This window comes from Cucumis melo, chromosome 7 (genome assembly GCF_025177605.1).
Source record: "Cucumis melo cultivar AY chromosome 7, USDA_Cmelo_AY_1.0, whole genome shotgun sequence".
NCBI classification, from domain to species: Eukaryota; Viridiplantae; Streptophyta; class Magnoliopsida; order Cucurbitales; family Cucurbitaceae; genus Cucumis; species Cucumis melo.
Window position 1 is genome coordinate 22913399 of NC_066863.1, and position 53992 is coordinate 22967390.

A 53992-nucleotide genomic window follows, 5' to 3' on the forward strand; every position below is an offset into this window, starting at 1 on the left:
ATCTAGATCTAGAACAACCTTCATTGTAAACATAAAAACTTAATTGAATAATAACTTGATAACATCCAAATTTTGTAAACATAAGAAAGATTTAATTTGTGACCCTCAAAATATTACCCAACACACATCAAACAAATACACTCTTTTTGGAACAAAAGAAAGCTACATATGAATAAGACATGACATTGGAAAAGGCTTAATTAATTATAGCCAGAAAAGCTCATCAGTCCCTCCACATGCCAACCCACCATTTTAAAGGCCATTTGTCCCTTCAACTCATTGCAATACCCCTAACCCAAGCCCTTCACTCCCTATAAATTCATAACAACTTTCTCATATATGCCATCCCAATCTTTTTTTCTCTTCCTACTCCTTTCACCATTTCTTTTTTCTTATATATTCCATATATATTTTTCTCTATGTGCAAACAAACGAAATTTCCGGCAAGGATAACCATGGAAGTAGTACCACGGCTCGTCATTGCTATGATGAAACGTCGATCAATATTGGTGCTTGATACCATTTTCGAGAATGAAGTTCATTTTGAAGGTGTTAAAGATCATCGAGTCGTTTAATTCTCAAATCTACCCAAATTCTTTTAACGAGGGAAGAAAGCAAAGCTACTATTATGAATTGCAATAATTGTTTCCACCATTTGAAATTTTTCATACTTTTGAGAAAGAATAAAGGAATTTTGAAGTTGAGAAAATAAGAAAGATTAGGGGAAAAGCACATTGTATAGTGCATATGATGAGGTTATTTCCTTATGTCTTCCAATTTTTTTTAAATTTAATTTCTTTAGGAAGGAATTGCAGCCCCAACCATATTTGGGTGTTGGGATTAGTTGTTTTTCCTTTGAGTTTGTATTTGATTTGTTGTTATTGCAGTCTATATTATCTTCAACATTCTATATTGTCTTCAACTTTCTTTTTGTTCCAAAAAGAGTGTATTTGGTAATATATATGTATATTATTTGTCGTGTGTGAGAGATGGAATGTATGCCCTAACTTTGAAGGCATGCAAAGAGAGATGAAGTAGGCCTAAACTCAATTATTAGTTTATTCAAGAATGTTATATATACAAAAACAAATATATAAAGAAAAAAAAAAAAAAAAAAAGGCCAGTGTGTCTTAGACTTCTTATTAATACACTTGGTTTTTAAAAATGAATTAGTGCATAACGAAATAATTAAGTCAATTTTTATTTTCTTTAAAAATTTACCTTAAAATCACGAGGGAATTATTTCCTAAGATTTGTTGGAGAGAACAAAATTTAAAGCGTTATTGTGCTTTTCCATCTCCAACAACGGAGTAAGAATTTCAAATTCCAATTTTCAAACTTTTTAAGAAGGAAGACTATTCTTTCCGCAAACTAATGATCTTAGTTATTTTAGCATGTTAATTTCACCTGTTTTCTAAAATACTTTTTGAGATTATGAGGGTCAACCAACACATAGTTGTTATGAGCTAAAGTACCATTTTTATGATTAAGTTATTGAAATAGAAGGTGTTGTATCTTAATTTTTTATACTGGAATTAACTATCAATTTATAAACATACTTATAGGTTGAAGCAATTTTATGTGTTGAAAGCTAACTATTACCTACATAAACATACTGAACTTTTTCCTTTTCCGGTAGCTTAATCATACAAATTTGACCATAAAAGCAAAAATACAAACAAATGAAACCATCCCATCTCAAAAATTCAAAAGAATCATATAAACACTCTCTGGTTGGACTACAAACTTAGCATGGGCCAAAAATGTATATATAAGCTAAAGAGAAAACATATTGAAACATCTTATATGTTAGCTTGTGAGGATAATTTTCACTTTTAGGTTGTAGTCTTTGAAAACGTTATAGTAACATATACTTTTAATTGTTCTCTCTTTTTTATGAATACGGTTTGTTAGTGAGCAGAGATTTTAACCTTTTATATCAAATACGTTATAAAACGACCTCAAAAACATGTTTTTCAATGAAATATGACTTACTTCTACTAGTAAAGTTCAATACATTCAATCTTTATTACTTTTTTTCAAGTTTATTAAGATGAAAATATTTATATATAAATGTAAATATCGGTGACTCAAATTTACGAATGTATAATATTTATATAAAGAAAAAGTATTTAGGAATGTTTTGGTGAAATTTTAGGTACAGACTATTATTAAGTAATAAAATTTGAATTGAAGGGTAAAAAACACATCATTCAAATTATTTATTCTTCCTTTTTCAACAAGAAATAGAAAAACCCTTTTTAGAATAAAAAAGAAAAAACTACAACGATTCTCCATCACGGAGATTCTCAACTAAAAGAAGAAACATTTATTCTCCATCACAAAAAGATTCTCAACTTTCTCTTCAAACAAATCCACAATCTCAATCATACAATAAACATCATAACCAGAATGTACAAAAATGTAGAGAAAAGGAGGTGGTGGCGGTATTCGAAAATCTTAATCTCAATCTCAACATCATAACAACAATCTCAACATCATAACCACAATCTCAATCAGAATAATAATAAAAAGATAAAAGAAGAAGTGGTGAAAACGCAAAAGTATTTGAAAATTAAGACTTACGAAAGGTTTGAAGGAGCGGTGACGTTCAAAGGGTTTGAGGGAGCGCCAGTGTTTGGTTGTAGCAGCGACGTTCAAAGGGTAGCAGCGGCTTTTAGGAAGAGGAGACGCGGATGGGGATGTTAAGGGAGCGGTGGCATTCCAACATTCACGGTAGCAGCGACCAACGACATTTGAAGACGGGGAAGTTAAGGGTAGTAGGGTCAACGACGTTCAGGGAGAGGAGACAGGGATGGGGATGGGGACGTTCACGGGGAAATCATTTTTGCGTTTGAAGAAGGAAAGGGGGATGGAGGGTCTTTGCACTTTGTTTCTTTTTTATTTTGAAATAAGTTTTATTTTAATAATTTTAAATTAAAAAATATTTTAAATAATTTTTTTAATGCCTTTACATATTATGACAACAAATATCTGTTATGTATTAGTAAAATTCTAAAACACCGTTTTTTTCACCAAAAACGCGCTTTTTGATATTTTATGACATTTTTTTCTCTCCTCCTTTCAATTTGGGATGGAATGAACTGTCATAATAGGTCATTTTTCTTGTACTGTAAATAAAAATATAGTTAGTATATATGGTAGTAAGACCCAAAATGATTAATGGAGTAAATATATGTCATTAGTAAAGTTTAGATCATACATTGTGTTTCTATCGATAGCAAGATGATGGCATATATTTAGATTGAGTACAATATCGTTTAGACTTGATGCAATGATATAAGATCGTTTAGGTTGAGTATAAGGGTATAAATCATTTAGACCGGGTACAAATGATTTTTTCACGTGTACGTAACCGATTATTTATGGATGTATTTTTGTTGTTTTACGTTGTGGGTTTGTTGACTTTTACCGAATTTAAAATTGTAAATATTTCGATGTTTTGTTATATTTTTAAAAAACTATTTTATTTTATAAATTAAAGTTAAATATATGCATTAAATATGGATCAAAAATGTAAGTAGTACCTTTAAATAATTTAATATTGATACAAACAACTCAAATATTCCCTACTGAAAGACAGATAAATTTAAAAGAAAAAAGAAAATTACAGTAAAGTATACAATTTTTTTTTTTTTTTTTTTTTTGAATTTTTAGTATGAATATACAGTGTCTCACGAGAAAAAATAAAACAAAACCCCAAAAACCTTTCCCCTACTCAATTTAATTTAATCAAATCATTTAACCTGTCTTCTTTTTAGAGCTATAACTATAAAAATTGGTATTGCTATGAGATTTACTGCAACTTCCATTTTTAATTAACCCGTTGCTGATGACTTTCCTCCAGTTCCACCACCCCCGCCGCCGTATGCGTTGGCTCACGCCTCTCACATGGCTCACCTGTGATCTACCTTTTCTCATCATCCCGTACACCTCCGGCACCCGATACGTCCTGATCAACGGCCATTTTATACCCTCGAAGAACGGGTGCCGTTTGATCTCCGTCGCTCCTTTCTCCGAGCCCAACCGCATCGCCGGATCTTTCACCAACAGCCTCTCTATCAGATCTCTCGCCTCCCCCATCCCCTCCTCTTCCTCCCCCGCTGCTCTGAACTTCACCCCCTCCGACGACGCAATGTTCCTTAATGTAACCTCCTTATTAACTCCTTTAAAAGGCGTCGTCCCGTGCAATAGCTCATAAACAAACACCCCAAACGCCCACCAATCCACGCCGTTACCGTGACCACCGCCGCTCAATAACTCCGGCGCCAAGTACTCATGAGTCCCTACACATGACTTGGAAAACGCAGCCGTCGGCTCCGCTACAAACTCCCCGACAATCTCCTCTTCGTCATCTGGCGTGGTGCGCCACCCAAGACAGCAGCCAGTAGCCTTTGGTCCCGGGCGAGTCCACGTGTGAAAAGTGGGTACCACGTCGGACTTAAAACACAAATCGAAATCCGAGAGCATGACGTGGCCATCCTCACGCAGAAGAACGTTCTCAGGCTTGAGATCACGGTACACGATCCCAAGGGCGTGAAGGTACTCGAGCGCCACCAACACCTCCGCTGCGAAGAATCTCGCCGCCGCAACAGAGAAGCGGCTACCAGGCTGTTTACGGAGGAGGGAGTGGAGGTCTCCTGCAGGACAATAGTCGATAAGGAGGCACGTGTAATGAGAGACGTCGAGACGCGCGTATAGAGTTGGGAGAAACGGGTGGTCCAAAGAAGCCAGAATCTCGGCTTCCGTTTGAACCTGCGAAAGCTTCTTGTTACTGAGAGCTTCCTTATCCACCACTTTCAGGGCGAAACTGGCATGATCGTTGTCTCTCAAATGGCACAAGAACACACGGCCGAGGTTGCCGGTGCCGAGATGGCGGATGAGTTTGAGGTGGCGGAGGTGGAGATGGCCGTCGGAAGAGAGAGTAGTAGCGGCTCTGATGGCGGACCAGTGAGAGTCGGAGCGGTGGTGGGGGCGGAGGTTGAGGGCGGCGGCAGCGGCGGAGAGACGAGATTCATTGAAGCTAAGTGTTAGACTGCTGCGAGCAAGGCTGGTGCGGGCGCTGGAGGAGGTGGTGAAGGTGCGGTCGGTGGTGGTGGAAGTGAAACTGAAATCGAGATCTGAATCGGGAGGGAAGATGGAGTAATCGTCCTCCATTTTGAATGGGAAGCGGGTTTTGCAGTGAAATGGGGTGTGTTAGAGAAAGTTTTATATATACATTATAATGGCGAAGGGAGGAGACAGAGGAAGACGAAAACGAGTGGAAGGTGTGGGGTCTCTGACGCCATTAAAGAAAGCTCTTTGGTTGACCCAATTGTAAATTGAGAGAGAAAGAAAGGAAAGGTTAATATATTTTTATTATAGTTTATTATTGGGTTGACTATACGACTATATGACCAACTTTCATTTTCATTTCTATTCACACATGTCCCTTGTTTGTTCTAGGTAAGAAATCATATCTAAACTATTAGTCCATACAATACAATTAATTATGTGAAACATTTTATGTTTAACAGGAAAACCTTGGTGAATTTATATCATATATGAATAAAACAAATTCTAAAGATATAGAATTATAGTTGAAAACAAATCGAAATTTACTTTTTAATACTAATACGGTCTATATTTGTTTTTAATACTTCAATCATAAAAACTTCAAAATTAAGTATACTTAACTTGGATAAAAGCTATGTTAGGAACGTTGTGAAATTATTTGAAATATAAGCTATAAACACTATATAGTCTTTTATATATATAAATTTTGCGATATTTAAAATTCTTTTTAAATGTTATATATTTCATTAGTCTTTAAAATGTAATTATGTCGCGATTATACTTTTTCATTTATAATATCTCAAAAAACTAGTTAGCGGTACATTTACAATTTTAAAAATAATTTGTCAAATATTTTCAAAATTAAACTTCTTAGATACAAAATTGGGAGTTCAAGTACTTTTATATAATATACAAGACCTGCTCAATACAAGGAGGGTGGACTTATAATTTAACAAAAAAAAAAAAGTTCATCTATTTAAAGTAATTTTGAATTAGGTAAAATTAGAACATTTTTATGACACAAATTACGGGGTTTTGAAATGGAAAATTAAACATTGAATTGTTGAGGGTCTCTCTCTCCTTTCATGATCTATTGGTTTGAATCCTTTTCTTTCCAACTCTATCCAACTAAACAATATAAAACACTCCGTTTAAATGAGGTGTGATTCTAAGGTGAGAGCCGTGTTATGAACATTAATCATAAGTTGGGTCATATTATATGGATTATCACTCATTTTAGAACTTTTAATTTTAGGTTAGAAAATAAATTATTTATACGATTATATTAGCTTAAAAACTTAAAACCATTACTTTTTACACAAATATATCAAATTACATCATTCTGGTATTATTTCCAATAATACTATCTGAAAATTTTCTGTATTTTCATTTTTAGTAGTGGATTACTTCTCCAAACATTGGGTTAATAAGATTGGCATACGATAGATTTTGAAATAAAATTGTGGTTATGGAAATTTAAAGCTTGAATGTATAAAATTATAAATCTCAGAATGTTTATTTAAATAAAATATAATAAAAATTATGAATTTGTATATTTAAAAAAGTTAAAAGTTTAAATGTTAATATAATTATTAGCTCACTAATACTTGAGTTACAACTCCATCAATCTTTCATACATCCATCCATCTTAATTATATAGCAACAAACATAATATATATATATATGATAAGTAAATTTTTGGGAAATGAAGGATGGGTCGGGTTTGGGAGAATGGAAGGAAGCTGACAATGGCTTTTAATGACAATAACCTGTGTATTGGGGATTGTGAAATGCAATTATATTATTATTACTATTATTATTATTATTATTATTATTATTATTATTATTATTATTATTATTATTATTATTATTATTATTTGAGATAAGATTGGGAGTTGCGACAAGTCGGCTGGCCGCCCCCGCCCTTTCTATAGTTTTTTAAGACCACAACATGCCCTCCATTTAATTCCGCACCACCATTTAATCAAAAAATAATATTCTTCTTTTTTCTTTTTTTCTTTTTCCTCATTCAATTCATTCTAAATACACCTTTTCAAACTTAACCTAAACCAAGCGGAGGAACTCCTTCTAAATAATGCACTTGAGGATATGAAAATATCAATATTACGATGACTCCAAAATTAGCGTAGCATAGGATTGAGAATGATGAGAAGGTGGTTTCTTTCATATTTACACACTACATATTAAACCTATGAATTTCACTACATATAACAAAATAGAATCAAGGCAGTTTTCTTTTTCTTTTTTCTTTTTTCTTTTTTCTTTTTTCTTTTTTTTTTCTATAAAAAAAGGGGGAATATAAAAATAAAAATCTAGCGTTTATATCTTAGTTGGAAATGAAGAGAAAAGAAAAGAAAGTATGGATATGTAGAAATGAAAATGGAAAGCAAGTAAAGGGACCATGTGATGGGCCAACACGACCACTTGATAGGGGCCCACGTGGAAATGAACACAATGCTGTCTGCCACGTGGTCAACATCGGCCCTACATTGTCGCTTACCTCCATTTCCATTATTCATTTTTCCCTTTTTTTTCTTCTTCACCTTAATAATTCAATTACTTGGCTTCATGATTCTATTTATTTTAATTAATAATAAACTTTCCTCTTTCTTCCTTTTTTCTTTTTTTTTTTTCTTTTTCTTTTCGGGCGGTTATGTATCCATTCAAAAGCTTACAAAATCAAATCTATAACCCAAATTTTGGAATTGTTTCAAGTTTTGAAAGGACAAATATCAATTCTTATCTTTAACTTTTATAAGTATAATTAATTTTAAATTTTTCATTTTAAGATTTTGTTTTAGATTTCTTAATACATAATTTTCATATATTTATAAGATTTTTTCGATTGAAAAAAGTTTTGAGTAAATTCACCATTAAGTTTGAATAGCAGACTACGTGATAGTAGAAAAGCTTAGTAGTTGATAGATGGTACTACAAAGAAAAACTTAAAAGTCAGTTATAGAGAATATTAGAGAAATCTCAAGGTTAAACTAGAAGAGTTGAGAAGCTCGTAATCATGATTTGTTGTTATATAAATAATCACTTTCAATTGCTTGATTATTGATTATCTCATTTATAAATATATTTGATAATTATCATCATTTTAAAAATAAAAAAAAAAATTACGAGTTTTATTACAAACGTGTTCAATCAAATATAAATATGTATTATTAATGTTCATAATTTTTCCAGCATTGGTGGTTGATTTGAAGATCATCTTTTAGGGATAGCCTTTGCATATAGTTTGGAATCCAAAGAAAGCTTTGTTGTATTAAAAAAGTTGGATTAGAAAAATAATAATGTTTGAGAAAATATATAATTGATATGATCACACAACTAAACAGTTAAAAGCAAATAGATTAAACAATAAGTTGCAATGAATTGGTGCTAATAAATGGGATATTAAACTACTAATTTCTCTAATAAATGATTAGATATATGATATAGGTGCAATGAGTTATAAGGCCAAAAAATGATATAAAACTGGTGAAAGAAATAATTTATGAATGGTGCCTTCAACTACCTTTGAATTATTAAATGAAGGAATTAAATAAGGAAAACATGAAAATAAAATATTTGTCTTTATTTAGAAGATGTAACCTTGGCTTTGCCCCACCTACAAAGTAATATTATCATAAGGTTATTTTATTATTTTTGTAACATCCCAATTAATACTTTGATTAATGCATTTAATGAATTTGAAAGAATCCAATGAAGGGTATAAGAGTTTTCATAACCGCAAATGCATGGTTCTAGAAACTTTCTTTTTCTTTTTTTCTTTTTTTTTTCTTTTTACAATTTTAATTATTAATTAATTCCAACTTGTTACTTAAAAAAAAAAAAAAAAAAAAAAACCTCAGTTTTACGAGGATGATGCAGCCTTTATATATCTATTTTGAATCTCATGTATTTGATCTTGTTAGTATTTTTTTACTAGTTTTCTTTAATAATTTTGAATATTATTAATATATTATAAACAGAAGAAAAAAATGTATTATTTCAATCGATGAAGAACAAATAAACATTACTGCATAATCGTTTGAAATAGTTTGATTTGTTATTTTTCTTATAGAGAATGTTGATCTCCCTTTGCTATATGTTGCAACAAATAGAAAAATTAACAAAATGAGGATAGATATGTTAACATAAACTTTATTATAAAAAGAAAAATGTTTTAAAAAATATATATAGAATAAACATTGAAAAAAAAACATATAATTTTTTTATTCAATTTTTAGAATTCATATTTACGATGGAAGATTTAAATTAAGAAAATGAAGTGTAATATTATATTATTTAAGAAAAATTATTATAGATTGTGATTCAAACTGAATGACAAATAATAAGTTACAAAAGTAATAATAAGTTTTAATGATGTTTATTGTTAGATGAGGTTGGCTAAAAGACATTGAGAAGTAAAACAGAGTTAGATATAGGTTGATGAACACAATTGAAAGTAATGCATTTTTTCGATAACTAAAATATAATAATATTAATATTTTAAACTAACTTTTTTTAAATTATATATTATTTATGTAAAAGAAAAAAAGAAAAAAAGAAAGAAAGAGAGAAAGAATTTAGATGGAGTCACATGGCAAAGACACGTGACACCAGCCTGGGGGTGTGATGATTTAATAATTGTTTATATATATATATATATATATATATATATATATATATATATAATTTAATTTAAAAAATAAAGGTATAAAAGATGAGGGCTTGACATGTGTTTTGTTCATGGCACTGACTCCTACCAAATTAACAATTCCATCTAATAAGTTCTCAAGTTAATAAAATAAATTAGCATAAATATGAAGATAAATTTGTTCCCATTAAAATATTCATTATTTCTACCTTCTATATTAATATATGAAAGAAGATGCCATTTTATGATCATATGTAGTTGACTTTTTTAATCATTATCATCCATATTGCATACATAATAAAATAAGGATGCCTCCAATATCTTAATTATATTAGAGAACCTTAAATTTCACTTTCATTTTTTCACTTATAATTCAGTAGTATTTAATTCCCTTTTGGATGAAACATTCACTTCGGTATAAGTTTAGTTTATTGGTACTAGAATTAATTCTGCAATTTCACTTGAATGATCTCCTTAATTAAATAACTGACTTTCAACATCAATCTAATCTATGAAAAAGAATGGAAAATCATTCATATGCAAATGGAGTGGAAGTCATTCAGTACTTGTGGTTTGGTAACAAAAAAAAGTATAGCTTTGGAGCCTCTCGATCAATGCCTCCCTGAATTTTGAAGAATATATGGATAATCAATGAGTGAGGAGGAGCCTTCAAACCGTTGATTTGAATATAGTAAGAACCTAATATCGTTTAACCCCAACTTTGAAAGGGATCATCATAACACTCAGCTCCACTTAGGGGAAGGACTAACTTTTTCTAATTTGTACAATTAATAAACATTATATCTTGGGATAAACCCTCCCTATTCTAACACATCAAATAAGCATACAAATCATGGAGAAATTAAGATAGAACAATAAAATTTTATATAGAAATACATTATTCATAATTAAATGAAAATAAACAAAACTAATACGATTCATAGTGAACTTAATTGAACTAAAAACCAAAAAAGTTCCTCACAGACTACTTTAATTTACCAAAGAAGATTGAGAGACGAAAACTGTAGAAAAGATACCAACTAAAGAAAGAGGGGGAAAACATTTAAAAAAGAGAAAAAAAAAAGGGAGAGAGAGACATTTACATGACAATTAAGGTTGAGTTAGAATTATGAATGTCTTAGGAAAACAAACTGAAAATGATAAAGCTTACTACTACTACTACTACACTACATGTTGTATATATACAAACATAGAGAAGTTGGTTGCAAAAAATTATTGAATATTCAAAAAGTGACCAATAAGGACCATAAAATATGGGTTTTTATTTCAGGAACTATATGATTAGAAAATCCTAATCGATGGAACAATGTGATTGAAAAAAAATCCCTTTTTATTCTTTATACATAAAAAAATTTGCAATGGGTGTAAAAAGAAATAAACCCAGCAGCCTACCTAATTCATAATCCTGTGATATATATATATATATATATATATATATATATAGAAAATGAAACAGTTGTAAATAATTGATAATCAATATTGAAATAAAAGTGGTGATTAGATAAAATATTAAATACATTATTCAATAATCCCTAAGGAATATGGTTGGTACATTTTCCAAACTATGTTGTTTCGGAAGTCGTACCAATCACTTTATTTATGTATGTAAAAAGTAATGTGGAGATACAAATTGAATGTGAATATGGTATAGGGTAGGTGCATTTTTTGAATATAATGGACCAACAACATATATATATATATAAATAATAGTACTAATTATTTTTTTTTTTTAAAAAAAAAGAAAGAATTAGAATTAAGTGATAAAATTAAGAAAATAGTTATAGAGTAATAAAGAATATAATTAGGTGGATGCATAAAACCAAATATGAATAAAATGGCTTTTTGGCGTATAGAGTAGAGAAGTGAGGAAAAGGGCAGCGGAGACATTTTGGGTTTTCAAATATTGGATCAGATGCAATGTATTTTCATTCCCATCAAACTCTTATGCTTATAACTGACTAATAATTCTGAATCATTATTATTACATTTAATTCAAACTCTATAATATTATTCAACCACATTTTTATATTTTATTTACATTTAATATTCTCAAGAAAAATAAAAACAACAACAACAACAACTACTATAGTCTATATATATTATATATACTTATACCTATATAGGGTAGAGAGGGAGTTTGATGTCGTTTTTAATTAATGATAATATATTATATTTATATAATCAACTTGAATTTCGTAGTTGAGCCCATCCTTTGTTAGTTGAGTGTTTTCAAAGGTTTTACACCCACTTTTCTACTTTTCATAATATTATAATAAACTTTATTGCTTTTTTTTTTTTTTTTCCTTCAAATTTTGTTAAGATGGATAAATTCTTAGCCCCCAAGATAAAATGATATTAAGATACATAAACCAATCGAATATGTCACTTACAAGTAATTGATTAAAGGAGTAAAAATTGAAAATTTGCTTTGTATACTATTTTTTATTCTATGTTTGGCACAAGCTTAATACACATATCCATCCTGCTACATTCCATTCTCACTAGATGATTAACTTGGTGATTCAATTAGAGATTTTTATTGGTTGTTTTAAATGACTTGAGACTTCTCTAGTGGAAACCCAAATAATATTTTTTTTCTTTAGGACTTTTTTCTTCAACTCATTTCTCTTTTCTAACTTGTTTTTGGTTGGTATTAATTAATTAATTAATTATATATACACACACATATTTATTATCTCACTGTCAATTCGAAAGCTTAGCAGTTAAACATTGAAATTATGGCTTTTGTACTTTAGATATCCAATTTTTAAAATATGTATAATAGTACTTTTGATTCTATATATTATTATTTTGAATGTTTGTAATCAACCAATCTTTCACTTTTATTTTTACTGCTACTACATTAATTTATGGTTAGAATTTGAATACTTTAGAAAGACAATTTTTTTCTCCAAAATATTTGGATGATATAACATCTTATCTAACCTACGTTAATAAAAGGTCACAAAACAAAAACATAAAAGTCAAGTAAAAAGAAAAAATAAAATCTAACACTAATTTAAAATTATGAAATGAATACAATTTTTAAAATGTCAAAGATGACCACATAGTGGTAGTAGCTAAATATGATGTGTGAAAGTATTTAGATATCTTTGTGTTGAAGAGAAATTTTGATGGGTATCCAAATTTGAACATTGAGATTCTTGAGCATATGAGAAGAGGCATCTTCACATGTCAATATTAGTGTTCCATATGACATGTTTTTGACTAATATATAAATTGAATCTTTTTAGAATTATTCAGGGAAAATACAATAAATTATGAATTTAATTAGTTCGGAGATTTTGTAAGCTCTATAAATTTTTTTATGTTCGTGTTGTCAAACTCAATTTAATATTTAACTTTTGTATATTTCTCAACTTATTTGGTCAGTTTGGGTTAAATAAATCATGCGAGATGAATTCATAAGTTATTATAAAAATTGATGTGAGAGAGAAACAAAAACAAAATCATTATAATTATTGATGCATATAAGAGCCTCTATTTAATTTTATATATAGACTAAATTATTATTAAATAAAAACAATAACTTTTCAATATTTAGATTTACTTTCAAAAATACTTTATTTTATGGAAGGTTGTGATATTACCCTAAACCCTTGTTGTTAAGGATATCAAGACTACATTTAGAATAGTTATATAGAATTGTGATGAGAGTTTAGATGATGTAGGCAATGAATATTGGTTCATTCTAGGCTACTTCCACGCCACTTCACGTCCTAATTTTCGTTCAAAATAGAAATTTTTAGTGAAACAGTCAACGATAATATTGTAAATTTTTAAGAAAATATACAATTTTTTTTTTAAAAAAAAATGACAGAGAAAGATTGGGAGTATTTTCTTCAGGTGTGTATATAGAATTTAACCTATAATGTACTGTCACCAACTCTTTAGATTTCTTAGAAAACAATTGATTAGAATACTTGGAGTTGTGTTTTTTTTTTTTTTTTTTAATAAAATAAAGGATAGGTTCACTTTTTATTTCACAATGTATGAGAGATTTGATCAAAAAAATCTTTAAAATATTTTCATTTTCTTTTATAATTTTATATGTAAAAAGAAACACCTGAATCAACTAAGTTGAATAAACTAACATGATTGGACTAGATTGAGCAGTGACTTGAGTAGATAGATTCCAAAACATATTTTTCAATTCCACCAAGAATTTCCATCCACAAATGTTCCCTTTGACATAATCAATTGATTGCCAATAGATCAATTCCATCAATTTCAAAGTAATCAAGCTGCTTGGAATTACAAAAAACTCTCAACAATTCTAACAAATGTACACACCAGACTAGACATACCAACAAATATAAGAGATAAGAATTCCTTCCTTTTCCAAATGAAACTACATGAGAAATCAAGTGGATGAGATGATACCATCATCATCATCATCATCCCAAAATGAATATTCACACACATACATGGGTACTATATGAAAAGTCAATAATCTCTACAATTCCTTCTAATTGCAAAACATAAAAAATAAAAATAAAAATAAAAGTCAATTGTTTTTTTTTTACTGATATCAAAGAACAGTTCTCCCTACTGTTGTTCCCATATTCCAACCCCTTTCCTTTTCCTTCTTACTTTGAATACCATCTTTATTTACTCTCCTACCATTACCTAACAACACCCTATGCGCCGCCGCCATCCTTCCTCGACTTCCAATGGAGACCCTGACTTTCTCCATCCCTACAGTGATACCGCCTCGTCTCATGTGTTGTTGCATTGGAGACTTCATTTTTATCTTCTTCTGAAGGCTTCGTCTCAACATGTTGCTCAACTTTTTGCCTCCATATTTTATCTCTTTAGGACTGTCACACTGCACCTGTTCAGGGAAGCAGTTACTATCATCCGATCCGTTGACTTCGTCTATCTTGTCGGCGGCTAATGTCAACATGGGTGATGGGAGATGAGCGGAGCTTGGTATGCTTGGTAGTGGGATTAGGGAGTTTCTCCTAGGAGCGAGGGTCGTCGGTACACGTCGGGCCATTGTGCAAATAGATGCTCTTCCTGTTCTCTTCGGTGGCACAAAACATCGTTCAACCATCTCTGGATTGTTCTCCTTCTCTGCGGAATCAGTGTACTTGGTGGCACCATCCACTGGAGGAAAGGGAAATGATGGTTTGAAGCCATTGTTTTCAGTTAGTGGATGAGTGAGATTTGTTTGCTCCTTTCCAAGTATGTTGTTAAATGGTCCATGTAGATTTTTTTGACTACCTACTAATGGTCGAGTTGCAAGTTGTGGCCTCAATGGTGCAGACTTATGATCTTCTGATTCGGTTTTCATTTGCTGTTCTGCTATTTTGGCGTCAACATGCTGACGTGCTAACTTTCTTTCAACAAGAAGTTGAGCTTCAAGTTCTTTGACCTGTAATGAGCTCACAAAATCAGCACAAGAATATGGTTTGGGTTTCTCTTAAGTCAATATAAAAATTCTATTACCTTGTCTTGAAGACTTCTGTTCTTCTGATCTTTTTCCTTCATCTTCAAGTCTAATCCATGAATTGTTTCTTCCATTTTTCTTATCTGTAGATCTTTACTCTTCATATCCTGTTTTGTTTTCTCAGTCTAACACAAGCAATGCATGAACGACACTTGAGAACAATAATACAAAGACACGAATAACGGTACAACACTACTTAAAAACATGAAACCAAACAGGGTAGTGAAGCTTTTACCATCTGTTTGCATTTAAGGAATTCAGACATATCAAGCTGTCTCTTTGCAGGTCCCAACTCAATTCCTCTTACTCTGCTAGCAAAGTTCAATGAGCAAAGAGTCTCATTCAAGTCATTTTCGTTGGGACTGATCTGTACGAACATGAGTGTCTTTGAATCTCCCCCTAACGATAGGGATTCCATTTATCAATAAAGCCATAAGCAATGTATTTTATGTAATATAGCACAAAAGATACACTACCTAGTGAATCTTGAAGCAAGTGAGTGAGCTTGGAGTTCCTGCCAAGAGTCGAGAACGAAGGAAGACAGGATGGCGGTTATTTGCAAGTCCTGAGATAACATAACAGCAGAACAGTCCAAATCTTATTTACCTGAAAGGAACATGTGGGCTTTTTGTTGCAAGAGCAGATATTACATCGCCAAGTGCGGAAAGAGATCTATTAATATTTTGTGTTTCTTTGAGTCGTTCAACCTGTACTTCTACTTTGGCAATTCGCTCGCTACCTGCCAAGTCCACCAACCACAATTTGCTGCTAGTGCATTCCCCATTTAGCAAATTCTCCCCCTTCACCATCACACAATGTATGCTGTTTGTGAAGAAACAACCAAAATCACATATTCAGCATGATGACATCCTTTTACTATGTAAACCAAATGTAAAAGAGATAGACATACCAGTGGGATCGGCTGCTGTGCTCATTACAATTGGTCGAACCAACAGCTCTTGCATTACTGCCAGTTTGTAGAACTTCCCAAACTTCATTCATGTTGTCGACAGGGGCCTCAACCATACCAGGAACATGATGTATTCCTTCACTAATTTGTCGAACTTCGAGCCTGAAATAATATATGAAAGTGAAAATTTTCACTATGGGACATAGTAGTATCTAACTTACCCTTCCTTTAACTAATAATCAACAATTATCATAGGGTAGATATAACAGAAGGCCAAAAAAAATTTACTTGCAGATACTGAAAATCTATATCATATAAGAGTAAGTTGTTGAAAACTCATTTGGATCGTTTGATGAAATGGTTAATCACAATCTTACCTTTTTGCACTGTTCCCCGATTGAGATCCCGAGACTAGCAAGTCCCGTATTTGCTCATTATACACTTCCAATACGCTAACAGATACTTTATATCGATGTAACTTCTGCCTCTCTTTCGTTAAGCGAAACAACTCTTCAAGAATCCTATAATTGACTCCACGAGCTCCTTCAGTCCCCTCCATTGTAAAAGTTTTTCCAGTTCCAGTTTGGCCATATGCAAATATACAAACATTATACCCATCTAGAACTGAAGCTGCAAATGGCGCAGTATCTTCAAAGACATCTCCTACAAATACATGAGCATGAATAATCAGTATGCTATCGACATCACATCTTATACACTACTTAACTTCAACTCATTACCTTGATTCGCTTGAGGGCCAAAGACAGCATCAAATTTAAAGATCCTTCTGGGAGCCCCGTTTGATTTAACAATCAATTCCCCATCTTTAGCTGACTCAAAATCAACAACCATTGATGCTCCAGATGCAATCTCTTCTGTATTTAAGGGCCTACACCGACAAAAGACCCTGATGTTTCCTGCAATGAAGAGTATGACATCACTAACCGCCTTCAGTTTCTCTAAGTGTGTCATGTCTATGAAACTAGAACACCACAATAAAGCTAGCTGACCTTTCAACTCCAACATCTTATTGTAGAGTTCTTTCCGTTCCTTAGCTCCTTCAACAAATTTAGTCTTCAAGTTTTCTTGCAAATCTAACTGTTGTTTAACTACCGAAGATTCAAGGGAAAAAACCAGTGGACTCAGAGTTAATTCGCAATGTATTCATAGAATTAACGTCATTCAGATACTTGTAAGAAAGATGGCTTGCTAACTTACACGCTGTCTGAATTTTAGAAGTCATTTCATTCATATCCACAAAGCAGTTCTTGAATACAAGCGCCTCCTCCGATAGTTTGATGTTTTCCATTTTCATAATCTGATAGATGAATCTTCTCAATAACTCATTCTTATTTTTTGATATGATGAAAGTATACTTCTTTAGTGCATACCTTTACTTTTCTGGTAAGGTCCCTCAATGAAGAAAACCATCTGCTCTTCTCCTTCACCTGTCCCTCAATGGCAAAAGCTGTGACGGGTTAAAGGAAAAGCAAAAAAAAAAAAAAAAAAACATCAAAGGGTCATCGAACAAATAGTAAAGTAGAAAGAAGCTACAAAGACGGTGTCTATTACCAAGAGATCCAACATGCATTGACTTGCGCATTAGCTCGTTTTGTAGCTCATTTAGAGACTTCCAAGCTTCTTGACATTCCCTACCCTTTTGATTGTTTTCCTTTTTAAGTTCCTCCACATCTTTCCTTGCAGCTGCTAGCTCATTCTTCATGAGCTCGAAATCCTTTTGGAGCTCTATGTACTTCTTCTCTTTTACCATCAACTCGCTACCATCCTACAAATCATCATAATGCAATAGTTTTAAAGAATGCCCACAACAAGTATTGATCCTAATTTCCTAAATATGATCAAATTTATAAGCAGGTTTACTCTGGACGTCTCTGAGTTTTCTAGTTGAGAAGATCCCACACCTTCGAGCCGTTCAACTTCTTTGATATCTGACATGAAAATTCCATCATCACTAGCTGATAAGTACTAGAATTTGAACAAATATGAACCAACTTATATAATGCTTGGTTTAACTCACTTGAAGTAATATCTTTCCTCACAGAAATACCACAAACAATTGGCCTACCCATCAGTCCTTCAAATCTAATGGTTAAATCTTTTACATCTACAGAAGTTTTGAGGTCGGATACAATGAGAGGCTTATTCCCACCAACACGAGCATATATATCTAGGCCAGAAACAACCTACAACCAAATCAACAACACATCTACTGAGATTTCTTAAGATTAGGAAAGAGAAAATCAATATGATTTCATTTAGATGATTGAGAAAATGTGCTGACCTTCTGGTCTTGCAAATAGACATCAAACACCCTCATACCAGAAGGACCATTGGTAAATACAATTTCAGCAAAATGAAGGTCAACAACATAATTCCCAGGTTCCAATGATGAGAGATTGTAACAAAAGTTCCCATAACGAGCTGTTTGGTATAGAGGATGCTCAATTTCATCAGACCTAATGGTATCACCACCCTTGTACCAATTGTCTTCCACATAGTTTATCCCATCAAAAGTCACAACATCATTTGAGGAACCCGAGTTGATACTAACAGCTTGAAGGAGTTCTTCAGATTGCAGAGAACTAGTAACTGGAGGAGGAGGAGCCAACTCGAAGGAAGATTCTGGAGAAAGTTCGTGTTCATAGGTTTCACACAACTTGGAAAATCGAACAGATGGGGTCCTCTGATTGTACTTAACCTCAATTCCAGAAAAACTATTTTCAAAGGAAAGCTCCATGGAAGATTCCATAGGTTTACAACCCTTGATATCCAAGAATTCTGGTGAATCACAGTAGTTATCTACTGGAATATCAGGAGAACCAGCACAGATAACTAGATCAGGAGAAGTCAAGGTAAATTCCGGAATGGACACCCCTGCAATTCATAAAGATTCAAGATAAGACCAAAATTTAGGTTTTCATCATCACATCAACTGAATGAAAATTGGGTCATAAAAAATTAGGGCATTTAATGTGAAATTCAAAGAAAACTCTCAATTCACAAAGGTCAGTAAAGAACCCGGTAACCCACCATAAATTTTCAATCAATCACAAAATATTCGAAGAACTCAACCTCAGTAATAACGCACAAAAGCATAGAACAAAGTTATTACCTTGACCTGGGGTGGAACACGAATCTTGATCTTGCATCGTAACCAAAGTATGTAAGAGGCGAAGTTTCTAGAAAAAAAGGAAGAGAACAGCAAAGAAATGAAATGAATAGCCAGAAATGGGAATCTAATTAATGGGTAAGAAATGAGTGTACCAAATGAAATGAAGAGAGAATTAGAAGAAGAAGAAGAAAGTGGAGAAGAGATTCAAATGGGGGAGGCGGGAAGTAATGGAAATTCCTGAAGGAAGCAATAATGAGGTATAAAGATTCAATGAGAAAGGTGAAATATGAGAATTTGAGAGGCGATGAGTTAAAAGAGAGAGAGAGAGAGACCAAAATTTTTGCGTTACTCTTTCGACGACATATTAGACGACCGTTGGTTTTCGTTTTTGAAATTTGAAAATGGGCCTTCGTATTATATTAAAAAGAAAAGAAAAGAAAAGAAAAGTAATTTGAAATTGGTTAAACCGGGGAAGGGTTGCCCCGTTTTCCTCTTCCTCACGTGCCGGATCCTTTTTTTCTTTTTACTATTCTAATTTTATTTTGTTTCGTCTAATCTAATTACTATATTTTATATTTTATATTTGGTTTAACAATATACTTTTATTCGTACATATTGGCATATGCAGCGATGTGTATCTTTTCAGAGATGGAAGGAATACCGCAATCATCCTAGAGAAGGAAGAGAATATCACATATTCAATTTTATTCTATATTTAGCAATGTATAGGATACAGAATATAGTGTGACAGATGTAATTTATTTTTTCCTAAGATAGCTACCATAGCTGATAAATAAGTGATAGAACATGAGAAGAAATGATCTGAATATTGTAATAGGTTTTAACCTCTGATCAATAATATCTGGGCGGGAGGGGAGATTCTTGGGAGTCTTGTGTTTTGTATTTACTATTCTGATTTGAGACATGGTATCAGAGCCAAGTTCGAACCATATCCGTTCCTCTCTCTAAACGATAACCATGGCAGAAGAGACGAATAACCAGCAACTCATTGTGGATGGCAATACTGTGTCGTCCAAGTTCATTGAAGATCTCACCGAGAAATTAACCAAGGCGATGTTTCGAAACTTTCAACCGCCGCTTGGTCCAGCCACAGGACCTGAGGGAGGGCTACCACCAATGACGATAGTGTTCAACGGCCGTAACTATGGTGTATGGTCGCAAATGGTGGAGGTGCTCCTTGCATCTAAGGACAAACTCGGCCATATCAATGGCGAACGAACTCAACCTGCGTCTAATGACACAGGCTACAAGCGATGGATGTCTGACAACTCCATGGTAAAAGGTTGGATTCTCAGCTCCCTTGACCCTAATTTGATTGGGAATTTCATACGGTTTTCTACTGCCAAGGAGGTATGGGATAGCATCAAATTAACATTTTTTGATGGTAATGACAACACCCAGATCTATGATCTTGAAGTAAAGGTTTATGGGTTAAAACAAACCGGTACACTAGAAGATTATTTCTATACTCTACAAGGACTTTGGAAGGAGATTGAGTTTAGAAAACCAAACCCTATGACCTGTCCCATAGATATTGAGAAATATAACAGAGTAGAGCAAGATAGAAAGGTGTATATTTTCCTTGGGGGTCTTGAGGACAGATTCGATGGCATTCGGGCCGAGATCCTTAGGATGACACCATTACCAACTGTTGAAGAGACGTATGGACATGTGCGTCGTGAAGATGTGCGTCAATCTGTTATGGTTGGCAAGAGCACGGATTTGTCTAACTCAGCGGCAATGATTGTGCAAGGTGCAAAACAGGTTGCTGGTGTTCCTCACATCAGTACTAACTCAACCCATGGGAACAGTAACAACTCGGTTCCAGGAGATCCACTGTCTCTGTCATCGCAGGTACAGGGAAAGGAATCCAGTTCTAATCAAGGTGCTGTACACTTTACAACACGATACAACAAAACTGAAGCAGTTCTCAAGTGCACCCACTGTGGCGGCAAAGGCCATAGTAAAGACACCTGTTTTAAAATCCATGGGTACCCAGATTGGTACAAGGAGTTGAAAAAGAAGCAAGCTGAGGCAAAAAGAGGCAAGGTCTCCATTGCAGTATCGGGTAAGAATGGTGATGATTCTCCAAGTGAAGGTATAATCTTTCTCTCCTCCAACTTGTCTAATGATAACAGTACATGGATAGTTGATTCCGGTGCATCTGATCACATGACATTCACTAAAACTGATCTTACTGCTGAGTGTGTTACAAAGAAAACTGAGATATTAAATGCTAACGGAATCTCCTATCCAGTGAAATGTGCAGGAAGTATTAAAGTAACCTCTCAGTTAAACTTATCAAATGTACTGGTAGTACCATCTCTGGCTACGAGGCTAATGTCAGTCAGTAAATTGACAAAGGACAGAAATTGTGTGGTAAAGATGTATTCTGACTATTTTATAATCCAGGACATCCTCACGAAGGAGATCATTGGGCGTGGTATTGAAAGAGATGGGTTGTATCATCTTGAAGATCTTAAAGCTGGAAGAGCAAGTTTAGTGGTTGATCAAACGGAAGTGCAGAATAAAATTTGGACATGGCACCGACGTTTGGGTCATCCTTCTCTTGGGTATATGAAGAAACTTCTGCCTCATTTATTCAAGAATAACAATCTTACTGTGTTTAATTGTGATACTTGCATAAAAGCAAAGAGTCATCGTGTGTCGTATGCACCAAGTTCAAATAAAAGTAATAGTCCTTTTGATTTGATTCACTCAGACGTGTGGGGACCCGCTCCTGTAAGCTCTATAGATGGAAATAAATGGTTTGTGTTATTTATCGATGACTGTACAAGAATGACATGGGTTTACCTGTTAAAGAGTAAAGATGAAGTGCCAAGTGTTTTTAAAAATTTTTATACCATGATTAAAACACAGTTTGGAAAAGGGATTAAATTTTTTCGGAGTGATAACGGCGGGGAGTTCATTGGAAAAGTACTTAAAGATTTCTTTGTTCAAATGGGAATTGTACATGAGACCTCGTGTGTAGGGACACCGCAACAAAATGGGGTCGCCGAACGGAAAAATAGACACATCTTGGAAATGTCACGAGCACTGTTGTTTGAATATCATGTTCCGACAAAATTCTGGGATAAATCAATCCTTATGGCAGTATATGTATTAAATCGATTACCCACAAAGATCAATAATTTCCAAACTCCTCTAAAAACATTAGAAAAGCATCACTCCATTCCATCGGTTCTTAGTCTGACACCAAAAATATTCGGGTGTGTTGCATATGTCCACGTACCAAAAACACAACGCTCAAAACTTTCACCTTATGCTGTACGGTGTGTGTTTCTCGGTTTTGGGCAGAATCAAAAAGGGTATAAGTGCTTTGATGTAGACTCTCGAAAATGGTACGTTACGATGGATGTTACGTTCATGGAACATGAGGCATTCTTTAAACCCACCATACAATCGGATCAGGGGGAGAACAGTAGTGAATCCAATGTATGGAAGAACAAGGATTTATTAAGTTTTCAGGGATGGACCCCTGGTTGTGAACAGTATGGCCAGGATGGCGTTTCTGGTACTGATAAATCAGATGGAAATGGTAATGGAACTGATGAATCGGATGGAGATGGTAATGGGGCTACGGATGGAAATAAACCACTAGAAATGTACTCTAGAAACAAAAACAGAGCAGTCTTTGGAATGGAAAGTGAAAATGAAGAAGTGATACAACCCAATGAAGAACCACAAGGCCCAATGTCTCCTGAGGATCAGCTTCAGGTAAGTCTTCCTACCTCTAAGTATACGTTACCAGTCAGATGCAATAGGGGTATACCACCTAAACGGTATGAACCAGATGAAGATAGGCATAAAAAGAGCAAATACCCCATTGCAAATTTCGTAGATACCAAATCTTTATCTGGACCTGTAAAAAGGTTTAATGAGAACTTATTGTCCTGTAAGATACCAGAAAATGTAGATGAGGCAAAATCTGATCCGAATTGGTCACAAGCTATGGAAGCTGAAATGAGTGCATTATATAACAACAAAACTTGGACTTTGGTGGAACTACCACAAGGGAAAATACCTGTAGGGTGCAGATGGGTGTTTTCAATTAAGTACAATGCTAATGGGGAGATTGACAGATACAAAGCGAGACTGGTTGCGAAAGGGTATACACAAACACAGGGTATAGATTTTCAAGAAACTTTCTCACCCGTAGCTAAACTAAATACCATTCGAGTTTTGTTGTCTCTTGCAGCTAATTTAGACTGGCCTTTGCACCAATTTGATGTGAAGAATGCTTTTTTACATGGAGAGCTGAAAGAAGAAGTGTACATGGAGCAACCCCCAGGATACAAAAGTACAAATGCCAAGCCGATGGTGTGTAAATTGAACAAAGCGCTGTACGGATTGAAGCAATCCCCACGTGCCTGGTTCGGCAGATTTTGTAGAGCAATGCAAAGCTACGGATTCAAACAATGTGACTCTGACCACACATTGTTCCTGAAAAGAAACCAGGAGAAGTTGACAGCCTTAATCATTTATGTCGATGACATGATAGTGACGGGAAATGACACACAAGAAATTGCAACTCTGGAAAAGAAACTCTCAGGTGAATTCGAGATGAAGAATTTGGGAGGATTGAAGTATTTTCTTGGAATTGAGGTAATGCGATCAAGACAAGGTATTGTATTATCTCAAAGAAAATACATTTTGGATCTACTCGCAGAGATTGGAATGCTGGACTGTAGACCAGCTGATACACCTGTAGTTCAAGGGGTTAAATTAGGAGAATTTCCAGACCAAGTACCAGCTAACAAAGAGAGGTACCAAAGGTTGGTAGGAAAGTTGATCTATCTAGCACATACAAGGCCGGATATAGCCTATGGGGTTAGTGTGGTAAGTCAGTTTATGCACAACCCAAGTGAAGACCACATGGACGCAGTCATGCGAATAATACGATATCTGAAGGGATGCCCAGGCAAGGGTATAACTTTCAAGAAGAATGGACACCTTGATGTTTCAGGTTTCACTGATGCTGATTGGGCAGGGAGTGTAAGTGATAGAAGGTCCACAGCAGGTTACTTTACCTTTGTCGGAGGTAATCTAGTAACTTGGAGAAGTAAGAAACAAAGTGTTGTAGCACTCTCTAGTGCAGAAGCTGAATTCAGAGGAGTTGCGAAGGGAATATGTGAATTATTGTGGTTGAGGAGGTTACTCGGAGAATTGGGATTCGCACCTACTCAGGCAATGGACTTATATTGTGACAGTCGACCTGCGATTGATATCTCTCACAACCCGGTACAGCATGACAGAACTAAACATGTGGAGATAGATCGACATTTTATAAAGGAGAAACTGGAATCAAATGTCATTCAAATGGTGCATGTGAGATCAGGGGAGCAACTCGCAGACATATTAACGAAGGCTGTCATGAGCAAAACGTTCACCAGCATAATTGACAAGTTAGGTATGCAAGATGCTTACATACCAACTTGAGGGGGAGTATTGGCATATGCAGCGATGTGTATCTTTTCAGAGATGGAAGGAATACCGCAATCATCCTAGAGAAGGAAGAGAATATCACATATTCAATTTTATTCTATATTTAGCAATGTATAGGATACAGAATATAGTGTGACAGATGTAATTTATTTTTTCCTAAGATAGCTACCATAGCTGATAAATAAGTGATAGAACATGAGAAGAAATGATCTGAATATTGTAATAGGTTTTAACCTCTGATCAATAATATCTGGGCGGGAGGGGAGATTCTTGGGAGTCTTGTGTTTTGTATTTACTATTCTGATTTGAGACAGTACATTCGTATAAATTTTATTGTTTATACCACCCTTAATATTATCATTATTTTAGTTGTGCTATAGTGCAACTGTTTATGTTTTTTTTTTTTTTTTCATTTCCCTTTGATTAGTTTCATTTCCATTATCTAATTTTGGTTTTAATGTTCCTTTTCTATTGTCTTCAAATTCTTTATTTGATTTTGATTGTATATGTTAATTGCATTAATGGTGACAACTAATATCTACCCCATATAAAGTAACTAATTTTGTTCTTTTTTTTTTTTTTCAATTTTGATGTCATGTAAGTTATACTTTTGGTACATCAATCATATAACGCATATACTTCATATTTTATGTATCCATTGATTGTTATATTAAATTTAAATAATATACTTAAAGGTAGAAATATCTATGAGGTTTAGACTTATATATTTTAGTTACAATTTTTTTTATAATAGTTTTAAGTAGTCTCCAGATAAAGTTGACCGCCAATTGATTAGAAAAAAAAGGTAACATTGACAAAGAATGAAAGTTTAAAAATCTATTAAATTCTTAAAAAAAAACTATTTTTAAGGTTTAGAGGTTTAGTGTCTTCAAAGTCAAAGTTAAAAAATCTATTAGACTTGAACACTTTTGAAAATTTTAAAGATTTATTTGAAACAAAATTGAAAGCTTAGAAACCTAGCTGTTAGACAAACATGAACATTAAAAAGTGGTCGAACTATTGATACTTGGCAAGTTTGATTGATGTCTTTAAGTTTCATGTTAATTATATTGTAGTGACTAATTTTTTTTTTTTTTTTAAATATCAAAATAAGCTTAGTCGTTTGAACTAATTGAACTCTTTCTCTTGATTACATCTTTTCACTGCTGGTAGTTTATTTTTCCAAATCTAGACCATTTCAATATGGAAAAATGTTAATCCAATATTCATATTTTATTTAGCTTTTTGTTTTCTATTATCTTTATTATATTAAATGTGTTACCATATGTACATAGGACCAAGAATCCACCTTCTAATCTTAATTAATATTAATTGAAAGTTGATTGTGCGACAAATTGAGAATGCACACTTTATTATATTATTTTCCTACGAGAAAGCACAACGAGTACACTACTACAAAAAATGAATTCTCTTGACGATGTTAAACTATAAAAAATTATTATTTTAGCGATTTTAAAACCGTCATTGAAGTCAGTGTCAAGAAAGTCAAAGTTCTTGACGGTTGACAAAAATGTCAAAAATAGTGAATGTTGACAATTTATAACCGTCTAGTATACAATTTTTTATGACGGTTTAAAACTGTCAAGAATATAGGTGTTCATGACAATTTAAAACCGTCAAGAATATGAGTATCCATGACAAAAAATCGTTAAGAATATGAATATATATGACATTTAATAACTGTCAAGAGTAAGCTTTTTCATGACATTTTATAACCGTTAAGAAAATGATTATTTATGACATTTAAAAACTGTCAAGAATGCAATTGCTTATGACATTTTAAAACCATCAAGCATTTATATATATATATATATATATATATATATATATATATATATATATAATTGTAATTCAATTATATTTTTGTTCTTATGCTCCTATTGATTTTGTATAATGGTCCAACAATTGTTCCACAAATGCATATAAACGACAATATTCATCAAATATAAAACCTTCAAACATATCATTTCTAAAACTTTGCAAATATTAGAACTTTCATATATAACAATAACATAGATGATGTTTTTACAAAGAAACTAAGTACACGAAATCTATCGAATTTTCCTAAAGGGACAAATATAATCAAAATAGAAACTAAATCTTGGTAATATATTTTTATAAAGAAACTAAATACAACAAGAGATTGTCATGAATAACGAAATTACAACAAGTCTTCTCACTAACCAAACATCAATCACTTTTTTGGTAGCTTCATCACTACAGTAGATCGATCTGGTACAAGACCTAATAAAAACACAATAGTTTTCAAGAGTTACAAAGTAGGTTCAACACTTTAGTACAAGAGGTTAAAATGATCAAAGTGAAGCTTGAGAACCAAAAACTAAAGGGAGTAACACAATCCACCAACTAAATAAAACATATCATGTAATATAATTCATGTATAAGAGGTTCCTAGAAAGTGTTTGAGTGACACTCTCGCTCTCCAAACAAACTAAATGACCCAGCTTGATCCCTGTTCAGTATTTGATGCTTTATATCTTCATTTCAAAATTCAAATTGTAAACAAAAATAGGAATTAAAAAAGAAGATTCAACCATAACACAAACGAAAGCTCCAAACCTACCTCAGAATAGCTAAAGGAGTAATGTTAGCATTGTATAACTAAACAAACACATGTTTTTCTACACAATTATAATTATAATGCGAGAGGGTAAGACAAAATGGAATTGCAAATCTAAGGTGGTCAAACCTCTAATACTTCGAACTATAAATTTCTTTCAGCACAATCAAACAAAAAGTCAATACAAAAATATGCATAAATCACAACAAACTGATTCCAAGCAAAATTTTAAAGCTGCCACCATTTGATATAGCAATCGTGAAATTATTTGTTCTGTTGAGAAAAATCCCATTTGACATAGCACACATTCACATAAACACTCATGCATACAATCATATATACTAAAAGATTACGCAGTTAAGGTCAACCAACCCCAAATTCAGTATACAAACATCAAGAAAATCTAAATTGAATACAGAATAACCAACAAGAAAAGTCATAAATCTTACCGAAATTCTGTCGGGGTATTTTTATCTAATTCGGGCTACATCAGCATGTCTCTTTTCTGCAAAAAAAAAAACAAAACAAAAAAAAAACAAAAACATATATGATTTTGATTTGAAAAAGAGATTATAAAAATACAGGATTCCATAGAAAGCTCAAGAATATATATACCAAAATCATTCTCTTGCTTGAAAGTGATTGAATCAACAATCAATCATAATCGATATAAAATTCATCACAAAACTAATGTAAAATAATTTCTTGTACTTTGGTTCCAATAGAAGCATAATGTAAACAAATTTACTACTTTACTTAGAATGGAACAACATAAAGTGAATATCATCCACAGGGAATGAACAAGTAATGTTAGATCTATAAAACTGGTATTCTGCTCCCATATCAAATAAAGTTATATCACCATCTTCCAATGTCTGTATTAAGATAGATAAATTTTCAACTTAGTATGCTTCACAAAAGATTCAATAAGGAAGTTAGAATCATTAGTGTCCACTTCGAAAGGTCATTTATTTCAATTATGCTATTACAAATCCTTAAGAGATACTTCAAGAGTTTTATGGGTTATTTATGAGAAAAAAAAAAAAAAAAAACAGAAACAAGCGAAAGAAAGGTAGATAAATTTGACCTTGAGTAGTGGTGATGAGCTTGTAAACTTAGGCCAAGAACATAGCCGCATCATCTACTCTACAAAAATGATGTAAAAAGTCACTGTAATAATAGTTTTGATTTCAAAGATTTTTTCTTTCAAAATTTACTAGCTAGCAAGAAATTGAAGAATGAATAGGAGAACATACCCAAGCAAATCTAGAGAGACTAAAATCTTTATAAGCATAGTAATATGAAAATTTTCCAAATCCAATCATCCACATGTAGGAGCAACACATACACACAATGCACATTGTAAATTTCTCTTGCATTAAAGTAATGGTATACATCAGAAAAATTACCTATTGAGGAATAAAAAAGTTGAAGTTACCACTTGTACTTTGTAAACAACTTCACATTAAGACCGACAATATTAGAGATGAAAATAAAACAAAACATAAATAAGAAACATGCTTCACTAAATTTAAATATGCTGGTTGATGTGAACAACTAACATATAAACCACTGCTTGTAAATGGATGCAAATTTGTTGAAACTTATTTCAAACATACACACATATTGGTAAAAAACTGTGCTTTCATCGAGGGACATGAAGAAAAGGCTAATAAATATGCGTACGAGTCACTGACAAAGAACAACAAGAAGAAGAAAATTCATGTGTTCTTTCTCTGTTTTGGATGTGTTTTTTCTTTCTAATCAAGGAATATGATTTTATTGTTTCTAAAATTTAGACATGGTTTTGAAAAAGTTCACAAAAATTAAAGAGATAAGAAATGAAAAGAAGTAATTAAAGTAGTCATCGGTTACTTTTGTTTTTCAAATCAAGAAATTTTCAAGAATGGAAAGAAGGATACAAATATCTATATGTTAGTGTCAATCCGAAATAGACCCAATAGAAGTGACGATACATACTTACCTAAGGAGTATTGAGTATTCTGGTATAGACGTCGGCCAAAGGACTGACATTTTTGGTGAAGAAACTTGAAGTTTTCGGTCTTCTTCTTTTCGAACGGCAGTTTAGGCTGGTATACAGTGGACGGCGGATGGCGGAAATGCGAGGGACGGCTACTTCTTGAACGGGAACGATCTTGAGTTTTTGAACGAGAATAATGGGAAGAACGGATGAAGGGAAGAACAGGAAGAACGGATGAAGGGAAGAATCAACATTTCTTAATTTTGTAAAAAATATATTTTTTTAAAAAAGTAGTAAAATATTGAAACAAAACATTAAAAATATTTATAAAATATATCAAAATCTATAAAAGAATTCGTACCTCATTGATTAAGTGTTCTTTTTTTTCTTACCATAACTCGTAAATAGTTCTTTTTTATATATCATATCCAAAAAAAACATAAAATGGAGTAAAATATGAATAATAAAGGGATCTTTTAAAAAATATAAAAAAGCGGCAAAATATTTACACTGTATAGAACAATTTCGAAAATAGAAAAAGTCCAGAGTCCCATCGTGTAAAATACCAAAAATGCCCCGTCAACTACGCCGTCAACAACGCGCGCCTAATATATTTGCGATCGTTTAGATTTGGCTACTGTTTGGTACACGATCGTTTAGATATGACTACAATTTATTTTTCAATTATGTCGTTTAATTTTGTTAGACGATCGTTTAATTTGGTTATGTTTAAATTTAGTTACACGATCGTTTATATTTAATCGTTTAGATTTGGGGACACGATTTTTTTTTTCAAAACTTGGTACACGATCGTTTAGATTTGACTAAACAATTTTTTTAAATTCTTTTACTACACGATTGTTTAGATTTTTGTACACGATCGTTTAGCTATATCGTTTAGGTTTGACTAAACGATTTTTTCAAATTCTTATGCTACATCGTTTATTTTTTTATACGATCGTTTAGATTTGGCTAAATGACTTTTTTAATTCTTTTGGTACACGATCGTTTAGATTTGTCTACCCATGATTTATTTTTTTTACACGATCGTTTACATTTGGCTACTCCAATCTGAATGATTTTTTTTTCAAGATTTTTTATACACAATTTTTTAGATTTGCTTTTTTTTTTTTTTTGTACACGATCGTTTATATTTGGTTATCCAAATTCAAACCACGTAAAAAAAGAAGAGAAAAAGAAGAAAGATAATGGAAAGAATTCATAGTGAAAAAAAAGGAAAAGAAGAAAGACGATGGAAAGATTAAACGACGTAAAAAAGAATCAGAAAAGAAGAAAGACGAAGAAAATATTAAACGATGTAAAAAAGAATAAAAAAAAAAGAAAGACATTGAAAGAAATCGCAAAATCAGAAGAAAGACAATGGAAAGAAATCGCAGCGGAAAAAAAAAAGACAATAAAAGGATTTAAAGAAGTAAAAAAGGAATTGAAAAATAAGAAAGATAATGAAAAAAATAGCAAAAAAAAAGAGATTAAAAGAAGAAATATGATGAAAGAAATCGCAAGAGGAAGAAAACGATTTCATCGCAAGGAAGTGAAAAAGATGGAAGGACAAACCTGAAATATTTAAAAAATGACTAACTTTATAGACTTTGTTACACGGGTCGTAAGTAGTTTGCTATTTTGATACATGTATGTAAGTTTTCGAATAATAAACCTTTTATTAATATATCCTTCAAAATTTCTATAAAACTCAAAACTTGAAATTTTATAACCGTTGTTTCTATATTTTTTTTTAAAATAAAAGATCTTTTTAGAAGTTGACAAATTTGAACTCGATCTTTTTAAGTACATAAATATGTCAAATATAAATATATATCCTTTTGTTGTTGTTATTATGTGCTTGCTTTGCTGTTCATAAAATGTGACAGAAAACAAACAAATGCCATAAATTTAAATGTGGTTGAGAAAAATAAATGCCATTTCTTACTCCACCATGAGTACGGTTATGTGTTATTGTGTTGAGTTTGTGTGGAGGATGCCTTTACCATTGAAAACTCCTTTACCCTAAACCTAATTACCCCTATACAAATACATAGCCCTCGTAGCCATGCCAAATTTCAAATTATTTTACTTTTTTTCCTATGATTGAAAAAAAAACAACATTTTTTCGACCATGTTTCACTACTTTTTTAATATTTTCAAGTATAACAAAATTTACTGAAATATGTACCTACTATACTAATATTTTAGAGCCTATGATCTACTAGTATCTATTAGTAATAATCTTCTATGAGTTTATCATTAAAATAATCTAAAATTTATCTGTATTTTAATGTCTAATTATTCAAAATTCTATTACATTTTATTTTATTTACGTGACTGTTAAAGTTATTGCAAATGGTAAAAAGTAGAAAACAAATTGAATGTTTATAAACAATTTTAAGAAGCTAAAAACAGAAAGTTGAAATCCTGTCTGATAGTTTTGAATTTTCAGTGACTTCTAAGAACAAAAATTAGTATATAAAAATTAATTTTTTTTTAGTTTCACCAAAGAAAATTGTTATGGTTATGTATAGCAAAATAAAATATATATATATATATATATATATATATATATATATATATATATAACTATTTATCAAATATAACGAAAGAAATTAAATAAGTAAAAGAGTTCAATAAATTTTATCACATATGGAAATTTTCGTAGATGTAACAAAACCTATAAAGTTAACAATTTTTTTAAATATTTCAGGTTTGCCCTTTCATTTTTCTTTTCTTCTTTGCGATGAAATCGTCTTTCTTATGCGATTTCTTTCATCTTACTTCTATAATTTCTTTCATCGTCTTTCTTCTTTCTTCATCTTTTCTTTCTGCGATTTCTTTCTATCATCTTTCTTATTTTTCGATTCTTTATTTACCTCGTTTAATCTGTCTTTCTTATTTTCCTCTTATTTATTGAAAAGAAAATCATTTAGATTGGAGTAGCCAAATGTAAATGATAGTTTAAAAAAAATAAATAATAAATACCAAAAGAATTAAAAAAATACTGACCAATTTTTTTTAAAAAAAATCATTTAGATTTGGGTCCCCAAATCTAATAACCAAATATAAACGATTACGAAATTAAACGAGGTAACAAAATTAAACTATACACTCGTAAACATAAATTATAGCCATATCTAAACGATCGCGTATCAAACAATAATCAAATCTAAACGATCGCAAATATATCACGCGCGTTGTTGACGTTGACGAGATATTTTTGGTATTTTACATCGTGGGCCTTTGAGTTTTTTCCATTTTTAAAATTGTTTTATAGATTATAAATATTTTTCCGTTTTTTTATATTTTTGAAATATCCATATTTATATTGTTTTGATATTTTGCTATAATTGGAAATGTATTTTTTGTAAATATGATTTTGAATTGTAATTTTTAAAAAAAATTTAAACAACTAAATAAAAAGAGTCAATAATCACGAGGGATGCTTATCATTTCTTAGGTATAATACAAGTTTAATTATTCAAATAAATTTAGTTGAACGATAACTGAAATATGATTGATTTTTCATCCTTCATGAAATTGAAGAAGAACGGGAGGAGAGGTTGGGTGCAAATATTGTTTATTAAAAAGCTTATAATGGTTGAATTAAATTGATAATAACAACTTTGTATAGCTCATCAATTAATGCAATAACTTAAATGGAAGTTAGGGGGTGTAGTGTGTACTGTGATCATATATCTGTATATAATAAAGTTCAAGTTATCATGAGTTTTAATTTTAATTTTAATTTTTTTTGTTCTCTATAATACTTTAAATAAATTAGGACATTATGCATATGAGCCCATACCACTCTCATCCAACTATTATTATTTTTGGTATGAGTTGGGTCTATCATTTTTAATATAGCTTATCGGTGCATTATTTTCCAAATCACAGATTTTTAACCTTTAATAATAAATATATTGGGTTTCATCAATTATATTCTTTGTAAACAACTTTAACTAATTAACAAGTTTTCTCACCTCAAAAATAATGTTATCATTAATATATATATATATATATATATAATTAACTAAAAGAAGAAAATTTTAATAGTTCATAGTTTGAAGTTGAGTCTCTATCTTGTACGCACGAAACTTGTACATTTTACCTAAATATAAGAACATTTGCATGTTTAGATAGAGGAAAAAGATATCTTATGGTAATAACATTTGACGCATTATTTAATGATATCTTTTATTTTATTTTATAATATCACACAATTTTGTAATGTTTTTCTTTTAATTTATTGCTTTTTTAACTCTTTTGCATATGACAGATATATTAATATAGTATAAGAAATTTTATATAATTTGAGAAAAGGTAATTAACACATGGTTCTAATTAAGATTTTAAAAATGAAAATTTATTGTTTTTGGCTTGATAAAAATTCAAAAAAAAATCCCATTATTGGCCCCTTCAAACTAAAATTTAGTTATATATGATATTAATTAAACTAAACGCTAACTTTCTTTAAATCAAATAAACTGAATTTGAAACTTTAACGTGTTTTCAAGAACGTAGAAACGTGGAGGGATGAGGACTTGACATTGATATAATTTATAGAAAAGCTTGCTTTGAGGATGAAATGACATAGAAATGTGTGTGGACTGAATTCAATTTGTCATTAATAATATTATGGTCACTTCTTCATCATAAAGAAAAACCCTAATTTATTAACCTCCTTCAATTGCACTGTGCAACTTCAACCACCACCATTAAAGCAAAGCAACCACACCACTTAAACCATCAAACCTTATAATTCCACCAACTAAATTTACATAAACACACTTTCCCACAGCTTCTTCTTCTTCTTCTTCTTCTTCTTGTTTTTTAAAGATAAAGAAAAAAGATTATTTTCCATATGGACAACAAATACACCAATAATAATCCTCCCGGGCTGAGCTCCTCCGACGACAGCCTCGCCGCCACCGGCATGAGGGCCGCCGATACCTTGCTCCGCCTTGTTCCGATGGGGCTCTGCATCGCTGCGCTTATTGTGATGCTGAAGAACTCTGAGGCGAACGATTATGGCTCTGTCGCTTATTCCGACCTCGGAGCTTTCAAGTATATATGTTTTATTTATCTTTTTAATATTGTATATAAAATAACCAATAATTAGTAGAGGGAAGGGAGGGTGAGTTCTTTAGTTTTTTTTCTTTTTCTTTTCCTTCTTTTTCTAATATTTTAAATTATTACTTCATTTCCACCCAATATACTTCTTTTTTTTTTTTTTTTTCTTTTTTCTTAAGGCCTTCACTTTTTTAAAAAGAAACTTCATATCAATTGTTTGATCAATTTTTTTTAGTTTTAAAATTTAGCTTCATTTGTATAGATGTAGAAATAGTATATGTAAGTTTAAATAATTTTCAAAATATATAACAAAAAAAAAATACAATTGTTTAAGTTGTATCCAACTATTAGGTTTTTATTTTTAGTTTATGAAAATTGAGGTTGATATATCTCTAAATTTCGTGGTTTACCATTTAATTCCTATCCATCCCCTGAAAAAGAAAAAAAAAATTGAAAACTAAAATAAGAGTAGTAATTTTTATTTTTATTGTTTCAAATTTTAGTTTATAATCCAACTTTTTTACTTGAATATAATATTAAAAAAATGGAAATAAAATGGAACAAAAAATAGAAAATCAAATAATTATGAAACTGAGGTTTTAGTTATTCTTTTTCAAAGAAAAAAAAACCTTCTTCTTGTATTATGTATGCATGAATAATTAAATTCTTGTCCAAATGTGAAAGAAAAAAGAATTATTTAAAAAATAATTAAAAAAACATGTTACTTAGCTTAAAGATCACTAAAAAAATATTCATTACAATTTTTTTTTTTTACAAAAAGTAAACATTTTGTTGCTATTTTTGACCCTTCCCCTTAGAAAACTCAAAATTCTTTTTTGCATAGTAACTGATAAGAAATAAAAAAAAAATTAAAATTAGATGGGAAAACTGAAATTGATAAATAATAATGATTTATATTTAGAAATTGAATTTGGATGTTAATTAATATGTGTGAATATGTGTAGGTTTTTGGTGCATGCAAATGGGATATGTGCTGGCTACTCCTTTTTGTCGGCGGCGGTGGCTGCCATGTCTCCTCCTTCTACCATTTCTAAAGCTTGGACTCTCTTCTTCCTCGATCAGGTTTTTTCCATATTCTAATTTTCACACTTCATATTTATAAATATTGGATGTGGAACTCATACATAAATTATTTGATTATATCCTTAATTAAGTAGTTTTCCTGTGATAAAATTTCTTACAATTTATATGGTTTAGTATTGTTTTAGGTTTAACTTAAATACTACTTGATTAGTTTTACTTTGTACCTTCAACAACTTTCACTTCACTTTTGGTAATTTGAACTCTCAAACTTCAGTTCACTTTAGTGAAATATTTTATATAATATTTATTTTGTTTTATATATATAAATAAATTTTTTTTCGTCCTTTCATTTTCATTTTCATTTTCATTTTCATTTTATTTCGAAGGGAATAGAATTAACCCTTATAAAAAAGTAAGAAAACCAAAATTAAAAGTACTAAATGGGACCAAAAGAGTATTTATACCTATTTTTTGTTACTCTCCCTCCTAATGGAAAGTTTATGAAGTCATAAGTGAAATTAAGTGTTAAAAGTATGGATATAAAATATATTTAGCTTATTTCATCAACTTAAAGCTTTAGATTGATATGATATCATAACATGAAAGTGATAAAGTTTAAATATATATATCAACTTATTATTATAAAGCAGAAAACTTTTAGATTGATTATTTGTGATTTAACTTGATACTAGAACAGAATAGGAATCTCTCTTGTGGACGAACAGTCCACAAGTGAAGAAAAGTATTAAATTATTGTACTCGTTACATTTACAATAACACATTAGGGTCGTGGTTATTGTATATTTTGATGAATAGAGTTTTGTTTAATCACGTTGCATATCTCGATGGGTAGTTATTGACGTACCTAACCCTAGCGGCGGGGACGGTATCGACGGAGGTGTTGTACCTAGCCTACAATGGAGACACAGAAATAACATGGAGTGCAGCCTGTGGGACATTTGGGAAATTTTGCAGCAAAGCTACAGCTTCAGTTGTGATAACCTTTATTGTGGTAGCTTTTTATGCTTTCATTTCCATTTTATCTTCATACAAACTGTTTAGTAGATACAATGCTCCATTGCCTCATCCTAATTCCAAGCAACAGCTTCAAATGCCAGTCTTCCATGGTTAGATTTTACCCTTAACCTAAATTTATCTATTTGCTTTTCTTTGCTAGGCTTTCTTTATACTCTCTCCCTCTTGATCATCATCTACTACGGTGCAATTGTATAAACTGTTGTTAAGAACTTTTAAGGTTTTCAATAATAATCATCACTTTGGTTTTTGTTTAAATGGTTAGTTATTTGTTTGTGTGATTGGATTATGTTATTATTATTATTATTATTTCAACATGGGGTTTGGTTGGTTATTCATTCAGTCTCTTTTGAAACCAAAATCGAGTAAAATAGTAATTAATTTATAATTAAATTGAAGTGTAAAAGTTGGATAAATATATAAGAAAAAGTAGATTAGATTGTTGTGTCATGACAAACAATTGTTACGATTGATCAAGGTGTCAAATCATGTTGCTGGAGTATCGAAATAAGGAATAGAAACAAAAAATGAAGATGCTCATAACAGTGAAATAAGGAATAGAAGCAAAATGAAGATGCACAGAAAAGGGAAAACACAAACTGAATGCTGAGAGGGAGGGCGAAGAGGAGAATGAATGTGAGAATGAGTGAACCGGAAGAGGAGAATGAATGTGAGATACTGAAGACGAGATATCAAAAGAAAATTAATTACTAAATTAATCTTTAAAAAAAGGATTACAAATTTAAATAGATGGGTAATAAAACAAATACCTTTTTATGGCGGAAGCGCGATAATCCGAACGTGACCCGCCTGATCCACGGATGGCGACGGCACTCGTGTGGTGATTATCACCACCTTTTAACGTGCGACAAGGAAAGAAATTGGATAGCAAAGATTACAAATTTAAACGATAGGTACTAAAAATATTACCTTTTTTTGCGCATTTACCTAAAAACAAAATCAAAATGGCCTACCAAACAATGGCCATCACAGCATACTTTGTCACCCCCCTTCTAAATTTTTAAACGTGGGACATGCAAAATTAAAATTTTCCCCATTTCTATTCACGGGCTTAGGCCCACAAATCATTTTCAACCAAAAATACCATGGAAACTTTAAATATCTGTGTAACAAGACTCATAAATTTAGTTATTTTTTAAATATTTTATATTTGTCATTTCATCATTTTATTTTCTCTACTATTTTGAGATTTTTTATGGTTACTCTTCATGTCATTTCTTCCATTTTTATTTTAAGATTTGGATAACCAAATCTATTTCTTTTTATTCTTGTTTCTTATTTTTATTATTGTTTCTTCTTTTTCTTTTTTTAATTTACTGTATCGTCTTTCTTCTTTTTTATTTTTAAACAGGTGTATAAAGAATCTTCAAAAATTGGTTAAACAGTAACCAAAACTAAAAGATTGTGTATAAAGAATATTGAAAAAGTTGGTTAGACATTTAAATTAGAATAACAAAAATTAAAAGATCGTGTATAGAGAATATTGAAAAAATCGTTTATATCCATTTCGAAAAAAACCGTTTAGATTTGGGGTAGCCAATCTAAGCTATCGTGTAGGAAAATCTAAACGATCGTATAACTAAATCTAAACAATCCTGTAGTCAAATCTAAATGATGGCATACCAAATTTTCAAAAAAAAAAAAAATTTAGATTTGGAACCCAAAATCTAAACGATTGTGTAGCTAAATCTAAACGATCGTATATCAAATTTTGAATTTTTTTTAGATTTGGAACCCCAAATCTAATCTAATCGATCATGTAACCAAATTTAAACGATGGTGTAGCCAAATTTAAATGATCTAAACAAATATAACCGATCGTGTATCCAATTAATTAAACGATTGTGTACCCAATTAATTAAACGATTGTGTACCCAATTAATTAAACGATCGTGTACCAAATCGCGTTACCAAATATATTACGCGCATGGTTGACGGGACATTTTTGTAGTATTTTCACGGTGGGCCTCTAAAATTTTTCTATTTTCGGAATTATTCTATACAATGTAAATATTTTGTGGTTTTTTTATATTTTTGAAAAGATCCTAATATACTAATTATAATTTTAGAGATTTAATTGATAAAATGTTTCAAAGTGAGTAATTGATAAAATGGAATAATAAAGTTGTAATATTGGTGGATCATCCCTGTATTGTATGAAAGAAATGGTTTCAAATAGAGACTTTTTGCCTGAGTTATTGGGCTTAAATTCACCAATGAAGAGGGATGTGTCTATGTGTATACAGATTTTAGAATTGTATGTGAGTAAATACTTTGATGAAGCAACCTAGGAATCAACTCCTTGAAAGTTTCAATAAATTGCTCCAAATACTTAAAACATTCAAATAAATGAATTTAAAAAACCAACAAACAAAAATATAGTTTGATATTTGTTTGATTTTTTCATTTTAGTTTTTTCTTTTTAAATTAAACTTATAAAACATTAATCCGTAGAAATTTCCATTTAACTCGCATGATTGGGACTTCGTGGGGACCCACCTCGAACGAAGCAGAAAATCCCTGAACATCCGTAAAATGGTAGGGAGGGAGTGGAAATATGTATATATTTACATACATACATACGTGTATGTATATGTATACATATACACTGTATCATACAATAACAATTTTGAAAACGGAAAAAACTCAAAGGTTCACAAAGAAAAATATAAAAGAATGTCTCGTCAATCACGCTATCAACACCGCATGTAATATATTTGGTGCACAATCGTTTAGATTTGACTATTGTTTGGTACATGGTTACCAAATCTAAACGATTTTTTTTAAGATTCTTTATAGATGATCAATTAATTTGGTTATACGATCATTTAAATTTGATCGTTCAGAATTGGATAACTAAATTTAAACGATTTTTTCTAAGATTCTACGCGATCATTTATATTTGTCTAAAAGATTTAATCTAAACAATTTTTTAGTGTTTGCTAAATGATTTTTTTCAAGATTCTTTTGTACACGATCGTTTATATTTGACTACCTAAATCTAAACCATTTTTTAAAAATTCTTTGTTACAGGATTGTTTAGATTTTGCTATTTTTGTACACGATCGTTTAGATTTGAGTAGCAAAATCCAAATCTAAACGGCGTTTTTTTCAAGATCTTTTATATTTAGTACATGATCTTGAACAACCAAATAACATGAATTTTTTTAAAAAAATTGATCTTTTCACTACAAGAGACGGGGGTACTCCCGACGCACAAATACGTCGGCGAAAATGCAAAGTACGTCGGGAATAGATATCCCGACGTACAAAACGGCGTCAGGAAGAACGTCGGGAGAAATGCGTCGCGAGAGGCTTTCCCGACGCCGTACCAAATCAACGTCGGGAAAACCTGTTTTTCGACGTTTTTTTCCCGACGTAATGAACGTCGGGAAATATTTTTTATATATTTTTTTAAATATTTTATTTTTACTTTTTTCCTTATAATATTTTGCTCAAACATTCACAATGATGTTCGGATTGCTCAAAAAAAATTCGCGACGTTTTGGATTAAATTAAAATAAATTAATAAATATACAAACACAAATTAAAAAAATAGAATTAAAATTAATAATACGAATAAGTTGACAACAACAAAATATAGTTCTCAATATAGAAAAAACATAAACATAATGAAAAATCTCCCAACGAGGTGCGTATGCGCGTCATTCTACACCTTCAATCCTAAAAATGGTATAAAAATAACTAAGTTTAATACATAATCATATATTGCAAAAACTTAAGAATAATAGAGACATATACGACGTACCGCAGAGCTAGGGATCATGTGGTGGTCCCTGTTGTGCACGAGTTAGGTCTTCAATCATCTTTTTCATAGCTTCCACTTGTGAAGCTAATGCTTGGTGATTTCTATCTTGTACTTCAATCCGTTCCAAAGCTTCATGAAGTTTAGCTTGTAATTCAATCTCTTTTTGTGTGGACTGCGAACAAGATGTCGACGAACTGCTTGCACTTGCCGTTCTGCGGGCCTTCGGCTTGGGTCCCCAACCAAGGCCTTTTGAGTAGCCTGGTCGTCTACCCAACACCTGATCGCATATCTCATCCTCAGAGAGTGGCTGACTACCCTCTGGGGTAGGCTGGGATTGGAGTTCCAACATTTGATTCTGCAACAAATTTAAAAATTATGTTAGGTAACGCGCAAAAATATATAATAAAAGTGGATAATTAATAAGGGTATAACTTACATGCGCATCCTCGGCAGCTTGCGACACGAATGTCCCAGCTCGAACGTGTGTTTCCCGGAACAATTCCACACGATCGACCGGCTGCCCTCTTCTTTCAGCGAGCTCATACTGTCATTGTAGAAACGACTTGGACCCGCTACTATGATTGTAAGGCTGCTTCTGTCTAGCAGCCTTGTTTGTCCGTGATTGCTCCTGCATTAAAACAATTATATTGTTTATTTCTTATACATATAAAAACTTGTTATCATAATTAATCATGACAAATACCTGAAATGCACGACTGATATAATGGTCGCAGAGGAAGTGCCAATCCTCATCACGTCCAACCAATGCGTTTGGTGGGTTGGCACGAGCCTCCTCCGGGTCGCTGTACTTTTTGAAATGTCTATGACAGTCGGCCCGGAACTCTTTAAAGGTCGTGAGCATCTGATGCTCAACAAACCTATTCATTGCTTGATCATTGAAATCAAGCACAGACAATCGCTGCACATTACAAACATAACACATTAGATTGGTTAAAGTTAGATATGTTTCAAATGAAATCATATATAAATGTGTAGTGCATTTAATTACCTGGAGGTCGCCCTTGACGACCTCAATGTATTCTCTCCCAACGTCCGTCCACTTAAGACAGCGGACGGGAAATGTCTTTCGCACGCACACGCCTATCGCCTGGTTGAAGCGAACGGCGTGTGGAGAAATAGACTTCTCCGCTCAGGGGGCGATCGTCATCGGGATGCGCCCATTTATTGCAACGTGGCGCTCTAACTCCAAGAGTCAAGACTGCGCACGTCTCCTAGGAGTCGGAGTCGTTTGTTGAGAAGAAGACCCTGCTCAATAAATAGACAATAACATATAAAGTTAGAAACCCCTACATGAAATATTTGTAAGTTAAAAATGAAGAAAATTCTTAGACTCACCCGTATTGTCGCCCACAGATGACGACCCTCCCGCAATGTTATCTAAATCCTCCTCAAACTGGAGGAACATATCGTCCGTCTCCATAAAATTTGATCGTCGATATGACATATCGTCTGTCTCCATAAAATAGTCATCCCAAACATAAACAAATTCAAAACAAAAAAGGCTACCATAACTGCAGGATAGCCATCCCAAACATAAAAAAATTCAAAACAAAAAAGCTACAATAACTGCAGGATAGCCAAAACAAATCTTAACACACATATTACATTCCCAATTCAATTTAACTATTAACTCCCCCCCCCCCCCTCCCCTCCAATTTCAATTTTCAATTCAACTATAAATTCCCCTCCCCCCCCCCCCTAATTTCAATTTTCAATTTAACTTAAACCCCCTCCCTCCAATTCAATTTTAAATTTAACTATACATCCCCCCTAATTCAATTTAACTATTAACCCCCCCCCTCCCCTCCAATTTCAATTTTCAATTTTCAATTCAAATATAAACCCCCCTCCCAATTCAATTTTCAATTTAACAATAAACCCTCTCCCCCAATTCAACCCCCATTCAATTTTATTCAATTTTCTAAAACAAAAATCCTAAACCATTCAAATTTCAAATTTCAAATTTCAATTCAACCACAAATTACACACACTCTATACAAAAATAAATTTAACAAACAAAAATCTATTCCAAAAGAAAATCCTAAACTAATTTTCATAAAAAAAAAAACCCTAAACTAATTTTTATCAAAAAAAACCCTAAAACATAAACTTAAACTAAATAAATTTACATATTTCACTTACCTAAAGTGGCAGACGGCGACGAGGAACAACGGCGAGGGCGGTCGGCGACGGACGGCGGCGGAACAAAAGGAAATTTCAACGGCGGCGACTTCTTCTTCTTCTCCTTTCTTTTTCTCCTCCTCTCGGTTTCGGTTCTGTAATTCACAGAACTGAAACGAATTTAAAGGGGATTTCCCGACGTAGTGACGTGGCGTCGGGAAATCCCTCAAAATGCGTCGGGAAAAACCCTATTCCTGACGCCGCTCCCCGACGCACTGTTCACGACGTCGGGAAAAAACCACTTTTCCCGACGTATTCTTGTCGTCGCCTTCGTGGTGCGTCGGGAAAGATGGTTTTCCCGACGCATCTCCCGAAGCGTTGTTGAGGGCGTCGGGAAAGCCCTTATTCCAGACGTTCTTTATGCCGACGTGCTTTTCGGCGTCGGGAATGCTCCATTTTCTTGTAGTGTTTATATTTGATATGCGATCTTAAACCAAATAACAGTTTGGAAAAAAAGAAGAAAAGGAAGAGAAAAAAGACGATGGTAAGAAAAAAACTGCAAAGGAAGAGAGAACGAAGACCATATAAAGGAAGGGCAAACATAAAATATTTCAAAAAATGGTCACCTTAATGCGCCTTTTCATTTTGTTACACAGACCGTAAATATTTTGTCGGTTTATTATATTTAAAAAAATGAGATAGCAGGCAAGGACAGGGATGGGGAGTGTCATCCCCTCCCCGCCCTGGACATCTTTGCTAATCCTATGGTCAAATCGATTTTACAAGGCTTTTTATTTCCATTAAAAGCTCTATTATTCTCATTAAAAACTTATTTAATTTTTATTATTACTAAAAGCAAAAATCATATATATTTAGTAACTAATTTTGTTTTCTAAAAACAAAAAGGTATGTTTTTAAAAATTTATGCTCTTTATCCATTTTCCCTCGTAATTTTCAAAGCAAAAAAATGAATTCGTCACCAGAGATACTTGTTCCTTAAAAATTAATTTAAAAAAACAAATTAAATGGATTAGCAAGTGGACCTTTAATTATTTGTTTTTTTATAAACTCAATACCAACGTTAGAAAAGTTGTTTATAATTAAGAATTTAGCTACCGAAATCAAATGTCGTTTCTTTAAAAAATGAAAAAGTCATAATAAGAAAAAATAGACCTAAAACAAACATAAATTTTAAAAACTCAAAATTAACGTGAAATTGTATATCGTAATCAATCTCTAAATATTACGTTGGACTTTAATATGTCTTAAAACTCGTAATTTGTAACTTAAAAACATATTTTATTCTAAAATTGCTATCGAGAAATTATTAGTGAAATTAAATACTACAATTTTGAATTCAATGAATTAAGATCTTCATGTTAATGAAGGAGAGGTTTTCCAAATGTTAAAAAACTTTGGGCTTTGTAGTTATTTTTCTTTTTAAAATAAGAAAAATTCTTACTAAATAAATTAAAAATTTCCCAAATTAAACCTTTGACACTCCTTCCATTTCTATCTATATCTCTCTCACAATCCTTAACCCATCGGGTTCCACAGCCCAATTTTTAGTCTGAAGAATAGTGGTAGTCCAGGTTCGTGTTCATGAGAAGATTACGAGCAAATTGGGAGCTACAAAAGTATGATTTCTTAAAATCCTAGTTTTTTTTGTTAAATTAGGAAAAACAAAACATGTTAATTTCTAATTAGCTTAGATGCAATTAGAGTTAATTTGATATGCATTCTGCTGCACATGTCTACTGCTTTCCATCACATTGAATGTCACATGATCCCAACAAAGAGAGAAATCAAATATGATAATAGATCCAATTAAAAGCTTAACCTAACGTTAACTCTTTAGTTTCATTGCTCTATGGTAGTTGAAGGACCGAGGGGAGTGGCAGAAAATGCCAATAGAGTTAAAAATTAAATGAGTTGACAAAGCAAAAAAAAAAAAAAATAGACTTCATAGGTTTCAATTTTGTGGTTACTGCTTATGTGTTGGTAGTAGCACCCATTCTCTCTCAGAAAATGCTTAGTCAAAGTCATGTGCAGTTGGATTCTTTAATGCTTGCACGAGAGTTTTTTGAATCTGTCAGAGAAAAACCGTCAATAAGTATTGCATCACTACAATCCATGATCAAAGAAAAGTTTTGCTAATATGTTTCTTACCGTAGGGCTTGGGATGGTAAAAGAAAAGCAGTAGCCAAAGTGTTTGATGATTGGGATGAGTCGTACAAATTATTATCTAGGTGGTTGTACATGGTGAAGCATGCCAATCTTGGAACAATTGGTGAACGGAGGGTACAGGCCATACCTATCGAAGGTCGTGTGATACTATCATCAGTATTTTAGGCATTTGGTCCCTGTATAGAAACCTTTAGTAGATGTAGGCCACTTATTCAAATCGACAGCACTCACATGCATGGTAAGTATCGAGGAAAGTTATTAATTGCTACATCTATTGATTTGAATGGTCATCGTCTACCATTAGCATTTGCCGTTGTGGAAGAGGAGTCTACAGATTCATGGGGATGGTTTTTACGACATCTAAAACAAGTTGTGACCCACGATGAGGTACGTTTGGTTTCTGATCGACATGCTGACATTATATCAGCGATGAACAATCCAGAGAATGGATGGATAGAATCGAATTGTCATCATAGATTTTGTTTACATCATGTCATCAGTAATTTCTACAAGATGTATAAATTCACACCATTGAAGAATTACGCTTATCGTGCTGGGTGTCAATTCCAAATTCGAAAGTTTGATAAAGTCATTAAGGATCTAATGAGAATAAACAGCAGTTGCATGAGTTTTTTTGATGACATTCCTATAGAGAAGTGGACTCAAGCACATGACGGAGGATTTCGGTATGGGTGGATGACGACGAATCTATCGGAATGCATGAACGGAGTCCTCAAAGGAGCTCGAATGTTGCCGATAAATGCTCTAGCTCAAATTGCATTCTTCAAATGTGTGAGTTACTTTAAAAAAAGGAGAGAGGAAATAAGAGTTACGTTGGAACGTCGAGATAAATACACTGGGTATGGATTTTTCAACTTTACAGTTGGTAATAGATTTTATGGTGTCCATGTTATTCTAACTGCGTCAATTTTCAGATACGCACTTGAAAAAATATTAAAATGGGCTGCAAGATCCAGTAAGTATGAAGTACAATCATATGATCGATCTGAAGGCATATTTCATGTAAAAACTGGACATCACGACTTAAATTCTAAAGGAGAAAATATCCAAAGTGCGTCAATGCGGTACTGTTCGTGTAACAAGTGGTAAGCCTTTGGTATTCCATGTTCACATTTTATGGCAGTTTGTTCATGGTTTAACATGAACTATGAAGGTTTTATTGAGGACTATTATAAAATATCAACTTATGTTGCATGTTATGCTCCTCAGTTTCAACCTATACCACATAAAGATTATTGGATCACACCCACAAATATGTCTGTCTTACATCCAGATCCATCGTTGTTGAGAAAACCAGGTAGACCAAAGAGTTCACGTTATCACAATGAGATGGATTGGACAGAACAAAGTGCTGAACAACGATGCTCATTTTGTGGTCACGTTGGTCGTAACCGACGGAGGTGTACTTTGTTAAGGAGACAGGCACCTGGTAATTAAAGATTTTTGTGTACTCAATATTTTTTTATTGTAAATGTTCAAATATTAGAATATTTGTTACTGAGATTGTAAATAATTTATATTTAATTAAAATTGACTTCTACTTTTTCTTTTTTCTGTTCTTAATGCAAAAAGTAAATTATTATTGTATTGATAATGACATTAAACCCGAGATAATGACCAATTGATCCAAACGTTTTATATGATCAGAACATTCACCAATCAAAAACTATATGGGTTGATCATAATACGCCCGAGATAAATTGTAGACGTGAGGCAGTTGTCTATCGTACTATCTCACTACACCGCAACATACTTCCACTGCTACGTGCTTCAGGATTCTATGAGATTGCCAGATTGGGGTTCATCCAGTTAGACTGACATCTTATCATTGCACTTATTGAGAGATGGAGACCTGAGACACATACATTTCACATGTCGGTTGGAGAGTGCACAATTACATTGCAGGATGTGGAAGTTTTAGTGGGATTACCTGTTGATGGCGAGCCTATTATCGATCATAGGCATGATGATTGGTTGCATGTTTGCCAAGAGTTACTCGGTGTGACCCCACCTCCTGAACAAATTAGGGGTTCGAAATTGAGTTTAACATGGTTGGGGGCTGAGTTTTCTGGATTGGCTGGCGATGCCAACAAGGAAACTATCACACGTTATGCACGGGCATATATTTTACAGTTGATGGGTTGGAGTATGTTTGCAGATAAATCAACTCGTTATGTGCACCTAATGTTCCTACCATTCTTAGCTAATCTGCACCACACGAGGCTATATTCTTAGTGTGAAGCCTGTTTGGCATGGCTATATAGACAGTTATGCAAGGCATCCAAACAAGGTATCCATAAAATTGTTGAAACACTAATATTGTTACAAATATGGGCTTGGGAACGATTCACATGTCAATGCTCATCAATTACACGGTCGAGTTTATGGTTCAAGGTATGTTCTTCCAATTTAATTTAGATTAACAGTAACTTTTTATACGTAGTTCATTTAAAATCTAAAATATTAGTTGAACAATACAGATGGAGAGATCAATTTTATGTGACTAGATCGGCTACACATGTAGTCTCTCAGTATATGTACATGTTTGATCTTCTTCAACTTAGTCAGGTACGTCGTGCTGAACTTGAATTTTAAGTTCCATATTTTTTTTAATATTATTTGTTTCATACAATATGTTGTGTTTCAGATTATCTAGGAGTCGTACAAAGTTGTCATAGATAGCTTGCCACATTTCTGTACGAACGGTCACGACATATGGCGAACGATTAGTCATCTCATATGTTTCTACATTAGTGAGTGGCATCATCCTGACAGAGTACTTAGACAGTTTGGTATTCAACAAGTTGTTCCACGTGGCTGTAATACTGAACCACTATTGCACGACATTGACCTAAGAACTGCTGATTCGTTAGATAGAGTTATTCATTTAGTGATGCGATGGCTAAATCTCAGAAGGTTTATTGCTACGGGACCTCCAGTTGAGCAATTTGATATGGATGTAACTCAAGAATACATCCATTGGTACAAAAACATTATCAGGCTCTATATCACCCCAACCGGGAGTTGCTGTGGGTCATTTGGTATACATTTAAATATTGTATAGTTGTTTTTAGTGGAAATTTGTTTTCAATGCTTTCTAATTCATTTTAATATTTTACAGAGATCGAATAATAGTAGACTTTGAAATGTTGAAGATGATCGACAACAGGTCCTAAATATATGCAACGATAACGAGCAGTACATGGAGAACATTCACTATATGTACGATGTTCCTATTGTACCTACTCCAGTTCAGAGGAGACGTGCTCTAGTGCAAGAGCCCGATCAATTGGAAGAACTTGACCAACACGTCGAAGAAGTACTTCCCGTGACATAGACACAAAGCGAGCATGGTTACCTTAGTCCAGCAATGATGATGTCAGCATTTGGAACGACATATTATGATTCAGAAGTCGGTCAATCGTCAGACTTTAGAACAAGATATTATAATTCAGAGGCAGGTCCATCATCATCAAACTTTGAGCAACAATACTATGATTTAGAGAGCGATCCATCGTCTTCATACATGCATGGTCACGAGCATGGTCGTGGAGAACATATTGAATATTTATACTACGAAGTGCCTGCAGCAGTACCCGAGCAATCAGATGAGCAACAGCAACAAGAGAATCAGGAGGAAATACAGAAACAAAGAGTTCAGAGTCGACGACGACAACCAGCTAGAAATCATCGACGTCCAGGTTGTGGAACACATTGATTTTTTTCTTTGAATGAAAATTGTTAAATTATTATATTAGACATTTGGTTTCATATTTAATTATTTTTCAATCAAAAGTACTTACTACAAATTTATGACCTTCAATTAATAAAAAAACTAATGGACTACAACAATAAATATCTATAAATTAGAAAATTAATAACATAAACATAAATTGTAAAATTAAAAAAAAAAAAAATTGAACGAAATTTCATCAATTTAAAAATACAAATAACATACCTTTAATTAAAACTCCTTCCTCACATTTTAACTAAGTCACAATTTAAATAAATTAAAAAAATTAAACTACAAAAAAGAAAATTAAATCACATTCTTATTAAATTAAAGAATTAAACTAAATTTAAGAAAACTATATCACATTTTAATTTAAGTAAAATAAGTTAAACTAAAAAGATTATATTAAAACAAATTTAGACAAAAGAAAATAATTTAATTAAGAAAGTAAAAAGATAAAAAAAAAAAGTCAACACTATTGTGAGATAAATCGACGCTATAGAATTTAATTAAGATAAATCTAAAGTAAAAAAAAAATTAAAAAATATTAAAAAAATATTTATAGATTTAATTACAAAAAATTAAAAAATTAAACTACAAAGAAGAAAATTAAATCATATTCTAATTAAATTAAAAGATTAAATTAGATTTAAGAAAACTATATCACATTTTAATTTAATTAAAAAAATCAAACTGAAAAGACTAAATTATAATAAATCAACCCCGAATTTAATTAAGATAAATCAAAAGTTAAAAAAATTAAAAAAAATAAAAGTAATATTTATAGATTTAAATTACAAATTTTAATTAAAAAATTAAACCAAAAAAATAAAATTAAATCCCATTCTAATTAAATTAAAAAATTAAACTAAATTTAAGAAAACTATATCATATTTTAATTTAACCAAAAAATTAAACTAAAAGGACTAAATTAAAATAAATCAAAAGTAAAGAAAAAAGTAAAAGAAAATATTTATTGATTTAAATTAAATAACTTAATTAAGAAAGTAAAGAAAAAAAAAGAAATCTTTATTGATTTAAATTAAATAACTTAATAAAAAAAAGTAAAAACTTAATTAAGAAACTACAAAATAAAAAAATAAAAAAAATAATAAAAAAAAGAAGTGAATACGACATATGTGGAGAGGGAGAAAAACGGAATATGTATGTGAGAGAAAGAAAAAAATTACTAAATCAACTTTATTTTAGTAAATACTTTGCAAATGATCCTATTTTGGTAAATAACTTTATAAACAATATTATTTATATAATTTACCACTTGCAAATGCATAAAAAAAAAAAAAAAAAAAAAAAAAGTGACTTTTTGAACCTATTTTCTAATGGACGGAACATAAACCAAAATTGAAAATCACTTTTGAAACTTAGAAAAAGATAAATAACCATGTTGATAAATAGAAAATATTGGATTGAATCACCCTGAATCTTCTTTAAATTTAAATCTTAAAAAGAATAAATAGAATCTTACATACTTTCTACATTTTATCTTTCAGAAATTAAAACTTAAATAATTTAAAACTTATAGAGTTAAATTGAAGTAAAGTAAATAAATAAGTGGGGTTTTGGAACGTAGGAATTGATTAGATTAGATTTGATTTATTTATTTAAAATATAAAATAGAAGTGATGGAAGGAAATGAAAAAGAAAAAGGAAGAAGGGGAGGTAAAATGGAGAATAGTATAAGAAGACAACAAACATTGCTATAAAGGAATAAGGGGAATGGAATCACGTGACTTCCAACTTACAAAACTCCTTTTTTTTAAAAAAAAAAAAAATTCATTTAATTATTATATTATATTATATATTTAAAAAAAAAAAGAAAAAAAAAAAAGAAAAAAAAAGGGATCAAATCAATAGATCATGTCAATCTCAGTTATTGGGTTGAAGGGAGACCCACTGCCAAACCAAACACTGCCTAATTCCCCTCCATTCCTTTTAAATCTGGTCAAACCAAAACACCAAACATTTTTTATATTTCTTTTATATATATATATATATATATATATATATCACCAACATCATCAACCTACCCTTCTCTTTTTCTTTTTTCAATTTCTAACTTATTCATATTTTAAAATATGTTACATCCCTTCTTCTTCTTACCATCCCACTCACTCCTTCCTTCTTTAACATAATCATAAATATCTGAAAATCATATCATTATTATCACTTCCACTTTTAACCATATACTTCTCTCTCTCTCTCTCTCTCTCTCTCTCTCTCTCTCTCTCTCTCTCTCTCTCTCTCGTCTTATTAAGTTCCTAAATTTATTTGTAAGGCGAGAAGTTGAAATATATTGATCTTAGCTATAATCTTTAATTGTCAAGACTCTTTTGAGATTGGCATCATATTACCCAAGTATTTTCAAACCTAAGAAAGATTAACATATTTCTAGGCCCAATCAAAAGCCTTTTCTTTTCTTTGTTTTTTTTTTTTTTTTTTTTTTTTTTTTTTTTTTTTTTTTTTTTGCAAAAGAAATAATAATAACAATAAATTAAATAAAAATCAATCTCAATAATGAATTATGATTAGGACTGTTTTTGTTTTCTTGACTTCCATGATGAGATCTTTCCTTGTAAGAGATGATAGTGATTGAGGGGAAAGTATAATAAATTAATGGAGTATATACTATTCAATTTCATTTTAGGGCTCTAACTTTGATAGTGTTTAAATACAATATCTTTGATTTTTAATTTGTGTTTAATTAGTAAATATATTATATGTATTTTTTAATATTCCCAGATACATCCTCCTCCTATAAGATACAAAATTAATTAAAAGGTTAATTAAGGTTCTATTAAACCCAAAAAGAAAATGTTAAATAGAAGAAAATTTAATTTGACACTTTTAATTAAAAAGATAAGTTTTAACTTTTAACCATTTAAGAAAGAAAGGATATGTAGTTGAAATACATTTATTTACACAATATAATTAGTCATTATGACAAACTTGAAAAGAAAGAGTGGATGAACATCAAAAGCAATGCCACATCGAAAATAAAAAAATATTGAAAAAGAATAGAAAAACTCAGAATTTGTATGGTTTTGTAGCAATTTGAATTGAGTTTTGAATAAGAAAATAGGAACAAATTTGACCAAATAATTTTGAAGAATCCAAGACATCCCAACATAATATCATCATAAACTTGTTCAGAATTTGTTGTACATCAAGGACCCTCACTGTTTTCAAATTCTTTCTTAATATAATTTAAGAAGAAAATTTCTTCAATATCTTCTTGTAAAATTATATTTATATATATATATATATATATATTAATTAACTTTTTTTTAATAGGGTAGGGCCAAACAAATCTTACAAAGTGAAAAAAAAAAAAAAAATTACCTCCTAATTTTATATATACATAAGGTAAAATTAATAAAAAAATTATGTTCATTAGCCTCGTTGTTTGTAAAAAAATATCCCTAAATTTTTTTTAAAAAATTCAAAAATGCCTTTAAATTGTTAAAAAATATTAAAAAAATATTACTGTTGCTAAAGCTTTGTTTAAAATATATACATTAAGTTTTGAAAACCTTGAGAAGAGTTTAAAAATGATTTTATTAATTTAAATTTTACACCAATTTTCTCATCGACTAAAATAAAAACCTAAATTTTATGTTAAAATTATAGTCTTAATTTTATTAGACTATTAACACACGGTGATAGATCACGAACATAACCAATCTTTATAGTTATTATTGTAATTAACATATGGTTAATTGTCAAATAAAAAAATATATTTGACTATTAACACACAATGATAATTTGATAGATCGTGTGAGATTTATTTTGTTTGACTAACTACTGATTTAGTATGTTTGAAAAAAAAATTATTTTGAAACTTTTGCAAGATTTTGTGAAATTTTATATTTTAAGATATTAATATTGATGGATATAACAATGTCTTAATTTTACATAAATTTCGAATTCGATATATTCCTAGAAAATTTATAATAAAATTCAAGAAATAAATTTAAATTATTAAATAAATATTTTATTATTTTTAAATAAAAAAAACATGTCTATTGTTTTTATGTTATTTTATATTAGTGTCATTTTGATGTTTATTTTCGTGGATTTCTTTTAAGATGGAATTGAAATATTGATTCACCCCTTCATTGATATTGAAATGGAAATGTAAAAATATTGATGGAAATTTAAAACTATGGTTTTTAACTTAAATTTTTTGCTTTTATTTTGGGTACCAAGAAATTTGGTGTAAAAATTGGATTAAGTAGAGTATTTTTTTTTTTTTTTAATTTCTTTTATAAGTTTAAAGGTATTTATGAAACTTTTGAATGGTAAAAGAATGTTTTTTAAAATAAAATTTTAATAGTTTCTATCCAAAACTAACATTTAAGATATTTTTCACCCTTTTAAAAAATTTAAGAGTATTTTTTAAACTTTTAGAAGTTTAGAGGAACTTATTATTTATAATTTAACCTATACATAGACTCAAACAATTCTAAATTTAATTAATTTCTTGGACAATCTAATGATATAAATAAAGTGACTGAGATTTTTCTTCTGTGTATTTTGAAATTTTATTAAGGCCGAGAAATTATTATAATCATTAGTATTATAATGTAGTAATTGTCGCTCTTAGTATCTTAGTATGGTAGAATAGTTTGGCCTTATAATCATCTCTATTATAATTTATATTGATAACATCAATCATAAAAATCAAACGTCAAATCTTGTTTTATTTATCGTGTTTTAAATCAAAAATTTTAAAAGAAAAACTTATAAGAGATAGCCACTGAAAATCAAATTGAAAAAACCAGAAATTTTAGTTATAATTAAAGCCTAAGTTTCATAAAAATCCAAATGAGTAGTTGTGAATATAAGAATCCAAAAGGGACATATGCATGTTCAAATATTCCATCAACAAACAACACAATAATAATATCCCTTTACTTTACTTTATAATTTACACTTACAAGACACAAAACACACAATTACCATATCTACAAATTTCAGCTCTTCCTTTGTTCCCATATGATCATCTCTTGTATGCTTCTTCACACTACACAACACACTTTATTTTCTTATTACACATAACCAACATTTCCACATTCTTTGTCTCCTTTCAGAATCATATAGATCTATGTTTTAAGGATATTTAAATTCAAGTTTTTCAAATCAAGTGCTCACTTTGATTCCTTTATATATATATATATAAACCTGAATACTTCAAACTATATATATTTGTAAAAGTTAAAGTTTTTCTTTTTGAATTGCATCTTGGATTGGATTGTGTCACATAATGGTTGCGTCTCTTTCAACCTACGCAACTTATTTTTTAAAAGAATTTGAAAGAAAAAATGGGCGTATACCAATTTCTTGATCCTTCGTTCTATCAGCATATGAAGAATTAAGGATCTACTGTTGTAATCTGCAGATTTAAACAGAGCATTTTCTAATTATACATCAAATACAATTTGTTTGTCAAAGGGCAAATACTTCTATATTTACATATTAAATTTAATTATAATATAGTACTTTAAAAAAGAAATACAAAGTTTGAAAGGTAACAGGAAAGAAAAAAGTTGGTTACATAGAGTATTATGGTGAAATTGAATAGAACGTAG

General features: G+C 31.4%; 5 protein-coding genes and 3 long non-coding RNA genes across 8 annotated transcripts; 3 read left to right on the forward strand and 5 right to left on the reverse strand.

Annotated features, from left to right (window-relative positions):
* Positions 1-3586: 3586 nt before the first annotated feature.
* On the reverse strand, positions 3587-5420 carry LOC103492987 (serine/threonine-protein kinase WAG1). Its single transcript, XM_008453594.3, has one exon. The coding sequence runs from the start codon at positions 5176-5178 to the stop codon at positions 3763-3765; it is 1416 nt and encodes a 471-aa protein (XP_008451816.2). The 5' UTR covers positions 5179-5420; the 3' UTR covers positions 3587-3762.
* An 8671-nt stretch (positions 5421-14091) lies between these two features.
* On the reverse strand, positions 14092-19628 carry LOC103492988 (kinesin-like protein KIN-14Q). Its single transcript, XM_008453595.3, has 16 exons — positions 19283-19628; positions 18452-19044; positions 18188-18353; positions 18031-18098; positions 17722-17935; positions 17541-17617; positions 17368-17467; positions 17160-17258; positions 16890-17066; positions 16527-16812; positions 16150-16311; positions 15846-16061; positions 15716-15753; positions 15475-15638; positions 15239-15364; positions 14092-15164 (listed from the first exon to the last, which is right to left on the reverse strand). Exons 1-16 carry the CDS (start codon positions 19317-19319, stop codon positions 14319-14321), a joined length of 3369 nt encoding a protein of 1122 aa, XP_008451817.2. The 5' UTR covers positions 19320-19628; the 3' UTR covers positions 14092-14318.
* Positions 15076-15672, forward strand: LOC127150154 (uncharacterized). Its single transcript, XR_007822166.1, has 3 exons — positions 15076-15199; positions 15364-15423; positions 15525-15672. It is a non-coding gene; the product is annotated as an uncharacterized LOC127150154 (long non-coding RNA).
* Positions 19629-26756: 7128 nt separating the features above from the next.
* Positions 26757-29598, reverse strand: LOC103492989 (uncharacterized). The gene is made up of 4 exons (XR_007822167.1): positions 29356-29598; positions 28459-28517; positions 27821-27876; positions 26757-27034 (listed from the first exon to the last, which is right to left on the reverse strand). It is a non-coding gene; the product is annotated as an uncharacterized LOC103492989 (long non-coding RNA).
* Positions 29599-34070: 4472 nt separating this feature from the next.
* On the forward strand, positions 34071-36768 carry LOC103492990 (CASP-like protein F16). Its single transcript, XM_008453597.3, has 3 exons — positions 34071-34425; positions 35397-35514; positions 36329-36768. The coding sequence occupies exons 1-3, from the start codon at positions 34223-34225 to the stop codon at positions 36605-36607; spliced, it is 600 nt and encodes a 199-aa protein (XP_008451819.1). The 5' UTR covers positions 34071-34222; the 3' UTR covers positions 36608-36768.
* Positions 36769-40239: 3471 nt separating this feature from the next.
* LOC127150155 (uncharacterized) lies at positions 40240-41128 on the reverse strand. The gene is made up of 3 exons (XM_051087046.1): positions 41004-41128; positions 40737-40928; positions 40240-40655 (listed from the first exon to the last, which is right to left on the reverse strand). The coding sequence occupies exons 1-3, from the start codon at positions 41051-41053 to the stop codon at positions 40385-40387; spliced, it is 513 nt and encodes a 170-aa protein (XP_050943003.1). The 5' UTR covers positions 41054-41128; the 3' UTR covers positions 40240-40384.
* Positions 41129-41505: 377 nt separating this feature from the next.
* LOC127150156 (uncharacterized) lies at positions 41506-41770 on the reverse strand. Its single transcript, XR_007822168.1, has 2 exons — positions 41657-41770; positions 41506-41566 (listed from the first exon to the last, which is right to left on the reverse strand). It is a non-coding gene; the product is annotated as an uncharacterized LOC127150156 (long non-coding RNA).
* Positions 41771-44860: 3090 nt separating this feature from the next.
* On the forward strand, positions 44861-45739 carry LOC127150404 (uncharacterized). Its single transcript, XM_051088114.1, has one exon. It carries the CDS (start codon positions 44861-44863, stop codon positions 45737-45739), a length of 879 nt encoding a protein of 292 aa, XP_050944071.1.
* Positions 45740-53992: the final 8253 nt, after the last annotated feature.

What these genes read in the sequence shown, in the direction of transcription:
- LOC103492987 (XM_008453594.3), bottom strand. Translation starts at nt 5,178, where the DNA reads ATGGAGGACGATTACTCCATCTTCCCTCCCGATTCAGATCTCGATTTC.
- LOC103492988 (XM_008453595.3), bottom strand. Translation starts at nt 19,319, where the DNA reads ATGCAAGATCAAGATTCGTGTTCCACCCCAGGTCAAG. An exon ending in TCTATTTGCAAGACCAGAAG is followed by an intron (nt 18,354 to 18,451) that starts GTCAGCACATTT and finishes ATTTGGTTGTAG; the next exon opens with GTTGTTTCTGGCCTAGATAT. An exon ending in TGGCCCTCAAGCGAATCAAG is followed by an intron (nt 16,813 to 16,889) that starts GTAATGAGTTGA and finishes ATGTATTTGTAG; the next exon opens with GAGATGTCTTTGAAGATACT.
- LOC103492990 (XM_008453597.3), top strand. Translation starts at nt 34,223, where the DNA reads ATGGACAACAAATACACCAATAATAATCCTCCCGGGCTGAGCTCCTCC. An exon ending in TCCGACCTCGGAGCTTTCAA is followed by an intron (nt 34,426 to 35,396) that starts GTATATATGTTT and finishes GAATATGTGTAG; the next exon opens with GTTTTTGGTGCATGCAAATG. An exon ending in CTCTCTTCTTCCTCGATCAG is followed by an intron (nt 35,515 to 36,328) that starts GTTTTTTCCATA and finishes CTCGATGGGTAG; the next exon opens with TTATTGACGTACCTAACCCT.
- LOC127150155 (XM_051087046.1), bottom strand. Translation starts at nt 41,053, where the DNA reads ATGAGGATTGGCACTTCCTCTGCGACCATTATATCAGTCGTGCATTTC. An exon ending in ATATCAGTCGTGCATTTCAG is followed by an intron (nt 40,929 to 41,003) that starts GTATTTGTCATG and finishes GTTTTAATGCAG; the next exon opens with GAGCAATCACGGACAAACAA. An exon ending in AAGCTGCCGAGGATGCGCAT is followed by an intron (nt 40,656 to 40,736) that starts GTAAGTTATACC and finishes AATTTGTTGCAG; the next exon opens with AATCAAATGTTGGAACTCCA.
- LOC127150404 (XM_051088114.1), top strand. Translation starts at nt 44,861, where the DNA reads ATGCATGGTAAGTATCGAGGAAAGTTATTAATTGCTACATCTATTGAT.